Source organism: Myotis yumanensis, unplaced genomic scaffold (genome assembly GCF_028538775.1).
Source record: "Myotis yumanensis isolate MYYU_CA2020_CCGP unplaced genomic scaffold, mMyoYum1.0.hap1 SCAF_1, whole genome shotgun sequence".
NCBI classification, from domain to species: Eukaryota; Metazoa; Chordata; class Mammalia; order Chiroptera; family Vespertilionidae; genus Myotis; species Myotis yumanensis.
Window position 1 is genome coordinate 209,620,150 of NW_027223752.1, and position 69,455 is coordinate 209,689,604.

Below are 69,455 nucleotides of genomic sequence, written 5' to 3' on the forward strand. Positions count from 1 at the left end.
TTCAACATTTTGCTGACTAGCTAGATATTTTAAGGAGGAAAGAAATCAAAGTGGAAAACTGCCAGAAATGTTAGAAAAATTGTACAAAGTTATTGCTGGAAAGTTGCTTTATGGCAAAAAGCAAAAAACAGAGAAATGTTTATAGTGTTTTACTCTCCCAGGAAGCAGCACAAACATAGGAATCTGTACAGTCCTTCTCTGCAGTATAAGCTGGAACTGAAGGGGATTGAGGCCCCCAGAATTTCCAGTTATCCTGGATGGAATTATGGCATATACACTCTGGTGTTATCGTCATTAACAAGAACCTCACATTCCCACAGAATTGATTTAATTTCTAATCTATAGATTTCCCCCAAAAAGCTTAAAAATAAGGCAAGCTAAGAGTATATTGTATTTTTCTGGGTTGACATAATATACCAGTTTACTAATCATTTCAAGGTCAGCTACATTGTCAAAGTCTCCCGCGCGGTGCCCTGTTCCCAGAATGGTAATCTACCCTTCCCAACAATTTACCACAGACTTTAGCCTCCTCCTCCAAGGCAGTCCAATGAGTCTGCTCTGAAGGGCCCAGCAATCAGCAACACTATGATCAGCCACACCCTCACCCCACCCAAAACATCATGGCTTTTATTTTACCTCAGGAGTCGGAACAGCCAGGGTGTGCTAGGCTGGGAAGGCTGGAGGAGCTATGAATTACTAGGCTTGCACCGGAAGAATAGTCACCAGGTTAAAGGGTTTACATAATACCAGGGCTCCAGGTGCTTTCTGTTAAAACTAGTAAAAGCTGTATACCTTGACTGTCACAAAGCACACTACTGTATGAAGGCATAACGAGATTGTTAAATGTGTTTATATCTCTGCTACAAGGATAGTGTCTTTGCAAATACAGTGGGGCCTTGACTTATGAGTGTCCCAACTAACGAGTTTTTTTAGATACCAGCTGTCTCTCGGCCGATTTTTTGCATTGAGTTGATAGAGTAATTTGAGTTAACGAGCTCCTTAACGAACTCCTTAATGAGCTCGGTCTCAGAACGAATTAATCTCATAAGTCAAGGCCCCACTGTATTTAAAAGATGCATTTGAATTTTCCCCTTATTCCTATTTCCCGGAAGCCTTCCATCTCTACAACTGAGTTTCTCCTGACCTATCTTCCCGTTCTTCTGCTATTTGTCTAACCTGATGCTAAATGCTTTTATTGAATTCTTACTTTGTTACAAAATTTTTGAGAATTCTAGAGTTTTTCTTTTTTTCAAATCTGCTGTCATTTTTTTTATATAGTTTTACTTTCCTGACAGAATGTTCATGCTTGACTTTTACATCCTTGAACAAAAGAAGCTTTTTTAAAAAGTCTATATCTAATGAATCTCACACCTGAAGCCTGTTTTCCTTGTCTGTTGTTTTTGCTGATCATGGCTTATGGTGTCTTATTACTTGTGTGCTCAGTAATTTTTGATTGTGTACTGGACATTGTATATAAAAAAATTATTTGTAGAAATAATTTGAGATCTATTATCTTCCTCCAAGAAGGAATGTCAATTGTATTATTTTATTTTATTTACTTACTAGAGGCCTGATGGACGAAATTCGTGCAAGAGTAGGCCTTCCTTCCCCCAGCTGCCAGGACCGGCTTCCCTCTGGCACCCAGGACCCGGGCTTCCCTTTGGCCGCCAGCAGGCATCTGGGACCCAGGCTTCCCTAGCAGCTCCGGCTTTGTCCAGAAGGATGTCCAGTCTAATTAGCATATTACTCTTTTATTATTATAGACTAGAGGCCTGGTGCACAAAATTCATGCGAGGGGGTGGTCCCCCCTCAGCCCAGCCTGCACCCTCTCACAGTCCTGGACTGCTGGCTCCTAATCGCTCACCTGCCTGCCTGCCTGGTCACCCCTAATTTCCCCCCCGCCAGCCAGGTCGCCCCCAACTGCCCCCTCCCTGCTGGCCTGGTCACCCCTAACTGCCCCTTGCTGCTGGCCAGGTCGCCCCTCACGGCCCCCCCCACTAGCCGGGTTGCCCCACGCAGCCTGCTTGTTCAGTCATTTGGTCGTCCCTCACTAACCCCCCTGGCAGCCTGGTCACCCCACGCAGCCTGCTTGTTCAGTCGTTTGGTCATCCCTCACTAACCCCCCTGCCGGCCTGGTCATAGGCCGCCATCTTGTGAGGGCATGAGGGTTAATTTGCATATTGCCTCTTTATTATATAGAATTTTTCCAGGTATCTAGTGACAGCCAGAATCACCTTAATCTCACAGTTCAGGACTAGAGACTTTTTATCCACCAAGATCAGGGCCTCTCAAACTGACATCACTTGTGTGTGGATCTAATGTAGTAGAACTGAGGCAAGACTTGAGACGCCACAGTTTTAACGAGTCCCCAGGTGATTTCAGTGTTTGTGATGGTACATTGTATGTCTCAACCTGACTGGCCACAGGTTGCACAAATTAAACATTATTTCTGGGTGTATCTATTAGGGTGTGTCCGGATGAAAGTAGTGTTTGAGTCCATAGACACAGTAAGTAGATTGCCCTCCTTAATATAGATGGGCATTATATGGTCCATTGAGGTCCACAGAGCTCGATGAATAAGAAAGAGGCTGAGAAGAAAAAAAAAGATAGTTAATCTAATTTACTTGTGGACATTCTCAGAATAGCACACTAGTAAGGGAGGAGTTGCACTAGTGTCCTCTAGTGGACATTCTGAGAACAGCACCCTACTAATGAATTGTAACCGTCTGCACTAGAAATTAACAGAAATTTGGGGAGATGCAGAAAGCCAGAGGGGATAAGAAGGAAATCCCTAAAGCACATGATCTGGAGGAGACAAAAGATTTTTAAAAACAATAGAATATATAATTATTCTACTTGAAGATGTTTGAGTTTCTATAATGTAAACTCCCTCTCTCTCTAGATGTTCAGTAAAGTATGCTATCCACTGAAACACATGGTGTGAGTGCTTTATTTTACTTTGGAGGAAGTCAAGTAAAGAACCCAGTTCTATGTTTGCTTGGCACAGCACAGAGATAGTGCTTGCTGTGTGCGTGTAGACCTGCTTCCCCAGAACTTTGGGAAATATTGAGCACCTGCTGAGTGCCAGGCATTTCTAGGTGCATTAAATGCATCCTCTCCTTGCATTAACCTTGCATTGTAGCATAATCCTATTTAGAAATTCAAGACTGGGACCATCTGTGAACTGAAATATGACAGTGGGAAGAGGACAATGAGAGGTAACCATAGACATGTGAACCTTGCCCCGTAACCTACCGCAATTCACAGAAATCTTGGGGAGGACACTGTGAATTTAGGAGGGAGCAGAATGGGGTTCTGGCTCTCTTATCCGGGGCCCAAAAGCCAGGAGACCCCAGCTGGCATCTGGGTTACATAACCTTGCAATATTGTCAGGGGATAATGTTGGTAAAGCACTTGGCTCAATAGAGGGTCAATAGTCAGTAGTTACTACTCAAGCTGTCTTTTGTATTCTGACTGGCACACTTGGCAATCAGGATCCAGAGATAAGGGATTTTTCAGTTAAGCTACACTTCCTACCACCCCCACCTGCCTAGCACAGTACTATGGATATGATAGACACTAAGTAAGTGTTTGTTGTTGTCAGCTTCTCCACGTTCCCCAAGCATGAATAGGCTCAAGGACTGTCTCATTACTAAGCACTGATGCATAGTAAATTACCCCAATACATAGTTATTAAGACAATAGTTATTATCTGACTAGATGGTTGGGCTTAGGTCTCTCATGAGTTGCAATCAAGATGGGGAAAAAAGCAAGCAAGCAAAGGAAACACAAAAAGATGGCAAGTGGGGCTGAAAAACAACTTGAAGCTTGACTTGGGCCAGAAGTTCCTCATCTCAGGTGGGTCACTCCCATGGCTGTTGGCAAGTTCCTTACCCCTTCCCACCGGGCTGCTCATGACACGGCGGCTGGCTTCTCTCAGACCCAAGAGAGCGAGACTAAGGCAGGACCACAGTATCTTTTATCACCTAAGCTTGGACGACACATGCCATCTCTTTCACTTTATTCTTCTCATCAGAAGTGAGTTAGTAAGTCTAGCCCACACTCAAAGAGAGGCAAATTAGGTTCCACCTGGGGAAGGCAGTACCAAATCATTTGTGGACATATTTTCAAAACCACCATGGGGCATAATGTCTTGCATATGGCTGTGTGCTCAATATGACACGTTTACTAAATAGATCCAAGGAACACCCTTAGATTGTGACGTAAACCCTTTGGAAATTCTCTCTCTTGTCATTTTTATCTCTGCCCCCAAAGATAAAACAACATTCAGAGCCCATTCCAGGTCTATGATGTTATGTGCCTCCCTGAAGAGCATTCAAATCACTATTTCTATGGAGACCATGCTCTTGGGCTGAATTCTCCCACCATCTATCTGCTTAATTCTAGGGAAGAAATTTCACTCCATGGGGCACCTCTGTGTGCTGAGGTGTGCTCCCTGAGCTGGTGACCTGACTGATTGGAGACATCACAGCCATAGAGTGAGATAAGCACGGGAGAAAAGACAGGTGATCCTACCACAGGTCAGAGGAGGATGATGATGATGATAGGCATGCTGCTACTGCTGAGTCAGCAATAGGTTTTTGTCCCTACTATTCTTCTAACAATTAGACTTACTATTGAAACATTTCCCCCTGCTTTGTCCCAAGAGGGATTTAAGACTGCTTGGTTTTTGTAAATAGTTCTTCCAGCTCATCAATAAATCAATTTCTTATTTTAAAACATTACAAAGGTAAGACATTATAATGATTTTATCTCTAGTAGTAAAACTTTCTTACATTACCCTACATTGTTATTTTTATCAAAAATAACAAAAACAATTTGGAGAAATATTTATTAAACAATATATTTTATAGATTGATAGAATTTCCCACTGAATAGATACCATACATTTTCAAAATTGAGGGTTTTTGTGTATCTCGTTTCCCACTTTCATCCATCTTTTCTTTTTATTTACTTTTTGTTTTCCTTAGACTTGCTCAGTCAGTGAATTCTTGTTTTAAATAGTTCATAAAAAGTATTTCGGTGTACTCATATGAAAATGATGGTTGTTCTCATAATTGTGTCCTTCTTTGTAGGATCCAAATCTAAAAAAAAGTAATTGACATGTAAAAACCATTCAGAAAGGTATGCTCTTATGTAAAATTTCAACCATAATCCATTGTGCTTTTACTTATCTATCATACAACCCGGAGAGATGTGATCAATTTATAAGACAGCAAATGAAGAAATAAAAAAGGATTCGTGCATCTGGGAATAGCAGACAAACATTTTAACCATCAATGTTCTCTTTCCATGGTTATGGATCACTCCAAAATCACAGCTGTTTAAGAATTATTGGCTGATAACCTTATTGAAAAATAAATCTAGATTTTTCTCTCTAGTCCTCAGCTCTAATAATATCCATTTTATAGATGAAGGTGATGCCGTTGTAAATAACCTGGTTATTTAAATACTAGTAGGCACATGCCCAGTAAGGTCTGGGTGGCGTGGGAGGGTGCTTGCCCATCAATCACACCTGAAAACGAGTCAAGCAGAATAGGCATGGCTACTGCAAGTGTGCAAAACCGGAATATATAAACTTCTACCAAAGAAACTCGCTCTCCAGTTGCAAGGGCTGCGTCCACACAGCTCAAGGCCATGTGGGGCACCCACAATGGACTGGTAGACTTTAATCTGGCCTGAGTGCTGAACTACACCCAGCTGCACCATGGAACAGAAGCGCTGGACACTGGCCTTGCTTTTGACTCTACTAGGACCACAGCTGCACCTTTTCCAGGACTGGCTTAAGGGGCAGGGACTTTGGAACCTGAGCAACGTAACTTCACACAAATAAAGCCTTCTTCCACATCTCATTCACCTGTGCAAATCTTAGAAAATTCATTTTCTAAAGATATTGCAAGAGCCTCGCTCCCACGAGTGACAGGGAAGTTTAATTCTCTGGTAACATAGGGATCATGAAATCTGAAATGTTGTTCATGTTACAATTACACATGTATAAAATCTGTTCTGGTACAATTGCAACCTCTAGGTCTTCCTCTAATGCTCACGTGCTGCAGCTGTTTACTTTGCTGATGAAAAACTAATGAATGATATGACTCTAGCTCAGTGGTTCTCAACCTTGGCTGCACATTAGAATCACCTGGGAATCTTTTTAAAATCCTGATTTCTGGGCCTCATTCTCCGGAAATTCTGTTTCTTTGTTATGGGGTGGGGCCACAACATTAGTAACAAAGAAACAGAATTCCGGAGGATGAGGCCCAGAAATCAGGATTTTAAAAAGATTCCCAGGTGATTCTAATGCGCAGCCAAGGTTGAGAACCACTGCTCTAGCTGGTATGATGAAATACAAAGGAAGCTAAGACCTGAGAAAATGAAGCCCTTGACTTCCTTTTCTTCATCAGCAAATAACCTCCCCAATGTAGGAGATGGGAGATCTGTGTACGTTGTCATCTCAAAACAATAATGATAAAAAATATCAAAATTTTGTCCAACCTTTGACCCTGCTGTTCCACATCTAGAACTGAGTCCTAAGTAAGTAACCAAGGCTATGCCCAAAGATATAAGAAGTCCCTTGGAGACTTTTTATATTCATGAAAAAATAAAATGTGCAAAAACAACTATATGGGTTAGCTAACGTCTGATCCATCTATGCACTGGAATATTATGCAATAATTAAAAATATTTTCAGAGGAATACTTTATTATGGAAGGAAGTTCATAATATATTGTTTAGATGGAAAAGTCAGGTTAATAGAATGAATACACATATACACACATATACATATGTTTCATACATTTGCCAAGTTGGGGTAATTGTGTAATATATAGATACATATGCATTATAAGTAGCAAAAATGTATCCAAAAACTTTACCAGGGATAACCCTTGAATTGTCTCTCTCCCCAAGAGAACATAAGCTTTATAGGACAAAGACTTGGTCTTACTCCTCACTCTGCTCTCTGCATCTAGCACAGGGCCTCACAGGTGCTGGCATCATGGGACTCTATGAATATTTTGTTGAATTAAAGAATGGGACTTTTGGTGAACTTAGTATTCTTTTACTATTTCTATTTTATAAGTCTTCATAGGTATGTACATTTGATAATAAATTTTTAAATTAAGGCAGGCCTTTTACTTATGCTTCTGTTATTTTCATAATTAAACTGAGTGGGATCTAGCTCATTTGGGATTAGCCAAAAATGTGGTTTTTAAAAAATATATACATTTTTATTTTTAGAGAGAGAGGAAGGCAGCGGGAGACAGAAACATCGATGTGAGAGCCGAACATTGGTTTAGCCAAAAATATTTTATTTGAATTTCTCTACACTCCTGGTGTGAAGAATAAGGAAATGGGAATATCCTTAACTTCAACTTCCCAGATCTTCTAACTTCCATTTTAGAAGTCATCTCAATCAGCAAAAGGAAACTGTCTATGCCTTTTGCTTTTACTGTTAATACAACAAATACTGCTGTTGCTACTGCAGCTGCTGGCTATTGAGCACTGACCATGAACTGACCATTCTGAAAAGGTTATGTCTCATTCAAACTTCAAATAACCTTGGAGGGAGGCACTGCTATCCCTCCCATTTTGCAGATGAGAGAGGTGAGGCTTGGAGAGGCCAGGCGGCTTGCCCAGTTACGCACCTGTTCACCGGCAAGATGAGGAACTGAGCTGGGCAGCTTGACCCCAGCCCATGCTCCTCACAACCACATTGCACTTACAAAGGGAAATGCCAAGTACAGCAATGGAAGCAAATCAAGACTTGGTTATAGCTTTCCTTACATGCATTGCCTACACTCTGGTCCAGTTTTTTCTCGTCGTGTGGAGAGACAAGGAAGAAAAAAAAATGAATAAGTATCCTCTTTCTTCCCCCAAAGAAAATGAGGTCTGAGAAGTTTCTATAGATATTCGTTGGTAAAACTAGCAGAAATGTTAAGTACTAAAATGTACATGACGTGTTCTGGGTTTGGTTTTATGCAGATGTTTCTTCTCATTGTCCAGTCGTGGGAGGAGGAAAGAACACATACTCCAAATCACATCTTTTGCTGCAAATAGATTTGTCAGATAACTTCAGGTAATATATTTAAAACTCAATATAATTCACATGGCAGAATATCTGCGATGGAAATGAATGATACACTCTCTATATAGTCTCCATCCTATCGGCACATTAGAATAACCTGGAAAGATATTTTAAAATGCAAAGCCCAGACCACCAGGAAGTCCTGATGAGAGCCACAGCAACTCAACGGCACTAAGGGGCTTCCTCCGCACTTCACGGCCCGGTCGCCGACTAGCCCTGCAGTGACATTACTTCCTGTTCCTCAGTCTGAGCTCCTTACCTGTAAAGTGGGGATAACAAAAGTACCAGCCCAATGGGGATGAACCAAGATAATGTGCAAAGCACTTAGGTCAGGGTCTGAGACACCGAACACTCCAGTGTCAGCTATTGCTGTGGTGTTAATGACGGCCATAGTGATGATGATGCCTATGTGAGCTTTTCACCTGAAGAAGGACTAACAACACATTTCTCCATCTCAAAAGGCAAGGACCCCAAACAAGATCTTATCATCTTTACCTTGAGCTCCCCTCCCTGAATGAACCTCTAGACCCAAACATAATGTGTAGCTCGTTGTGGGGTAATGGGTCCCTAGCGGGGGTGCTGTGTCTCATATCTGTAGTCTACAACATGAAGGAGCTCACTCACCTGGGATTGAAATGAATTTTCTTGGGAACTTCCCTGTGGTCTGTGACCACTTTGTGGTTGTCTCTATAATTAATGGGGTCCTCAGGGATCCTAAACTTGGCCATCTGAATTTCAGAGTCACTCAGTTCAGCATGAGAAATTCTTGCATAACCCAATCTGTGGCAGGAATAGAAATGGTTTGCAAAGATTTTATTGTCATTCCGAAATCTGATGAGATCTAGTAGGTAACACCTTCATTATTAAGCCAATTTCCCATTTCTAGCGCTACCCTGTGTTTCACTAGAATTATCTTGACTTGTTACTCTAAATATTTATCAACATATTACTTTTACAACATAAGTGAATAAAGAACATGCATATTGTTTAATTAACTAAACATAGTTGGCAACCTTACTCTACTTGTTTACACTAATGAATATTCTGTCTATACAAATTGCCTCTCACACAATATATTTTGGAATATACATAAAATATTCACTTTTTGACAGGAGATGATATGTATACATATTTTTTAACTATGTTTTATTGATTTTAGAGAGAAAGGAAGGGAGAGGGATAGAGAGATAGAAACATCAATCAGCTGCCTCCTGCACACCCCCTACTGGGGATCAAGCCTGCAGCCTGGGCATGTGACCTGACCAGGAATCAAACTGGTGACTTCTTGGTTCATGGGTTGATGTTCAACCATTAAGCCACAGCAGCTGGGCTGGGATGATATATTTTTAAAGATATAATTTTTAAAGATATAAAATTTACAGAAAAATTTTAGAGACCTCACCACAATATCATAGTGGCTCTAACAAGTTAGCTGACTTACCCAAGATTACATAATTAGAAGTTGGCAAAGCTGGAATTCAAGCCCAAGGCTTTCTTATTCCATGGTCCACGCTGTTTCCACCATGCCATACAGTAAAACATGGTGCCAATCCTAACACGGGTTGACAGATACATACTTATGCTAAATAGCTTACATCATATCCTCTTTGTATAATTAAATTTAATTTGCTTAGCCATTTATTCCTTCGTAAATCATTAGGCTGTGACTTGAAAAAGATGTTAAACTGCATAACTAACTGAATCAATGTTTATAAAAAGTAACAAAATTAATTAACTGCTTCCATAAAGCTTTTCTCTCCAGGATAAACTCAAAAGATCACAGTACAGTAATAATAGATTTTAAAAAAAAATCAAACACCTATGCTCACCTGATCAGCCCTCGATACATAATGTATTCACACCATCTGTCTTGATCCGTGCTGTCAATATCCTAATAAACAGAGAAGAGAACGTTAAAGCAGTAAAACAGTGCTCTGCTCTGAACTGCCAAGGAAATGTGTGAGCTGCAGTAATAAGCATGCCTTTGTGCATGCTGTTTTCTCTGCCTGGCTCCTGCTGGTCCTTTAAGGTCCACGTTATTTATTCATTCTACAGATATTTCTGGAGCACCTACTATATGCCCATCTAGCTCCTGTACTAGATGCTGGGAGTACACAGATGAACATGGTCTAGAGAGGGAGTTAGGCAGGGAAAGCAACGATTATAACACGTTCCTGGCTCCCTGCAGCTTTCCAGGTCTCTCAGCCCAAGGAGGAGTTATAGAACCTTCCTGGGTCATCCTACCCATGCACACCAGCTCTGCTGTTCTATACGGGTATTTGTTTCTATGTCTCCTCCCTCCCTGTCCTGAGCAGGGGAACTCTAATCACTTCTGCTCTCTGGTCCTCTCTGGCATTTGGCAGGCACTCAATCTATGTTTGTTAAATTGAATCACTGGAGATAAACACATTTTGGGAGTAATCATGAGTCTTTTAGATGTTGAAAGCTTGAGACCAGGGTTATTTTTTGTGAGAGAAGCAGAACATACACATATATTTTTTTCTAGTGTTACAAAAACTCTAGATATGGAGCTTTTATACTAAAGAAATTTTCATTTCCTTCTTTTTAAAAATCCTATAAATAAAAAATATACCTGACTTTTGATCATTTCTCAATTTTACTTTTTTAAAAATATATTTTATTGATTTTTTACAGAGAGGAAGGGAGAGGGATAGAGAGTTAGAAACATCGATGAGAGAGAAACATCCATCAGCTGCCTACTGCACACCCTCTACTGGGTATGTGCCCGCAACCAAGGTACATGCCCTTGACCAGAATCGAACCTGGGACCCTTGAGTCCGCAGGCTGACGCTCTATCCACTGAGCCAAACCGGTTAGGGCTCAATTTTACTCTTAACATTTAATTAAAAACATGTTTTTAAATCACTAAAAGAATCACTAAAACACCTATGCTCACCTGATCAGCCCCTGATGCATAATGTATTCACACCATCCGTGAATTTGCAAAACAACACACAATTTATTACCTATTTCTCAATTTTTTCCATAGGCTTGGTGGTAGACATATGGATGTTTGTTAATCTTTACTATTTTATATCACACTCTCATACACATATATGTCTTTAGTATACACAAAAATTGTAATAAATTTAAAATTTAAAGAAAAATGTTAGTGATTAAAAAACCAAATAAGAAAAGGACTGTTCTGGTTTGCCTTGGGAAGTGATGAAAATTTAGCCATTCAGCTGTGAATACTGGGAATAATAAACTGCGACTGTGCTTAGCTATCATTTTATTTTATTAGGTTTTTAAAAGATGCTATCAAATTTTAAGACTACAGAATTTAAATACTCATTTCTTAAAGAGAAAAATCTGTTCATCCAAGCATTTATGACCCAAACTCTCTGCATTAATAAACTTCCTGATACAAAAAGCTATATAAGAACCCACTGCCAATCTTGACACAGCTTTTGACCATTAACAGTGGAAACCAAGAGAGAATTAAAAACAACAACAGCAAATAAAATTCCTCTTCTCTAACACTACCCATATGCCTCACACACACACACACTCACACACATACACAGAATTCCTTCTCTTATTAGGATACAATTTTTCTTAGACTTGCCAAATATCACATTTTCTAACATTCTTTTGTGCTTCCCAGGCCCTGCACTTGTACATTTACTTTATTTGATTTTCTATGTACAGCCAGACACACAATACATATGTGTGGCCACCACTTGTCCAGTGCCTCCTACATACAAGGCTGACGGCTGTGCAGACATTTGCTTATACTTCATCATTACAACCCTATGGTACAATAGAAACTGCTACCCCCACTGTATAGGTACAAACACTGAGGCCCAGAAAGGTCAAGTAACTTGCCCCAAGGTCACACAACAGCACCAGCGAGGCTAGTCAATAATGAGACCAACTGTACGTAGAGACAGGCCCAGCCAGCAGTCAGCAGCAAGGCCCCAGAGTGGGACTATCTTAGGATCCCCAGCCACAGCCGAGCCACCTGACAACACGAGTGAATCCAGAATAAAACAACCACCACCAAGTCAACCCACAAAATTGTAAGAATATTGAACCAGGGCTACTTTAAGCCACTAGGTCTGAGGGGGTTTGTTGCATGGTGGTGAATAATTGGTGCAGCCTCTGTGACTCCACACTCCCCAAGTTTACCTTTTACCCTCTGGCCTCTCCTTAATCTCTTTCCTGAGATAATTTCCCTTCTCTTCCCTCATCCTTAACCCCCTGACAGCCACATACATCAGGGGTTTTCTTTGTTCTTCCTTTTGCACTTCTCTAATTCCATAAGCAATGTCATCCACTTCCATGGCTTCAGTGATCACCAAGACAGTGGCCAGGCTGACGTAGCTCAGTGGTTGAGCATCGACCTATGAACCAGGAGGTCATGGTTCAATTCCTGGTCAGAGGCACATGCCTGGGTTGCGGGCTCGATCCCAACATGGGGCATGCAGGAGGCAGCCGATCAATGATTCTGTCTCATCATTGATGTTTCGATCTCTCCCTCTCCCTTCCTCTCTGAAATCAATAAAAATATATTTAAAAATAAAAACAAGACCGTGGTGGTGACTCTTAATCTTTACCTCTAATCCTGATTGCCCTTCTCAATTCCTGATCCAGCTACCTATTGAGTGGCTCCATTAATATCCCACAGATGCTTCAGCTCGGCCTAACTCTGACTTCTCATCTTCTTTACAAAGTTCTTCTTTCTTACAGATTCTCTATAATAATAAGTGTCAGCATCCTGAAGCCACAATAAGGAGTCCATTGGGACTCCGCTTTCTGCCATATCCACTATGCCAGAGATGAACTCATGTTCTTAAACATAATGTTACTTAATACATCATATCCTATTACGATTGTGTTACCTTCACATTGCCATGTTCAATGAGCTGTCGATAATCTCTGGAACCAGGTGCCGAGGTGATATAACCCAGAAATACCACCTGATTAGAGCTACTTTTCAGGAGTTTTGAAACAGCAATAGCCTGAAGTTTCCTGTCGAGGTCATCTCTAAAAAAAAAAAACAGCAAAAAATGTAATTTTGTTTTGTATTTGCAAAACAACTTTTAAAAAGTCTTAAGTACTTAAGTTCCCCCGTCCCCCCGACCCCCCAAAAAATATCTTCAAGTAGAGCACAAACCCAGAGTAATTCCTACCTAGGCAAATGTCTTAATGTTCTAGAGATGAATGAGATGGAGGGACAGTGGTGAATAACTGACTAGGCTGACACTTTTGACTAAGAACAACAAGGTCTTTCCCCACAAATCATTTGGAGTCAACTTGATTTAAATATCTACTCCAAAAACAGCATTTGTTAACTCTTCATCAGGAGAAATTATGTCAATAACCATCTGAGACTTGGTCGTCAGTATCACAGCTAGAAACTAGTAGTAAAAAATATATATATATTTTTTAAAGAAGCAGCAGCAGCATAAGCAGCCGTGGTCAGAGGGAGAAAGAATCCTAACATTCACAGAGCACGCAGGACTCATGGAACCTACTCAGCTCTCTCAAGCAAACACCTTCTAAAAGTGGCTAAGCATGATACAGTATTTTCATGATGCAAAGCGCTGTTAGTTATAACTGGGATAATTAGGCAAGGACAGCAAGCTTTGGGGTGCTTTACATTCTATTTGGGGAAAAATAGGGACATCATAGTTGAAATGATGCAGCCAGGAAAACTGAGAGCACTCTAGGTTTTTCAAATAAAGGGAATTTAACATAGGGACACATTCTAGGTGATAGGAAGCCAAACAGTAGCCAGTGAGAGAACTGGAGTTTTGCAACAAGGAGAAACCCGTACCACCTCTACAGCTAGAGGGACAGAGGAGGCCCAGAGGCCAGAAGCCAGCCCTGCCCGGTGGGAGATGGTGCTACAAAGGAGGCTGTCCCCAAGGAGCTGGGGTCATCTAAGGAGGAGCTGGAGCCACACCAGACACTCATTTGCTGCCAGAAAACCAGAGAAAACTGAGAGGAAGGATGGGAAACACCCTGTCCTCTCCCCTCCTCCTGCCCCCCAGCCTTGTGAGTGCCTCCCATTGGCTACACCTCCCCAGAAGCCAGAAGATTAAGAAAAACAAAAAACTATGATGAAGGAAGATAGAGGGAGATCACGAGGACCTAGAAGATTGGAGACACCTCATTAAGGTAGGATCTGAAGACAGCATGAAGCTTAGATGAGCAAGAGTGGACAGCTGAGTACTATTAAAAGATGTCTCAAGGTATGAAAGAGTGAAAAGAATGATCGCTTACCATCTTTGATATTGGATTCTCCTAATCATTGAGAGGCAGGCATTAGCTCTATTGTTAAATGATGCCAAGTAACATGTCGGTGTTATTTTCCATCTCCCCTGCCCAGACCCATTCTCAGCCCGTTTCTATGCCCTGGGAGGCTGACCCCTGCAGATTTCATCTCCTGGGCTCCCTTGTCGGCTGATTTCCAGTTATGTTTCACCAACTGGAGGCTCTGGCCGGAGATAACAGGTTGAGAGGAGAGAGAAGTCAGGGTGTTTCTTCCCCAGTCCCTGAGGGGAAGTAGCTGCATTCCTCATGCCTGTGGCCGCTCTTCCTGGTTCCAGCTCTGACTCTGGGAACACGATTTCCTCTGCCCACCCCTAAGGACGGAATTCCATGCGCTTGACCATGAAACTACACTGACTCCCTTCCTCCCTCGAGGTACATCTCCTCAGTAAGGGTTAGCTCTTAATGTTGCTGATGTTGTCATTATTATTAGATCAAGTGAGTAAGATTGCAAGCCAAGGATTTGGTGTTATTCAGAGAGCTTTAAAGATGTGGTTAATAGAAAGTTAGACAAAGCTATCCTTCCAAACACAACCTGAGCGCCATCTCTCAGTCTTGTCTCCTCCCTTCCTTTTCAAGTCTCTTCCTTACATTGCAGAGGAGCTGGGAGGGAGTTGAAGGGGAAAAGCAAAGAAAAAGGGGAGGGGTAGAAACCTAACTGTTTCTTAGGTTAAAAACCTGGCAACCTTTAGACACAAAAGTGTCTAAAGCCTATTTTTTAAAAGACAAACCCAACTCAAGTGCTCTTTTAAGGCCAGTGGAATGATTTCTTAATGTCTACACTTGCTACATGAAAATTACTGGGAGAAAAAGAAGGTGTTTCTCCAAACAGCTTTTTAAAGAGACCTGGACCATCTATATCATCCATCTTCCAAACACCCTTTTTATATCTAGGAGGCAACCATATCTTACTTATGCTCTGACTTATTTCAGAAAGTATGCAAGCAGGCTTTCACAGATCCCCATAATTCTGTGAGAAAATGTGAGGCAACAGGAAATTAAGGGTAGCAGACACATTTGTTTGGTTCAGGTAAACGTACAGTGCGACAGTGATGGTTCCTAGTGTTCTCTGTGTCACTTGAAAGCTCTGTGGCGTCGTGTGATCAATGTGAACAGAACCTGTTTGCCCTGTTTTATAGCACTCAGCCCTTTACATCAGTGTTTTCTGTTATCATTACAGAACGTTCACTGTGGTAGAGTATCAATTATATACCTTTATCTTTGCTTTTACAATCTATTTGGGGCATTATTCATGATTTAGTCAGTACTCAGTCACCGGTTATGAATATTATTTTGGGGGGATAAAACTCATTGCCCAGCCCGACTGGCATGGCTCAGTGTTGAGCATTGACCTATAAAGTAGGAGGTCACAGTTCAATTCCCGGTCAGGCCACATGCCCAGGTGGTGGGCTCAATCCCCAGTGGGAGGGTGTGCAGGAGGCAGCCAGTCAATGATTCTCTCTCATCATTGGTGTTCCTATTTCTCTCTCTTTCTTCCTCTCTGAAATCAATAAAAAAACATTTTTAAAAAACCTCATTCCTCATGTCTCCTTGTAGAGGGACTTTCTTAGAAAATCATCTCTGGCCTCTCTCTTCTTTTGGGGAAGACTTCTATAATTAACTAGAGGCCTGATGCACGAAATTCGTGCACGAGTAGGCCTTCCTTCCCCCTGCTGCCGGCACCGGCTTCCCTCTGGCCGCAGGCAGGCACCCAGAAGGACCTCCAGTCTAATAGCATATTACGCTTTTATTATTATAGATTAAGTTGAGAAGAATGAACTGGGCAGGCTTGTCTCAAGTCCTTCCTCTCCTTGAAAACTGCTAGTTTACAAACAGGGTGTTTTCTGGTTTATTCTCTCCACTTAGGTGAGAGCTGTCAGACTCCGCCCCTGCTGTTTGGGGAGTCAGTTTCACATATCATTGGGAGATGCATTAGCAGTTCCATGTGGACATACTCAATCATGTTGTCCAATAGGCTTATCAGAATTACAAGTGATCTTTTGGTAGCCCTGCCAGATTCCTCTCCTGACCTATCAGTCGATTGGGAAAACATGAGGGACAAAGCAATGCCATTTAGTACTCTCAGATCCCAACAGTCCTTCCAACTGTGGTAACCCTGCAGGAACAGGGAATGTCCTATTCCGACAGTGGCCCCAAGTCCCTGCAGGCTCTCAATTGGGTCTACCTAACTCCTAGCTGTGTGGCCCTGGTTGGACAAGTCATGTAACCTCTCTCAGCCTCGTTTCTTTATCTGTAAAATGGGGTTATATCAGTACTTCATACGGGTTGGAGTAAATGCAATACTGAGCACAGCACCTGCTCAGTAACTGCTGGCTAACACAACCATCGTCACTGCCTGGTGCCATCGATAAGGACTGCCCGCATCTCAAACGTGTCTACGCCCAATTTTTAAAAGCAATCACAAAGGGAAAAGTACTTTGGGAGAAAAAAAATAACCAGGAGAAAGATAGGTCATTTGCATAGAAATCTAAGTCATGTGTTAACAATGTTTCTTGGCAGTTGTGCCCCATTATTAGACCAAAGAAACCCACTCGTGATTCCCAAAGTGCGTCACAACGAAGTCCACCAGTTTGTCCGAGACGTTCACGGTCAGAGCTATGGCTGGTGCAATCTCGCCCTCTGGCGACGGGAGAAGGTGATGCTCCGATTTCACAATGGGATATCTTGACAAAACCATAATCCTGTGTGGGAATGAAAAGACACATCATTGTTGGTCTGACCATATCATGCAGACAGGACTAAGCAAACGATGTTAATAAGGGACATTTCACACTTCGAGGTCCCACCGAGGGGCACTCAGAGCATGCGGTGGGGACGTATGCGGCAGTCTGTCCATCTACTGTATCTCTGTTTCTTAGCATTTCTCGCTGTGTCACTAATAAACTCTGATGTCAGAATTTTATCAACTCTGTTTTAGCAAGTGCTATGGAGACACGAAAAGGGGAGAATTGGTAACACACAAAATCCATTTTACTTGCATTGTTTCTTTGGCAACATATTTGCATAAACAATTCTAGTAGTAATCAACACATTTGGAAATGTACAATCTTGCCCGCAAGGGCACAAAGTCACAATTTACAAGATTAGAAATTAAAACCTGTTCAATAAAGATGTGAAAGCATGTTCTACCTCAGTCTAAGTCAGAGAGCTACAAACTGAGCACAATGCTGCTACTTCCTGGTCATGCCCATGCCATTCAATGGCACCATCTCCTATCAGGTGTTCCGGTCAAAAACCTACATGCTGCCCCTGACACCTAACCCATTACCAAGTCCTGTCGGCTCTGTTCCCCCCTCCTCTCCATCTCTGCAGCTCTCACTGTCCTCTCTCACCTGCGCTATTGCATCTGCCTCATCACCTGTCTCCCTGCTCCCACTCTTGCCCCTGACATTCTGTTCTTCCAAGAACAGGTGGAATGATCTATTAAAAATGAAAAGCAGATCATATTACTCTCATGTTTTAAATCCCCCAATGGCTTCCCATCACAACTGAATTAAATCAAGTCCTAGGCCTGGATACGGGGGCTCCCTCAGGTCAGGTGCCCGCTCTTGACCTCATTCTTCATCAGTTCTCCATTAATCCCTATGCTCCAGGCACACCAAGCTTGGTCCTGTCTCACATCTTCACTCTGGCGGTTCCGGCAGCGCTTCCCATGGCTAGGTCCTAGGTTCTTCTCATCATGAGCTTTTCAAGTAGCTTCCTGACCATTCTACCTACATTAGCGTCTCCCTTGCCCCTGCCTACCCAGCCTCTTTCTCCATAGCATGTTTCCTTTTCTACATGGCACATTATCACTATCTCAAATGATATTATTCACTTCTTTTTTTGTAAAAATCCTTATTGTTGAGAGTATACAGATGTCCCTCTTCTTCACTCCCATTGCCCCCTCCACCCAGTTTCCACCCTACCCCAGGCCTTCACCACCCTACTGTCTGTGTCCTTAGGTAAGGTCTTTAGTTAATCTCTTCCCGCCCCCACCCCCTTCCCTCTGAGATTTGTCAGTGTATTCCATGTTTCCATGCCCCTGATTCTATTTTATTCACCAGTTTATTTTGTTCATCAGATTTCTTATTCATTTATTTTGATTTTTAGATTCAATTGTTGATAGATATGTATTTATTGCCATTTTATTGTTCACATTTTTAATCTTTTTCTTGTTCTTCTTCTTCCTCTTCCTCTTAAAGAATACCCTTCAACACTTCACGTGATACTGGTCTGGTGGTAATGAACTCCCTTAGCCTTTTCTTGTCTGTGAAGCTCTTTATCTGACCCTCAATTCCAAATGAGAGCTTTGCTGAATAGAGTAATCTTAGTTGTAGGACCTTGCTATTTATCACTTTGAATATTTCTTGCCAATCCCTTCTGGCCTGCAAAGTTCCTGTTGAGAAATCGGCATTCCCTTGTGGGTGCCTAACTGCTTTTCTCTTGCTGCTTTTAAGATTCTCTTTGTCTTTAGCCCTTGGCAATTTAATTATGATGTGTCTTGGTATGGGCCTCTTTGGGCTCTTCTTCTTTGGGACCCCCTGTGCTTTCTGGACTTATAAGTCTTTTTCTTTCACCAGGTAGGGGAAGTTTTCTGTCATTATTTCTTCAAATAGGTTTTCAATATCTTGCTCTCTCTCTTCATCTTCTGGTACACCCATCATACTAATGTTGGTACGCTTGAAGTACCAGAGGCTCCTTACACTATCTTCATATTTTTTTATTTGTTTTTCTTTTTGCTCTTCTGATTGGGTTTTTGCTTCCTCATATTACAAATTGTTTATTTGATTCTTGGAATCCTCTACTCTACTGTTGAATCCCTATAAATTATTCTTTATTTCAGTTAGTGTGTGCTTAATTTCTGACTGGTCCTTTTTCATGTCTTTGACATTCTCACTGAGGTCCTTGAAAGTCTAAGTCCATTGAAACTCTCATGATGATCCTTGAGTAACCTTATAACCATGGTTTTGAACTCTGTATCTAGTAGTTTGCTTGCTTCCATTTCTTTCATTTGTGATATGTTTCTTTGTCTCCATATTTTGAATGCTTCCCTGGATTTGTTTCTACATATTAAGTAGAGCGGCTATGTCTCTTGGAATTGGTGGAGTGGCCTTGTGTAGTAGGTATCCTGTAGGGCTCAGTGGCTCAGCCTCCCCAGTCACTTGAGCTGGGCACTCTAAGTGCACCCCTGTATGGGCTGTGTGCACAGTCTTGTAGTTGAGCCTTGATTGCTGTTGGCATCTTTAGGAAGAATTGGCCTCCAAGCTAATTTCCTGTGAGGAGCCACTGTGAGTACTAGTACAGTGAGAGAGCTGCTGTGCAGAAAACACCCCTATGGAGCAGGACTTGCTTCAGTGGGGCTTTAGTGCTCACTGAGTCTGCCTCTTGAGTGTGTCATTTGTGGGTGTATAAAGTTGTAATCTACTATGGTCTGAAGCTGTTCTAATCTACTATGGTCTGGGTACACTGGCACGAGGGCCTCCAGGGAGGTGGAGTCAGTCACTGCCTGGGGCCACTTGGAAGTGCCCAGGAAAGTCCCAGCTGTGAGTCAAGGCAGGCTGGTGCTAGTGCCAGGTCTTGGGCCTTTTATTGATCAATTTGGGGCATGCTGATGCCAGCTGCAGCTTGTTTAAGAGATTTTAGTAAAGTCTGAAGCCTTAGCCAGTACAGGTCATTCATATGGAAAGGCCGGCAAACAGGTTGAGTGGTGTTGCAAACTGGATGGGGTGGGGTCTCGGGGAATCCCCAGGGCAGAGCAAACAGTGGGTTCCAGGCTAATGGAGAGTCAGATATGGCTTCCAGTCAACCCTGTGACAGGGGAGGTCCCAGCACAGGAACAATGACCCCTGCAAACACCACTGTCAGGGAGAAAGCCTCCCCCAAGTTCCTTCCCCAATGCCAGACAATCCAGTTCCTCTCCATATGTGTTTGAGTCCCCCAAAGCTGCCACCTGGCGCTGGAGCTCAGAGGAAGCAGGACCTTATAAATTTGTGTTCAGACCCTTTAAAAGGAATACCTGAGTCCCCAGCAGCCCCCTTGTCACTCAGACCCAATCCCCTCTGGTTTTTACAGCCCATAGTTACAGGGACTTCTCTTTCCAGCTCTGGAACCCTGGGCTGGTGGGGGGTGGTGCAGAGGGGTTGGGGGGGGGAGTGGGACCTCTTGTTCCTTACAGGATGATCTCCCTCCTGATTAAATAAATGGCACACGTGGGTGTTGGACCAACCCGTTCCACACCTCCATCTTTCCTATCAGTCTCAAAGTGCTTTCTTCTTTACTTCTCTAGTTGTAGGATTTCCATTCAGCCAGTTTTCAGGTGGTTCTGAATGATGGTTGTTCTGTATTTTAGTTGTAATTCTGATGTGGTTGTGGAAGGTGGCAAGTGAGTCTGGCATTTACCTATGCTGCCATCTGGTTCTCTCCAACATTATTTACATTTTTGTGTCCTTGTTTATTTTCTGTATCTTTACATCTACACTAATAAAAGAGAAACATGGTAATTAGCGTACGACCACTACCCTTCCCATTGGCTAATCAGCATATCCTTATGCAAATTAACTGTCAGCCAAGATGGCGGCCGGCAGCCAGGCAGCTGGAAGCGAGCATGAGGCTTGCTTGCTCCAGGGACTGCAGACTCCAACGTTCCCCGCCTGACTTGCCGGCCTCTGAGCTGGCAGTTTGAAACATTCTAACAAATATAGCCAGCCGGGATCTCAGAGCTGAAGTTATACATTGTTTCGATTACAGAACGGCAAACAAACCAGCAGCGGAAGCCTCAGAGCTAGAGCCAGAGCTAAAGCTGGCCCAGAAGAAAAAAGAAAAAAGAAAAAAAGGAGTGGTTGGGAGCTTCAGTCAAAACCGCCAGCCTGAAAGCAGCCCTCAGCCCCTCACCCAGACTGGCCAGGCACCCCAGTGGGGACCCCCACCCTGAAGGGTGTGTGACCAGCTGCAAACAGCCATCATCCCCTCATCCAGGCTGGCCAGGCACCCCAGTGGGGACCCCCACCCTGATCCAGGACACCCTTCAGGGCAAACCAGCTGGCCCCCAGGCCTCTATCCTATATAGTAAAAGGGTAATATGCCTCCCAGCACCGGGATCAGCGGAGCCGAGAGGTCTCCTGGCACCAGATCAGCATGACAGGGTGCAGCGCCCAAACCCCCTGATCGCACTGTGGCTCTGTGTGTGACAGGGTGTGGCATCCCAACCCCCTGATCGGCCCTGCTCTGTGTGTGACAGGGGGTGGCGCCCCAACCCCTCCCCCCCTCCACGGGCCCTGCTCTGTCTGTGACGGGGTAGAGCCATAACCTCCCCATTGGCCCTGCCCTGAGTGTGACAGTGGTGGCGCCCCAACCCCCTGATCCGCCCTGCTCTGTGTGTGACAGGGGGCGGTGCCCTAACTCCCCTATCAGCCCTACTCTGTGCGTGACGGGGAGCTCCCCAACCCCCTGATGGGCCCTGCTCTGTGAGTGACAGGGGGCAGCGCCCCAACCCCCTGATTGGCCCTGCTCTGTGCATCACAGGGGGTGGTGCCGCAACCTCCCCATTGACCCTGCCTTGAGTGTGATAGGGGGCGGTGCCCCAACCCCCCAATCAGCCCCACCCTGAGTATGACTGAGGGTGGCATCACAACCTCCCAATCCGCCCTGCTCTGTGCATGACAGGGGGTGGCGCCCCAACTCACCAATCAGCTCTGCTCTGAGCCCGACCAGGGGCTGCACCTAGGGATTGGGCCTGCCCTCTGCAACCCGGGAGCAGGCCTAAGCCAGCAGGTCGTTATCTCCCGAGGGGTCCCAGACTGCGAGAGGGCACAGGCCGGGCTGAGGGACCCCCCCTTCCCCCCCGAGTGCACAAATTTTTGTGCACCAGGCCTCTAGTGAGAATATAAACTCCATGAAGACAATGTCCAGGTCAGATATGCCTACTGTTATAATCTCAGCTCCTAAACTGTATGGTTTCTAATAGTAAATTGAAAATATCCAGTAATAGGAAAACCATTCAAACAATTATGGAATATGCATATCTTCGGCACTTCCTCATCCCCCAGGAAGCATCAGCAGGGCATAGTCATGGGACTAAGGTCCGACAATCTCACCTTTCTACTCTAAGCCTATGGTGCCTGGTCTTTCAGAGTTATGTTCAGGATTAGTACCCAAGGAACACTCACCCCCAAGTGTGATCCCTTGTGCTTGGACCAAAGTCAGTATAGAAACCCAACTTCTCCCCTAACCACATGGTTAAGTCATTGTTCCCAATGAAGGGCTTAGAAGCATCACTCTCCAAAATTGTTATGAAATCTGCACCTGTTCAGAAAAAGAAAGGCACACAGTGATTAACCACAACAATGCAAAAGCAATGAGCAAAACGTTGTTCTTGAACCCTTTGCCTTCACCCAGAATTCAAAAACAAGTTCTTAATGAGTCATGAAAATGAAGTGAACCAAATCTGAGCTATCAGGGAGTTTTCCCATATTTAGAATGTAATTAATACATGGGGCACCTTAAGAAAATGCAAAAAAGGATAAAAGCATAACTTTTCTAAATTTTCAAATAATATTAACATCACTCCCAAAATCTCAAATACCCAATTTATGTTCAGAAATAGAGAGTGGTGCACAATAGCATTTTACTTTTGGGCAAACACCTCCACAGTATTGGCACAGAAGTAAGTGTATTGGTTTTGCCAGACCTGACCAGATGTGCCTTGGAGGCCTGTAATCAGGACTGAAGGACTAGAGGCCAAGGAGATTTCTTAGCCGGATTAAACTCGTATAGACCCTCCGAAATTTCCTAGGAGACAGGCTTATCATTAGCAATAACCAGAACAGTTCAGCCTTTTACATGTCTTGCTCCACGTTCCATGCAATTGATCTAGGAACCAAATGCCCACATATTTTCAAGGATGTTTCATACAAAGATGAGCTCCCCCAGGCATGGAAACTTAAAAATTGTCCCTTAGGCTATTTTAAAAATTTAATTGGAGAGCATTATGCTAAGTGAAATAAGCCAGTCGGAGAAAGATAAATATCACATGATCTCACTCATTAGTGAAATATAATGAACAACATAAACTGATGAACAAAAATAAATCCAGAGACAGAGAAGCATCAAACAGACCGTCAAACTTCAGAGGGAAGGCAGGGGAGGAAGTGGGGTGGTAAGAGATCAACCAAAGGACTTGTATGTATGCATATAAGCACAATAGACACAGACACTAGGGTGGGGGTGAGGGCATGTGTGTGTGTGGGGGGAGGGGGGCGCGAAGGGTGGCCAGGGAGGAACAATGGGGGGAAAAGGAGACATATAATACTATATGGATATGCAATACTTTAAACAATAAAGAATTTTTTAAAAAAAATAATAAAAAACAAAGAATTAAAAAATAAATAAAATTTAATTAATTTATTTATTTTTAAATCATTAGTGTTGAAAGTATTACATATGCCACCCTCCCCTCCCCGCCCTTTTTCCCCATTGCCCCCTACTAGCCTGCCCCTGCCCTGTGCCCCAGTCCCTTAGGCTCTTAAAGGCAATTTGCATCACAAATGAGCATCACTGTGACCCTAACAGTTTTAACCTGACAGTTTATTAGTCTCCAAAGTGAGTCCCCAAGTGACAGGAGCCACCAGCAGGGGCATCTCTAAGAGCAAAAGCATGACAAGAATCCCCTGTAGATACCCAGTGTGAGGCTTTGTTCAGAATCAACAGAATTAATTGCTCTCAAACAAAGACAAATGTGGTTACAGATGCTAAATCCTCCTGCAGCTGCCCACCAAAGTAAAGCCTTTTTAAGAAATTAGTTTATGACCCAGCAAACCCTACTCCTGGTACTTAGGATCTTGCTCCAAGAAAAAGTAACAATAGTAGTTTCTCAAAACCTAAAACTAATTCCAGTAAGACCCACCTGTTTCATTAAGCAGCTGAGCTGATCTTTCTAGACTAGACCACCCTTCATTGTCGTAGCCAAACCTGAAAGGCCAGATGGCGGCAGAGACTTCTGTGGTTGGTGCCTGAGGAAGTTTCAATGTGAATTAGGATAACTATAAACAACGGCAGGTTCAATGACCCCATTTTTTCCACCTCCTTCTGCCAAAATTCATATTTCAGCAAAGCATTTTCGTAAGTATCTGCCCACATTTAATTCATAAAAATAAGGAGATATGTGCTAAACGGTATTCTCATAATCCTCCATGAACTTCTAGCTTAAGCTTAGAAGTTTGAGAAGTGAGCATTTGTAATAAAGATTGTTTATAATAGCAAACATTTAAAAATAATCTGGCTGTTGTTGCAATAGGCAAAATAGGAAAATGAATAAATTGTATCACTTACAAATAATGGAATACTGCACAGAGCTAATAAATGAGTTGAGGATATGTATTTCCACATGGATGAATCTCACAAAGATGATTTTAAGAAAAAAGTAAGTTGTAAGATATATATGTCAGATGTCATTTAGATAAAGTTAAAAAGATGAAAAAAAACAATACTGTCTTGAGATAGAGCATCTATGGTAACAATAGAAAGAAAAGCATGGAAATGATAAACACCACGTTCAGGACAGGGGTTTCCCTTGCCCCGGAGAAGAAGGAGCTCACAGAGGGGCAGAGAGAGTCCTTTAACATGTTTGTAAAGTGGCGTGCCCCTTCTAACTGAGGTATGGTGGTGCTGCTCCCCTACTGTCCCCACAAGGCCAGGTTCAGGAGCACAGCCCCTCTCAGGGTTCCTCTTTTGGGTCAGTGGGCTCAGTCAGAGAATGCACTGCTCAACCCTAATCATCATCTCAAACTAATACCTTCTGGCCCGCAACTGGGATCCTGTGAAAGAGGATGGATTAAAACAAATCCATTGCCACAACTGAAAAATACCTCAAAGTGGACCATGGAGCTCAGACTGGGAGAAGAATGAGCAGCAACTTCTAGGTGTCAGAGGGCCATTACTCCACACAAAAAGCTCAATGTGCCACCAGCAGTGAGCTGGGCATTTCATCTTTCCACAAGAAAAATTACCCTGTTTAGTGAGTGTCACATAAAGAGAATGGAACCATCAACAGAGAGTTCAAGAAGCATGGTTATATTCATCAAGCTATCCCTTTTCATGCAACTAATTAACTCTGGATTTTATCACCCCAAAACCTGGTATTCCCTCATTCCTCCAATCCTCAGTAAGTGCTACTTCCCTCCATCCAATTGCTCAAACCAAAAAAACAGAAGCCATCCTGACACCTTCCTTGTTCCTCTGAATACTGTCTCTCTCCCCTACTAGAATGTAAACTCCATGAGAGCAGGCATCTTGTCTAACTCGTTTACCTTCTAATCTCTGTCACCAGGCACAAATGAGACATTCAAAGATTTATCAAACGAATGAATGAATGACCAAAAGAACAGGCACAAAATCCAACTGAAATGACTCCTTTTGAAAAGAATCCCTGACATTTCATATCCTCTTCTGGCTGACATTATTTGCAGTCATAAATAACAAATAAGTAATAAATAATAAATAAAGGGAAAAATAAAGAAATTATGTAATGACCTCAATTAAGAAATAGTTACTGAGTTCTGAGGATGTGCCAAGCACTCCATGAGGTGCTAGGAGCACCGAGGTCAACAAGAGAAGCAGGCCCTGCATCTTCAGTATAGCTTTTTATTTAATATGAAACATCTGCCTGGTAATACAGATTGCTAAAAAAATCCAAAGTTAACCCATGAATTCTATTTTACCCAAAACTGTGATTCTCATTGCATTATGATATGCATCAAGTTTTTTATCAGAGTGGAGGATAGCATAACATTGCAAAGACTTACTCTTACCCACCTCTCTAACAGAGAAAGAGAAAAAACATACAAAACTGTAGATAGCAAGAGAGAAAAGAGGCAAGAAAACTTCTACACCTCATCAATACACAAGTTACCCCAAATCTGCAAAATCTAGGATTGTCTGTAAGATTTTTATTCAATCAAAGAATCTCACATTATTGCCTTCAGCAATATCTATCAGACAGTACAAAGAAGCCATTGTAAAATAGTTCTTTATTTCATGGTTTAGATATATTAAACCATCGGATGAGAAAGATAACTTCTATGTATAACAAATTCACAAGCAGTTTGCTTCTAAGATGTGTGTCTATCCTGTCCCAAGAATCCAGCCCAACCTCATAAAATAATTCTGTTATTAGCCTCTGACCTAAGGGTTAAGGAGATGAAATACAGGGCCCTAACATCATTAGATCCAGGTCTAGAGCTCAGTCATAATGGAGAAGTGTACAAATGTATGTATATACATATACATATATCCTACAAAATCCTATATTAAGATTGGTATTTACTTACCCTTTTGCCCAACTTCCTTTCATAGCTTTTATGCCGTAGTCCTAATCCTAATAACCCCACACCAACGAGCAGCCACAAAACTAAACAGAAAGTAAAGATACTTGTTTAAAAGAAGTTAAGTTTGCTTAAAGAATAATTTTCATAAAATTATTAAACCTATTAATCAAGGATTTTGTGCAAAGGGGAAATGTCTAATTTATGAGTTAATTTTCATGTGTGACATGCATACATGACCCATACTTTAAAACCAGGTTTCAAAGAATCTGCCCTAAAAATATTCCAATAGCCATGAGATTAAAGTAAATGTAAATCATAAATAGATACAAGATAATATACGTGAAAACAACGTTCCATGAGCAGGAACCAGCAGGAAAAATCACTCTAAAGAATCAAGCCCACAGCCCTAGCTGGTTTGGCTCAGCGGATAGAACTTTGGCCTGTGGACTAAAGGGTCCCAGGTTCAATTCTAGTCAAGGGCACATGCCCAGGTTGTGGGCTCAATCCCCAGTAGGGGGCATGCAGGAAGCAGCCAATCAATGATTCTCTCTCATCATTGATGTTTCTATATCTCTTTCTCCCTCTCCCTTCCTCTCTGAAATTAATAAAATATATATTTTTAAAAAAATAATCAAGCCCACAAATACTTCAGATATTAAACTTTAAGAATCAAAACATAGCCCTGGCCAGTGTTATTGAGTGGTTAGAGCATTGGCCCACCACCAAAGGGTCACAGGTTAGATTCCTGATCAAAGGCCTATACCTCGGTTGCAATTTCAATCCCCAGTCCTGGTTGGGGTGTGTGAAGGAGGCAACCAATGGATGTGTCTCTTAATCGATGTCTCTCTCTCTCCCCCGCACTCTTCCACACTCCCTTTAAAAAAAAAAACACAAGCCCTGACCGGTTTTGCTCAGTGGATAGAGCATCGGCCTACGGACTGAAGGGTCCTAGGTTCGATTCCAGTCAAGGGCATGTACCTTGGTTTCGGGCACATCCCCAGTAGGGGGTGTGCAGGAGGCAGCTGATTGATGTTTCTCTCTCATCGATGTTTCTAATTCTCTATCCCTCTCCCTTCCTCTCTGTAAAAATCAATAAAATATATTAAAAAAACAACAACAAAAACCCCCACAAAATCAGTGTCAAAAGTAGCCTGGGGTACGGATTAACAAAACAAACAACAACAACAAAAGAATCAGAATATAAAATAAGGCACTTAACATGTTTAGAAAAATAAAAGAGGACATTAATAGTATGACTGAAGAACATGAGACTAACTCAATGATCAGAAAAATTTGTAAAGAAATTAATAGACTTGTGGAAATAAAATTATATAGTAACTATAATAACTGAAATTAGAAACTCAATGGACAAAATGAACAGCAGATTAGACAAAGCTGAATAGAGAATTAGTGCAAGGGGCAGTTTAAAAACAAAGGTAGCGAGCCCAGTTGTTGTGGTTCAATTGATTGAGCATGGTCCCATGCACCAAGAGGCCACCAGTTCGATTCCTGGTTAGAGCACATGCCCAGGTTGAGGGCTTGATCCCCAATAGAAGGTGTGCAAGAGGTAGCTGATTGATGTTTCCCTCTCATTGATGTTTCTATCTCTCTCTCCCTCTCCCTCTCTGTCTAAAGTCAATAAAAAACATTTTTAAAAAAAGGAAAGCAAGAAGATAAACAAGAAAAAAATATACCTAGAGAAAGTGGAAAAATAAAAGATGATGGAAATAAATCATAATACATGAGAAATTGCAAAAATAGTAGATTAAACTTTGAAGTTGAAAGACAAAGACTGACATTCTAGAAAAGGCAAAACAATGGAGACAGTGGTTGCAAGGAGTTTGGAGGAGGGAGAGGAGGATGAATAGGTGAAGCACAGGGATTGTCTAGGTAGCAAAACTGCTCTGCATAATACTATAATGGTAGAGACATGTGATCATACATTTTTCAAAACCCATAGAACATACCACAAAAAGAATGAACTCTAATGTAAACTATGAACTTTAGTTCATAATAATTTACCAATATTGGCTCATCAATTATAACAAACCCTGGTGCCCTGCGCTGGGTAGAAGGGGGCCTTTCCATGTTTTTAAATCCTACATAACACTATGTAGTTGTGAAATTTATTGTATCTAAAACACTATTTGCAAATTTTATACATTCAATAAATATTGTTAATCCAGTTCATTTGAAATGAGTCCTATTAAATAGTAAACTTATTTCATGTTTGACTTTATAGCTCATCAATATTCCAAAAGTTAACATATTTAATCTCCCAAAAAAGAAGAAAAAGAAATGGAAAAATTGTCTCAACTATTAAAAAAAAGCATTTTGGAAATTTTACCTGTTAAATCAACTTATCTATGTTAGAAGTGAAACAAAACTAACACACAGTACTTAAGGTTAAAATGACATAATATCAGAGATTCTCTTTAAAGTATTTCACCAAAAAACATAGGGAAGATAGCTGTTAATAACAATTGTTGGAACTGGGCGAAGGGTACATGAGGAATCATTATACTCTTTAATTTCATATATGTTCGAAGCTTTATATTTTTAACAAATGCTTTTTAAAAAGAAAGCAAAACTATACTTACAAAGTTTCATATATTTTTCACTCTTTCTGAAAAGCACATTTGGGTTATTTTTTGTTTGAAGAAGAAAGTCAAGACTTTTCTTAGGACCAAATAGCATATTCAGCCCAATAATTAGCATCAATGTCCCTACCAAAAGAGAAAGAACATATTAGACGATATTACATCTTAATCCAAGAATGCTTCCTATGATAAATACCAGAGGCCAAGATTTCGGTGACATGGGCACACCCTAAGAATTCAGTTATTAAGTTAATTTATCTCAGTCCCTAAGCAGTTGCTCCAGCAGTACTTTTGATCATGGGGATGATCGTAAGCAATCAGCTCAGTAGAACCCTGATGGATCTCTTTTAATTTCCCGAATGTTTCCTTAGTTGTTAGGTTGCTGAGCGTGTGCATCACTATTGACCGGGCAGAGGAGGGTGGAGCTCAGAGAGAGGAGCCTTCTGAACAGCCTTAAGGACTCAGTCTTCTCCACACGTCACACAGGAGGCCAGGTAGGTTCTCAACATGGCAGTGTTCCTGGCAACAATTCTGGCCTGGGATGTGAGCACTAGCTCCTCACAGAGTGTGCATGCTGGAACACACGGTGCCAAAGAGGTGGGCCAATAAAGCTGAGTTCCATTGGATGCACTACAATGTAGCTTGCATGGAAAGTTTATGTACTGCTAAGGTGGTACCGAATAGAGTGGAAACGGAGGTATGACTGAACACTATATCAATTAGGAACTGTCAAGTAAGAGTTAGGTTTAGGCTAGCAAAACACAACAAAACAAAAATTATGTGCCATTTCCAGGAAATAGCAGGAGAAACCCAGACAATACATGTATAACTATTTTCTGATTGAATGCACATTCTTTTCAATTGTATTAAAAGCTACTCTGAAAATTACCAAGATTTCTTAATTTTGTGGCCTTATCAATATAGTGTCATGCTTACTAAAACAAAAAAATAATAATTCTTACTTGAGAAGGCACTCAAAAAGCACATCACGCATAATACTCTGAAGAAGTAAACTTAAGCTCACAACAGCTCTTACTTTCATTTGGGCTCTCCACATGGCAGACCCCTAAGCAAGCTGGAGGAAGGAAAGAGCAGGGCATTGCACAGGAGGACAGAGCAGGACAGAGCACACACACCTGAAAGAAATCAGAAGAAATACCAAGTTTGCAAAGCCAAGGTTATCTATTGCGGAGGAAATGCGGCAATGGGTTTCTCTAACCAGATGAGAGCTTGGGAATTCACCAGAAATATCAAATTCTTAACAATCATTTTAAATATTTCATGTCATTTTAATATATATATATTAGAGGCCTGGTGCATGAATTCGTGCACCAGTGGGGTCCCTCAGCCTGGCCTGCAGGATCAGGCCGAAACTGGCTCTCCGACATCCCCTGAGGGGTCCCAGGTTGCAAGAGGGTGAAGGCCAGGCTGAGGGACCCCACCAGTGCACGATTGGAGCCGGGAAGGAACGTGGGAGGTTGGCCAGCTGGGAAGGGACTGTAGGAGTGCTCCAGGGCATGTCCCGCCCATCTCACTCAGTCCCGATCAGCCAGACCCCAGCAGCATGCTCACCTACCAGTTGGAGTGTCTGCCCCCTGGTGGTTAGTGCACGTCATAGCAAGCAGTTGAGTGGCCTTGTCACATCATTAGCATATTACACTTTGATTGGTTAAATGACCAACCGGACAACTGGGCATTTAGCGTATTAGGCTTTTATTACATAGGATTCCAAATCAGCCTCTCCTGACAGATTTCTAGCTCATGGAATAGAAAAACTTATGTGAAACTGTCCGAAGTAGTTGGATTTTTACCAAGGACTCAGGGGAGATGGCAAAGGAACTCAGGTAGAAGCCTAGATATGCAGCACTCACCCCAACTGCACTTCCACAGGTATTTGTTTAATTTTATCTATGATGTTTCCCCCACTACATTGAGGCTTCAGGTGGGCAAGGGCACTATATCTTTTAAGTCTTCAGCACCTGGCACTGTGCCTGGAACACAGGAGGTGTGCAATCATTTTTTTCATGAGTAAATGAACAAATGAAAAAATGAATGAATGCACAAACAGGAACTGAATCCCCTATTAACATGTTTCAGCTCTTCACTTTTTCAAAGGTTTTATCCTTGAAGCATCTGACATGTTTTACTGAAACTAAAATGATAAGCAACACTTGATTTATAGATTATACATCAGTAATTTCATCATTGCCAGCAAACAATTTTTAAAGTACTAAACTGGGATGGGTTTATGAAATTTTAATTATGGCATGTAAGTTCATAACCACTGAAATGAAAAATGTATTTATTCTATGATTTGGGAATTTTCATCATTTACACTAAGATTCACATAAGCAAAATATAGTTTATGGGTAAAAATATCTATATAATAAAAGCCTAAGTGACCGTTATGGCAGAACGACCAGAACAACCAGTCGCTATGATGCACACTGACCACCAGGGGGCGGACACTCAACACAGGAGCAGCCTCCTGGTGGTCAGTGCATTCCCACAGGGGGAGCACTGCTCAGCCATAAGCAGGGCTCACAGCTGGCGAGTGCAGCAGTGGTGGCAGGAGCCTCTCCCACCTCCACAGCAGTGCTAAGGAGCAGCAAGCAGACAGGTGGTAAGGAGCAAGGAGTCCCCTACTGTGAGAGGGCACAGGCTGGGCTGAGGGACCTCCCGCCTCCAGTGCACAAATTTTGTGCACCAGGCCTCTAGGATAGTAAATAAAAATCATAGATAAAATTCAGAAAAACCAAAAAAAAAAATCACAATTCCAAAAAAATGTATACACACTTTAACAGATAATAGCTCAATTGATGTTTCTTTTGTTTCAGGTTTAACCCATTGGAATTAAAAATTATTCGAAGTGTGTATACATCTTTTTGGGACACCCCCTTTCCCAGTATATCATAAATACAAGTGTTACCTACTACCTCTTTTATACTTTATTATGAACTAAACTTGTTTTTCACAACCAATTCATTTAAAAGGGCTTTGTAGTAATAAATATTACTGAAACTCAAACGAATGAAGAAATTTGTTTTAAGTAGTAATTTAGACATTCCTCCAGTGTTGTTGTTTTTTTAAATCAAGAGACTCTTTTAATGAGAAGGCCAAATCATCCTATTTATTTCCACTTGTCGTGTAAAGTGCTAACTCCCAGTCTTGAAGGGTTTTTGCCAGTAGTTATTAGTTTAATCCAGACCCTTATAATGTACTCACCCAAAAGCACATCTGATCTTTCTCTAGCGTAGACACCTCCTGGGACAAATTTAAAAGCTGTGCACCATGCACAGAAAAATGTATCTAGAAGATAAACTATCATGGCAATGGTCATGGTTTTCCCAGGGTTTGACCCTGAGCTGATAAGGTGTCCAAGCACTTGAGGCCACATGGACGCTGTGAAGAGGGCGAGTACGCAGCCAGAAACAGCGGCTGCCCACGTGGGCAAGTACAGGAGACCAGCTGCCGAAGCCGCTCCTGTTTTTGAGAGAGAAAAAGAAAAAGAATCAGACAGGAAAGCAGTAATAGTCTCTTCCATTTTCTCAAAAATAAATACATAAATAATAAATAAATAAATAAATGGGAGGGAGGATTATGGGATGACCAATGTATAGCCATTTAGAGCCAGAAGGGACCTCAGGGGCAGACTGGTCCAACCTTCACGCTAATGAGAAAATGAGGTCTGGAAAGGTTAACGTGTCTTGCTGGAGGTCACACAGTGAGTTACTTGTACAACCCGAGATAGAATGTGGGTCCGGTGAACCTCCGTCCTGTGATACTTCTTCAGGAATGGTAGGGAGAAGGAAAAAGGTGTTTTTAGATTATTTGTGTTATGATCCTAAGATCAATAAAAACTGAACTTACCTGCAATACCAAAAACATGTTCATTTAATTGAACTAGCGAGGTCCAGGACTTAGACATCATGTTAGAGTCAGGTGGTTTCTAGAATGTTTTTGTTAAGGAACTTTCTAAAGGCATTTCCTCCCATTTGAATACTGCCCCTAGTTCTATATTAAGTATGCTGGCTTCCCCAACCACACTGGCCCAAAAGAAGATGGGGCCGAGATAGTGCTGTAGACACGCTGCTTTAGCAAGTCCGCGGTCCACTCATCCCTTATCCAACAGCCCGGGAGGTTTGGGGGCTGTGCAATCGGCCTGGTCCACAGCACACCCTTAGCAAATGCTGGCTCATTTGTTGAGCCAATCCCAAGGAAACAGAACAATCTCCCACTTCCTGTGAAATCTTTGAGAAAGCATATCAGGGTCTTACAGCACCTCATTTTTAAAGCTGTCAGTATATATATATATATATATATATATATATATATATATATATATATTTATATATTGATTTATATATTATATATTAAAAATATATATTGATTTAAGAGAGGAAGGGAGAGAGAGAAAAGAAAGATCAATGATGAGAGAGAATCATTAATCGGCTGCCTCCTGCACGCTCCCCACTGGGGATTGAGCCTGCAATCCGGGCATGTGCCCTTGACCGGAATCGAGCCCAGGACCCTTTAGTCTGTAGGCCATCGCTCCAAACTGGCCAGGGCACTATAACACTTTTCCGCAGAATATGACATTTTCTAGACATTTCAATCAATGTATCGTTGTGATCCACCCTTCAAGGTGTCTGCAGCAAACTCCTCAATGCTTGGGGCAAGAACTCCAGAAAAGCCAGCAGGCTGAGCATGAGGTGGCCCCAGCCAGTGCCCCGGTTCACACCCATCAGTAAGTTCCACCTGCACCATCACAGGACAAAGCCATGTGACTATTTCCCCGGCTTCAAAAGACCACAACTCCTACAAACAGGAGAAACAGATTCCAGGGCCCTCTACAACTCACAGACTTTAACTCCACATGAGACCTCCCACACATAGATCTGATGGTTATTTTAATAACAGAAAAAAATTTTTTCATCTTGAAATTTAAAAATACAGAACTGTAAGGAAGCAATTAAGAATTGTCAAAACTCCGAAGTATTTCTCCTAATCTTTTTCCATGTCTATATGGTAGCATTTTTACATAAATTGAACCATACCCTACATTGAGGATTATATTCTGCTTCTTATGTGACATTATATCCAGAATGTTTTCTCATGTTATTAATTTTTTGCCTAAAACATTTTGTGTATATATATTACTGTGAGATCACACACCGCAATATAAGCAGCCATGTTCCTATGGTTGGCCACATAGGAAGCTTCTGACACTGTGAGGAACATCTTTCTTTCTTTGTCAATTAATCTCTGACTACAGCTCTGATTATTTCCTTAAAACAGGTTCTTAGAAATACAATTACTGTGTCAAGAGGTAAAGGCATTTTAAAGAGTCATTACCTGTGGTCACTGATTTCCTGAAAGGTGACATGTGTCCTTTTCCCTCAGAAACCTTGCCAAACATATCCCCTTTTGAGCCCTGACAAAGTTACCTTTTCTAAAAATCTTTGCCAAAATAATGATGAAAACAGTATCACATTCTAAATCAGCGGTCGCTAACCAGTGGTCCGCAGACCACTGGTGGTCCGTGAGGTCCGAAAGGTTGGCGACTGCCATTCTAAATTACATGTATTTATTAGTGAGATTAATTTTTTTGTTTACAAGCTTTCAATGACTAATTTTTAAAAGAATGATTTGATATTCTAAGGACATCAGAATGACTGTTTCTTCTGTCATAGCACAGAGAATTATCTGGAGGGAAAGAAAACACCTCTTCAAATTTCCCTTGGCTGTTACTGTCTTTTTAAAATTTACTTTCTATGTTTACATAGGCTATATATTTTTAAATCCACAAAAACTGTGTTTTTTAAAAGGCTACCAATTCAAAACTTGAAAGGTACAAGAGAGTCCTTCTGACCATCGTCACCCACTAGCTCCCTATAGTGAAAGCAACCGATGTTGGCATTTCCTGCATCCTTCCAGAGACACCTATGCATAGGAAGAAAACATATGTGTGCACACGTCTCTTCGTGCACACCAGTGGCGGCACGTGGCACGCACTCTGAGTCACTGTGCCTTTTTCACTTAATTGTATGCCTTAACTGTTTTTTTGTTTGAGATGAGTCTCCTGGGTCATTACAACATCAGGAGTCTTCCAAGTCTTTACAACATCTAAGACACCAAACGGAATGAATGGTACTAGAACATTCCAATAATATTTATAATGTCTACCATGTTCATTTTCAAAAGATCAACTTTTTCATACAATAAAATCATAGGTGCCCTATCTAGTACACTGGGGTCCTCTGAATGTGTTTAGTACATTTATCTCTTTTTTAAATAGAACTTTGATTTTACTAATTCAATTTCCATCAAGATTTCAAGCTCTTTGCATTTACAACTGGTCATTGCCATAATTAATTTCATGCCGAGACCCAGCTGGGACTTCCAACGTCAACTGCACAATAAAAAATATGATTTCTTTTTCTACACTCTGCTTTAGGATGTGATTTCCAGAGATGAATCAGTGAAAAGTGGGCACCATCTCTAGATAATTGAGAACCCAACGTATTTCAGGTGAGCAGATCAGAGAGGGAAAGGAAGCGTGTGAACGATGGCCCTGCTTTCCTCTCTGTTGCAAAGAGCCTATTAGAGGCCTCCAATCTGTTTGCCCCTAGAGCAGCAGTTCTCAACCTGTGGGTCGCGATGACCCCTTTTGGGGTCGAACGACCCTTTCACAGGGGTCGCCTAAATACATCCTGCAAATCAGATATTTACATTATGATTCATAACAGTAGAAAAATTACAGTTATGAAGTAGCAACAAAAATAATTTTATGGTTGGGGGTCACCACAACATGAGGAACTGTATTAAAGGGTCGTGGCATTAGGAAGGTTGAGAACCACTGCCCTAGAGTCTTTTAAACTACCATGAAATACTCCAGGGAGACCGCAACACTAGATTAGATTTGACTCTCAAGGGTTTGACCTTACTTACTTATCTGCGGAGGTAAATCTAAGCATAACACTGAGTTCACAGCCTTTCTGTTCTGTAACTAAACGTTGATATATCTGTTTAAAATGAAGCTGCTACCTACCTGCCCCATAAGCATGTTGCTTCTATTCCAGGAGAAAAAGCATGATAGAAATGTTTAACAAACTCTCACTGTGCTCCATGTTCCTTTTCCCAGTTGCACACAGATGAAGAAGCTATGGGTGCTCATTGCACACTCGGCATTAGCAAAATGATCTGATCCTTGTCTTGAGGACTCTCATGAGGCATCTCTCTGATGAGAAGAAAGGTTACTCCAATATTCACACAAACTTCCTCCCACCCCACAGGGAACGCCTACCAGAAAACACACAAGTGAGTAAAGCAGCTCAAGGCGACTGCAACATTGCGCTCACACAGCCCTTGGGGAGGAGGGCCTGGCCATCCTCATTAATTGAGCAGCCTATTGGGTTTCACATCCATCTCCATGCAAGGTGATGGCACTTGGGGATACAGAAATTTACTTATTATGTTATTCAATCCACATCTATTACCAATACACATATTCTCACATATCCACACATCATCTCTCCTGCTTAATTAGTTTATAAAAAGACATCTCTCCTGACAGAAGCCAAATATACTATGCACACAGGAAATGCAGGCCTCATTATGGAGTCCCAAAGGAGGGCATTCCTGAAAACCAGAGAAGCAAGGAATATTGGAGAGGGAGGAGGTCTGGCAACAAGGCAATGTTCAACCCTCCATCTCCTCAGATCTTCGGTAAACCGGAAGGCACCTGACACATGTGTCTTAGATAAGTCGTTTGGGAGATGGGGGAGATCATGTAAGTAGAGTCAGGACAGAATTAGACCGCTACAGGAGGAGAGGCGAAATGAAATAGGAGGAAGTGTAATCTGGAGACACTGTCATTGGCAACCACAGTGACAGATGGGCCATAGGGCCTGCAGCTGGTTATAACAGCACACGGCTGCCTTGGTCATCTCCATCCAGTCTAGATGCACATGCTTGCAACCAAGCTGAACAACTGGCATACCTGCAGCTAAACTCCACATACCTGTAACCCACCAGAGTAAACTGGTACCCGGGAACCATGAACAAGTCGGAAGCATCAACCCGCTCACCAAAGCCAGGAGAATTGCACCTCTGTGGGAAGAAGAAAAAAAAAGACATGCCATAAGACTTCTGACATTATTAATATTTCATTGCCCCATCTGTGAAAAAGAAAAATATCTCCTACTTCTGGGTACAGCCAAGAGATAATATGAGATATTGAGAGCCCATGGGAACCCATGTTATATACAGTCAGAACTCTGACTTTAAGTAAATCATATGTGCAGTCTCATGCTCAGTGAAGGACCTAAGTTTCCTCAGACTATTAAATTATAGTCCAAACAGGCCATGTGACTCATTTTAAATGACCCTGACAAAGACAAAAATAGAAAGTCATTGGGAATAGTTTTTATTTAGTTTGCCTCTTCTCTCCTCTGCCTCAATAATGCCTTTGTCTGCGGTTTCTGCCTTCCTGAGACCTCTGTCAGTTGGATAAGTAATTGATAGTTGTGTGTTTTTAAAACAATCACACACTTTCATTCATTTGCTGATTTGGAAGAAAAAATAATTTAACTAAACTTTTGTGGGGAAATCCAGCAGCAATAGCAGCAAAGACAGGGCACTCAACCAAGTAGCTATAATATAAATTAGCACTTACTACCTTGTAGGCACTGTTTTCAGATGTTTATGTTTACTTACATTAGCTCATTTAATCCTCCTGAGTTTGTAGGCAAATGCTATTATTGTTTGCAGAGGAGGACACTGGGGGAAAGAGCACTTAAGTAAGTGGCTACGGTCCTACATAGCAGCACACGCAGGACAGAGAATCCCAAAGAGGCGCTCGGGCTCTGGGGTGAGGCTCCCAGCTGCTAGCCTGCCCGTCCCTGCATCCTAAGGTTAAAGACCGTCCTGGGTCCACAGAAGACCAGATGTGACAAAAGGCCATGGAGGACACTGTTGGTCTTTTTCTATCCCCAAGTCAACAAAAATGTTTCTGAGGACCTACTATGTGCCAGGCTGTCTTCTAGGGACTAGAGACACATCCATGAACAAAGATCCCTTTCCTCCATAGGAGTCACGTTCAGTGGGGGAAAGGGGACAGAATAAATACAATTAATCAGTAGTGCAGACTATCAGAAGCTGGAAAGTGCTATGGAAGAGTAAGAGTAACCGAGTCGGGAGGCCTGGGGTGGGCTGATGGGAAACCGGAACACAAGACTAAGACAGTGCCCTGCTCCCTCACCCTCCCAGAGCCTGTAGTCTGAACATCTGGATGATCCTTCAGTTTCCCAGGGTCCCTTCAGCATCCTCTGAGCCTCTCTCTCACCTTTCTCTCGTCTCTCGTATCTCTAACCCATCAAAACTTATCCATGACCCGTCCCGTAAGTCAAATCTAGTGAATTTTCTAAAGCAATTCCTACTATGATGGTGCAACATTTCTCCAACAGGGGTTCTGAAAAACACCAGTTTTTTGAGATGTGAATAGGGGTGCTAAAGAAGGAATTCCTTGTCTCAATAAGTTTAAGAAACTTTCAGGAGTCTCTAATATAATCATTTGCCTTGTGAAGCACAAAGAAAGAATGTGAGATGCAGTATTTGATCTGGAAGACTTTTTTTCCCTCTCAGAGTGCCTACTAACATCTCAAGAAATCCGCGTTCCACAGAACATAGTTTGGGAATGCTGGTCTCGTGAGTTACATCTCCATCTGCAATGTCTTGCCCCGACATATAGAATCACAAAACATCTGAAAAGAAAGCTGTCACTGTACAGTGAGAAAACGGCCAGGGATGTCACGTGACTGGTCCAAAGTTGAATAGTAGTTCCTTTCTCAGTCCCTGCCTTCAAGAGCATGATGTCTAGAAAGGAAGACATAACTGTCATGTTTTTTTAAAATTGTAATACAGAATAATAAGAAAAGATATGTGGGGGTGGAGATCCAAGCGAGTATGTGGCATAAAGGAATCCTTGGGAGAGTCAGAGAAGATTTCACAAAGGAGATGCCTGAGCTGGGTTTTGAAGGGTGAGTAAGAGCTTGCCAGGATATCAAGACAGAGAAGGTAGCCCAGACAGGGACGATCACATAAACTGAGATGGAGGACTGGAACAGTCTGGCACTTCTGAGGAACTGAAAGTGATGTCAGCCCAGGTGAAGCACAGGGATAAGATAGAGAGCAGAGAGCGTTTGTAAAAGTGAGGGGTGTGTGTGTGTGTGTGTGTGTGTGTGTGTGTGTGTGTGAGCACGCTCGCAGATCCTGTCTCTGTGACCTGGTATGGGGAGTTGGCGGGGGTGGGGGGAGACCTGAAAGGTTTCAAGCAAGTGAGGGATGGAGTCAGATTTGCATTTTAGAGAGCTCACTCTGGGGCAGTGTGGAGAAGGCCACACCAGAGAGAGACCATTAGAAGACAATAGCATGGCCTGGGTGAAAGATGGTGAGGACTCCACTGAGGCAGATGTGGTTGCAGACAGGGAAGAAGTTACAGATTCTTTCAGAGAAGCAGTAGAACTGACCGAACATAATGCCCAATTAGATTCAGAAAATGAAGAAGACTCAGAATCGCAGGATGACTTGGCAGAGTGAACCAAGGCATGGAGGAGGAAGAGCATGTTTGGGGACTGGGAGCTGCTGAGTCCAGATGTGGACATGCTGAGCTTGAGACATCTGTGGGATGTGCCCAAAGGTTTGCCGGGGGCAGTTTTTGTACATGTATCCAAATATGGGAATTTCAGCACTTTAAGAGAAAACATATCTAAGGCAGATGTTTTAAAGGTCCCTCCAATCTTTTAACACGAATGGCTGGACTTTGCTGCAGGAGGTAGGAGGTTCCAGGAAGAGTAGAGAGAAAATAATGAGGACCGAGCACATGGACCAACACTTAAACTCAGGACTGCTGACTCCTGGGTGCCCCAGGGTTGCAGCAGGTTCCAAAGTAGAGGATGCAGAGATCTCCCAGGGCTTTCGTCCTTTGCAGAGAATCAAGACCTACGCCCAGGCTGCCAACCCAGTCCCTCATCAGGGCACTCTGGTCTCATCCTACCAAATGCCCAACTGTAATGGGGAAAGTGGGGGAGGTTTCTGGTGAAAATGGCCAGGGAGTGCCATGCCTTCCCTGCCACTGAGCCTGGTCTTCTGTGCGGGGATTCCTCAGAGTTTCAGGATGCCCGTGCAGGAGCTCCCAGAACCTCTTGCTTAGCTGTGCACAGTCCTCAACCCCCTCATTCACCTCGCAGCAATCCTTCAGTATTGGCCCATACTCTTCTGTCTCCTCCGTCCCCAGAGAGCACAGTAATGTCATGCACCATTTCTAATGTCCAAGGGAAATAGAGTAGGAAATATCTGGCCATCACAGATCTAGCTGCTCAACAAAGAAGGCACTTCTTCCTTCAACCACAACAAACCCAAACTCACCCAAATGGGTTAGGATCTGGGCCTCGATGGGGATGCCCACTCACTGCCCATCTGGAAACAAGAGAGACTTCTCCAAAAATCCAGTGGGTGAGGAACACAAGACTGCCAAAGGCAGCCCCTGCCAGCAACCAGGGAGGCCTAGAGGCCATCCCTTTGGCTGCCTCGCTGGTCTTTTTCCCCTCAGGTTTACTGCAGTCGCCATCTAGAATAAAAAAATAATGGAAAAGGATTGATTACATGGAAATGTGCCCTCTACCTTTTTTTTAAAAAATATATTTTATTTATTTTATTACAGAGAGGAAGGGAGAGAGATAGAGAGTTAGAAACATCGATGAAAGAGAAACATCGATCAGCTCCCTCCTGCACATCTCCTACTGAGGATGTGTCCACAACCCAGGTACATGCCCTTGACCGGAATCGAACCTGGGACCCTTCAGTCCGCAGGCCGACGCTCTATCCACTGAGCCAAACCGGTTTTGGCAGCTAGATACTTGTTGATTACTATTGATTGCTCCTATTTGTTAGCATACAGACAGTTTTATTCCAGGAAATTTCTTTGTAGGAAAGGAGAGCCTGTTGGGCAGAAGCTCTCTGCAGGACAGAAGGCCTCCTTTGGGGCTGCCCTAGGGTCCAGCAGCCCGATTTCACAAGAAGAAAGCCATTCTGCCAGCAAAGGAGTCCGAGAAAGGAGAAGCAGAGCTGAAAGCTCTGGGGATGGGAGAGGTGGTGAAGGCAGAGGGGAGGTCAAGGCCTGAGGCTAAACAGTCTTTGGAGAAGAGAGATCCCGAAGCTAAATTTGCTGAGCAATTGCTATATGTGGTGGGTGACCTTGCCTCCGGACCCAGCAGATATGTAATAAAACCACAAAAAAAAAAAATGCTTGGTATGATCAGATATCCTGGGGAAGCTGGTGAGGAGTCTGGAGTTTTGTAAATGTGACCACAGGGGGGAAAGCAGGAAGGGACCAACAACTGGGTCACACAAATTAAAAACAGTAGCAAGAAGAAAACACAAGTCAGGAAAGGTAAAGGATCCCCTAACGTTCAGATCCTTATCACGCTGTACCTGTAAAATTTGCTGCCTGAGTTTCCACCTTTAGATGTTAGTGTTTTATAAGATACTAGAGGCCCGGTGCACAATATTCGTGCACTGGGCTGGGGGGTCCCTCAGCCCAACCTGTGCCCTCTTGCAGTCGGACATTCCCCGAGGGGCCTTTATCGCTGCCACAGAGGCAAGAGAGGCTCCCGCCACTGCCGCTGGGCTTGCCAGCCATGAGCCCGGCTTCTGGCTGAGCAGCGCTCCCCCTGTGGGAGTGCACTGACCACCAGTGGGCAACTCCTGCATTGAGCATCTGCCCCCTGTTGGTCAGTGCACATCACAGCGACCAGTCGTTCAGTCAATTTGCATATTAGCCTTTTATTATATAGGATAAAACACATATTAGGACACTAAACCAAGTTCTAAATGTTCTAACTAATATTACTGTCACTTGACCAATTTACTTGCATGATGTTCCTCTAGTCTCACTACCCCCAGCCCATGCTAGAATCAGGGCCAAAGGGGAATTACACAAGCACTTTGTTCATGGTGAGCCAAAATCCTCTAAACTTCCATGAATCTGTGAGATCTGTCCTTGTATTTACAAAAGAACAGTGAGTCATTGAGAGTCACACAAAGAGCCAGGGGCAAATTAATTAGAACCTGGTAACACTTCTCCCTTCTTTTCAGAAGGGTGTTGAGCTAGCCTATGAAGCAAGCATCCAAGTTTGGTATGTGTCTATCACCAGAGACAGGCAATTTGAACGGTGGTGTGAATATGCAAGATTTCCTTTCTTTTCAAGTTTCAGATTTAGAGTTTAATTATCTTAGACAGACACCTAGAAATAAAAGCCCAGGTAGTTCCCACAGCCCTAGCTCACAAATAACTTTCCACTGTGAAGGAGATACCCTGGGGTCACAGAGAGAGGGGGATGAAGGACGCCACCCTGGAGAGCCCTGTCCAGAGGGGAAGAGGAGGGAGATGGGCTGGAAGCCAGCCGGGAGCACAGGGCCTGGTCTACTCTCCCTCTCCCCAGTGACACAAGCCAGAGACAGCGTTTTATTGTCACCCGCTGTACTAGCAAGGAAAAGGCTCTTTCTGCTTGGATAACAGTCCACTGCCTGGGCCTGTTACTGTCTCAGAGGGAGAAAAAGTTGAAAAAGAGAAATAGTTCAGAAGGACTATTTTAATCTTTCCAAGATAGGTTACATTTAGATCAGAAATATAAACTAGGCAAGAGAGAATATCCCTGAATAAATCCAGCATACACTTACCTGTGGAAATGCGATCAAGTGTGGCTATGGTACTTAACGTTAGTATCACCCTGTTAGACATCTGATAACTCCAGATTGGGTTTAGTGAAGTGTACCATATGCGGAGAACAACAAGAAGAATCTGTCCCAACACGAATCCCCAGATTCTGAGGTACCTGGAAGTGCAAAAGTATTTTCTTGTTTGTTTGTTTTCTGCCTCTGGTTGTTTCTTTCTTTCTTTTTTTAGTTTATCTTTATTGTAGAACGTGTTTTTAATGACTTTTTGTGTGCTTTCAATGCACTGCATCCATCATGAATTTCATACATTCATAAAATGAATACATGAAATAGTCTGATTGGTAATTTGTAGTAATATACATGATTTAGCCTTTATCTAGCCCAGTGATGGCGAACCTATGACATGCGTGTCAGAGGTGACACACGAACTCATTTTTTTGGTTAATTTTTCTTTGTTAAATGGCATTTAAATATATAAAATAAATATCAAAAATATAAGTCTTTGTTTTACTATGGTTGCAAATATCAAAAAATTTCTATATGTGACACGGCACCAGAGTTAAGTTAGGGTTTTTCAAAATGCTGACATGCCGAGCTCAAAAGGTTCGTCATCACTGGTCTAGCCCATTATCTAGGCAACTTGTCAAAATTCCTTCATTCTCAAAACATTATTAAGACTGATGGCAGTATTCACACCTGATCTTATGAAAAGGGGCTGGGGGTGGCAGGGAGAGAGAGACTGTTAGAAGGCAAGATGGAAGGTAAATACAATAACCTAGAACTCTTGGTCCCAACTTTCCCTTTGGTAACTGATCACTACACTCATTTTTTAAAGTTATCTTCATTGTTGAAAGTATTACAGATGTCCCCCACCTTTTTAAAATATGTTTTTATTGATTTCAGAGAGAGGAAGGGAGAGGGAGAGAGAGATAGAAACATCAATGATGAAAGAGAATCATTGATCGACTGCCTCTTGCACGCCCCCTACTGGAGATTGAGCCTGCAACCCAGATATGTACCCTGACCAGGAATCAAACCTTGACCTCCTGGTTCATAGGATGACACTCAACCACTGAGACATAAGATGACATTCAACCACTGAGCCACACCGGCTGGGCTACACTTATTAATCTACTAGAGACCCAGTGTATGAACTCGTGCACAAATTCATGCATGGGTGGGGTCCCTCGGCCTGGCCGGCGACCAAGGCCTATTGGGGGCTGGTTGGCCGGGGGAAGGGACCCCGGGAGGTTGGCTGGCTGGCCCCCCCGTCGGGGCCTATTGGGGGGGGGGCGGCTGGCATGGGGGAGGGGCCGCAGGAGGTTGGCTGTGGGAGCACACTGACCACCAGGGGGCAGCTCCTGCGTTGAGCTGGTGGTCAGTGAGCATCATAGCAACTGGTCGACCGGTGGTTCCGGTCGTTCCAGTGGTTCGGTGGTAACAGTCACTTAGGCTTTTATATATATATAGACTAGAGGCCCGGTGCACAAAAACTTGTGCACTCGGGGGTCCCTCAGCCCAGCCTGTGCCCTCTCACAGTCTGGGACCCCTCGGGGGATGTCCACCTGTTGGCTTAGGCCTGCTCCCCGGGGGATTGTGCCTAAGCTGGCAGTGATACATCCCTTGGGGGATGTCCACTTGCCAGCAGGCTGAAGCTGCAGTTGAACATCCACAGAGCTGCTGAGGAGGCAGGAGAGGCTCCCACCATCGCCGCTGTGATGCCGTCAGCCTGGCTTGTGGCTGAGCAGAGCTCCCCCTGTGGGAGTGCACTGACTACCAGGGGGAAGCTCCTGCATTGAGCATCTGCCCCCTGGTGGTCAGTGTGTGTCATAGTGACCAGTCATTCCCAGTCATTCTGCTGTTAGGGTCAATTTGCACATTACCGCCCTAACGGGTTTGGCTCAGTGGATAGAGCGTCGGCCTGCCGACTGAAGGGTTCCAGGTTCGATTCTCGTCAAGGGCATGTACTCTGGTTGCATACACATCCCCAGTAGGGGGTGTGCAGGAGGCAGCTGATCGAAGTTTCGCTCTCATCAATGTTTCTAACTCTCTATCCCTCTCCCTTCCTCTCTGTAAAAAATCAATAAAATATATTTGGAAAAAAAAATTGCATGTGCACATTACCCTTTTATTATATAGGATGGAAGCCTGGTGCACGGGTGGGAGCCAGCTGGTTTGCCCTGAAGGGTGTCCTGGATCAGGGTGGGCAGGGGACCCCCAGCTCCCTATGATCGTCCATGCCGCCCCTGCTCACGATCGCTGGCTCTGCCCATGCTCAGGCCTAACACCTCTGGCCAAGGCATTAGGCCTGGGCAAGGGACCCCCAGGACCCCACCATCGCCAACTCGGCCCCTGCTCCCTGTGATTGACGGCTCCGCCCTAATGCCTCTCACCCAGGCATTAGGCCTGGGCAGGGGACCCACAGCTCTCCAAGGGACCTCCTGCTCCACCCCTTCCCAGGCCTAACGCCTGTGGCCAAGGCATTAGGCCTGGGCAGGGGACCCCAAGCTCCCACCATCAGCGACTCTGCCCCTGCTCCCCATGATCGCTGGCTCCGCCCCTGCCCGGGCCTTATGCCTCTGGCCGAGGCATTAGGCCCGGGCAGGGGACCCCCCCAGCTGCAGCCACCTCCCAGATCGTGGGCTCCGCCTCTGCCCGGGCCTAAGGTCCCGGGCAGCGGGGACTCCCAGCTGCAGCCGCCCCCCAATCGTGGGCTCCGCCCCTGCCCGGCTCCCATCGCTGGCTCCACCCCTACTTCCCGCTATCACTGGCCAGTGGGGGAAAGGCACAGGATTCTCCAATCATGGCTGGGGGGCAGGGCAAAGGCGGACCTGGGGGCCGCCTTTGCCCTGCCCCCTGGCTCTTAGCTCCCCCCTGGGTTTCCGATCACTGTCAGTGCCAGGGGGCTTCTTCCATGCTTTCCCTTTTGCCTCCCTGCATTGTGCCTACATATGCAAATTAACCGCCATCTTTGTTGGCAGTTAACCGCCATCTTGGCTGGTGATTAATTTGCATATCTCGCTAATTAGCCAATGGGAAGGGTAGCGGTCGTATGCTAATTACCATGTTTCTCTTTTATTAGAAGATAGGTGAATAGGATTCAAACCATACCTTTGCAAACCACTTCCTGTCCACCATGTCACGGCTTGCACTATCAGTGAGGAAGACACACCAAGCGCAAGGATCACCAGCCGAAGTTCGGCATTTGGAGCCTGGAAGGAGGCTATGCTGCCTAGAAACAAATTACAGAGAGTTAAATATTTCTGGCAGCCACACCTTGGTACTCAGTTCCCTGCATTTTATAACTGTTGTGTCTGATACCATTTTTATACTCAGGAAGAGAGAGTTAATGGAAAATTGTGTGTGTGCATAAATCTTTTTAAAATTTTATTGAGATATAATTCATACCGTAAAATTTACCCTGTTAAAGTGTATAATTTCATGGTTTTTTATATATTCACAAAGTTGTGTTATAATAATAGTGCATTTTGTTTATCCACTATCTAATTCCGGAATATTTTCATCACCCCGAGAAGAAATCCATACCTGTTAGCCATCACTCCCTTTTCTTCTTCCCCACCCCCACCCCCTAGCAATCATCATCTACTTCCTGCTCATATAAATTTTCCTATTTTGGAAATTTCATATAAGGGAATCATAAAATATGTAGCCTTCTGTGACTGGCTTCTTTCACTTAGCATAATGTTTTCGAGATTCATCCATGTTGTAGAATGTTATCAGTACATCATTCCTTTTCATGGCTGAATAATATTTCATTGCATGGATGTCCTGCATTTTGTTTATCCATTCATCAGTTGATGAGCACTTGGGTTGTTTCCACTTTGGGGCTATTATAAATAACTAGAGGCCCAGTGCACAAAATTAGTGCATGAGTAGGGTCTCTAGGTCTGGCCAGCGATTAGGGCTGGCTGGGGCCTTCCTTCATTCCACGCCACCCCCTGGTGGTCAGCGCACGTCATAGTGAGCGATCGAACTTCTGGTCTCCCAGCCGAACTCCTGAGGGGACACTTTGCATATTAGCCTTTTATATATATAGATGCTGCTATGAACATTTGTGTACAAGGTCTTGTGTGAACATATGTTTTCATTTTTTTAGGTAAATACCAGGAGTGGAGGTGATGAGTCATAGGATAACATTTTTATGAACTGACAAACTGCTTTCCAAAGCTGCAGCACCATTTTACATTCACCAGCAACGTGTGACTGTTCCAGTTTCTCCACATCCTTGCCAACACTTGTTATTGTCTATCTTTTTATAGCCATTCTAATGGGTCAAAATCTTTAAGGTAAAAAATAACCCAAATTGCCCAAGGTGTTTTGGCTCAGCAGATAGAGCATCAGCTTGTGGACTGAAGGGTCCCAGGTTCAATTCCAGTCAAGGGCACATGCCCAGGTTACAGGCTCAATCCGGGGGGGGGGGGGGGGGGGGGGGGATGAGTGTGCAGGAGACAGCCTGATCAATGATTCTCACTCATCATTGATGTTTTTATTTCTCTCTCCCTCTCCGTTCCTCTCTGAAATCAATAAAAATATATTTTAAAAAATAACCCAAATTAATAGCAGAATGAACTAGATATATTCCTGGAAGTGGAATTTCTTGGTGAAAGAGTATGTACACATTTGCAATTTTGACCAAAACTGTTAAATTAGCCTTCATAGAGAGGTTTGCCAAATTAGATTCCCACTGGTAGTGAATGAGTGTCTGCTTCCCATCCTTACAATACAGTGTTATCAGACTTTATTTTTTTGCCAACCCAATAGGTAAAACTATACATAAGTATATTGTGAATACAATTTGTATCCTACACATCTTAGTACATTTTTAAATAAACAATTACATTTCATTTCCAGTAAACTGATGGTAGCCTTTGCCCACTTTCCTATTGAGTTGTTGGTCCTTTATTTATTACTAATTTGTGAAAAAACCATATATTAGGGAAATTAGCCCTTTGACTAAAAGAACTGCAAATATTTTTCCTACGTTGTTGTTTGACTTTGCTTACTATAGTTTTGGTCACACATAATTTTCATATTTTTATGCAGTGTCCTTTAACAATTTTAATGGTTTCTGAGTTTTGTGTCATATTTGGGGGGAACGAATACAATATATTCAAGCGTTGAACTGTTGACCAAGGTTTCTTTCCCCTTGTCATTTCATGATACTTAAGCTTTTCCAATCTGATAGGAAAATTAGAAATGTAAAATACATGGGCTTTTTGTCTACTCCTCCAATTTTACTAAAACTCTTGAGGTAGTAGTAAGAGAAAGAGAATCTTTTTTCTAATTCAAACATTTAGCATTCAGAGAACAGTCTACATATTTTCATTTGATTTTTAACTAAAAATAAAACGTAAAGAAATACTTTCAAATAATTACCAACAGCAAGGATCCGCAGCAGGGCTAGCGTCCACTTCTTGTGCACCAGCTTCCAGACAGGAGTAGTTATGAGGAATAGCGGAGAGAGAAAAGCTACGCCAAAAACTTCCAGCCCGGTGAGCTCCAGGGTTTGCAGGGGAAAGTAATAAATCATCGGAGGCAGGTCATGCCAGAGAGACCAAGTAACGTATCCTAGAAGAAAAAGGTTTTTCAGAGAAAGACCAAGGGTAACTTTGTCATCTTTTCAAACAGTAACCCCGCCCCTCCACTAGGTCCTCCCGGTATTAAAGTCTCTTCATTTGGAACATCCGGGTTGAAGTGGGTTTCCTATCAGGACCTTGATTGACATTTCCTTACCTAAGTTGCCTTTCAGAATGAGAAATATGAAAACCGACAAGAGAAACGAGCACTACACGGATAGGCAGGTCGGTTAGTCAACATGTTCTTGCGCGTAGACTGTTTTAAACCCAACCCTCAGGAAACAGCAAGCGGCAGTGGAATACCCAGCTCTGAAGTCAGTTTCATTTCTGCCAATGACTGTGAATCTACAATAATGATGCTTACCTTCTGCTAGGCTCTGTGCTAAGGATTTACACACATCATCTCTCTTATTCCTCACACAACCCATGTCCTCTGAGGTTGACATTATTTCTACTCCTCTCTTACAAATGCAAAACAAGTCTCCTGAGACTCGGAAAGTGAAGTAATTGTCTCAAGTCACAAAAGCAGCAAAGGCGGAATAAACTTAAATCCACACAGTCTAGCTCCAAACATAGCTTTCTAATGACCAAGTGTACTAACTTTCTTCCAAGTTACTTCTCAGCGTCCTTTTCTTTTCTTTTTAAATTTTTTTTAAAATATGATTTTAATGATTTTTAGAGAGAGAGGAAGGGAGAGGGATAGATAGAAACATGGATGAGACAGAAACATCATCGATGGCCGGCCTCCTGCACTCCCCTACAGGGGATGGAGCCCCCCAGCCCGGGCCCTGACAGTGACCTCTTGGTTCATGGGTTGACGCTAACCACTTAGCACACCGGCCTGGCTCTGCCTCCTTTTCTTAATCAGCAAAATAGCACTTTTAACCACCTTAGAGTTCAGCTTAAATGAGATCAAGTACAAAGAGTACCTAGCACCTAGGTACTTACTGCCAGTCGCTTTACATGGCCTGACTCATGAGATACCGACTGAGGCAGAAACATGGGCCCTCTGAACACTACCGGCTCCCAGAAAACCAAGTTCTCAGCCAGGCGCCCCTCCCGGGCCAGAGGAAAGCCTGTTTCATGTCGAACTGCGAGATCCCAGCCGTCTCCCAACGTTTGTCTAGGAACTCTGATTCATTCCACGCCAACAGAGTTACACCGGTAATTGTTCGTGGGATTTTTCTGTAAAGCTACTAAGCGAGCCCATGGGACCCGAGTCCTATGCTTTTCGCCAAATGCCCAAACGTGCAGCCTCCGCCCCCGAGGCCACCCGTGCGCGCCCACACCAGCAGCAGCAGCTCCTGCCTGTGCGCTCGCCCACGGCCGCCGGAGGACACGGTGCCCCTTTTCTTCTGGCTTTTTCTAAGTTAAACCTAAAGGTCTCGGGTGGGGAGGAGGGCAGCTCCGTGGAGCGGCCGGTACCGGCCGCGCGAGTCCAAGGCCGACACGCGGAGAATGCGCGCGTCCTCGGGGGGCGACCCCACGCTGGCTTGGGAACCCGGAGGCACGGGTCCCGCAGGCGCCTCGCCGAATCCTCGGCCTCGGAGCCTCGATCGGGGTCTTTTCTATTCCCCCTGCGCTAGCAGACGTTCCCAGGGGGCGATAAGCATCTCTCCTCTGGGCACTGAGAGCGCTTTTCTTCCTCGCGGGGCTCAGCCAGCCCTCCGAGCGCGGGGGCTCCGGGCCAGGCAGGGGGGCGGGGGGGGGGGGGGGACCGGGGGAGGGAGCCGGCCCCCGCGAGCCCGCGGCCAGAGCGGCCTCGGCTTACCCAGCCAGGTCTCCAGCAGGACTTCTCTCCACAGGGAGCGCATGGCCGCGGCGCGGGGCGGCGCTTTCTAGGAAAGCAGGAGGGGGCCCGCCTGCCGTGCGCACCCTGCGACCCCGCCTGTCGCCGCGTCCTCCTGGGCCCTGCGTTCGCGCCCCGCGTCCTCTCGCCAAGTCTGCAGCCGCCCTCGGGCCCCTGTGCCCAGCTCAGGCTTGGGTGGGGCGGCAGCCTCCGCCCGGCCACACCTAGACCAGCCCGCCTGGCCTGGCGCCGCCAGTGCCCGCTCCGCTGCCACCGCCGCGGGCGCCTCGCGTCCCCAGGTCCTCGTGCCGCCTGCGCTGCGCCGCTTCAGCCAAAGGGACAGCACTCTGCAGGGGACATGCGCGCGAGCATGGCGACCTGGGGGACCCCGCCGTCGGGCAAATCCCGGAGCCGCCCCCGGATGGAGCGCAGCCAGCGCACAGGAGGGCAGGAACGAGTGCGCCTGGGACCAGCGGTGCCCTGGTTTAAACAAGAAGGCAAAGGGAAGGGCAGCCGGTAAGACGGGCTCTGGAGCTTTGGGCCGACAAGTGTGAACAGGACTCTCTCGTCCTTAAGGCTTGGGCGACGCTCCGGAGGCGAGCGGGCTTTTGGCGAGAGGCACTGCCTCTTCGCAGCTTGGGTTGTGAGCATATTGCATCCTGGAAAGGTGATCAAAAAATTCTAGAGGGCCCCGCCCACGTGGCTCAGTGGTTGAGCACTGACCTGGGAACCAAGAGGTTGCGTTAGATTCCGGGTCAGGGCACATGCCCAGGTTGCAGGCTCGATCTGCAATGTGGGGCGTTCAAGAGGCAGCTGATCAATGATTCTCCCTCATCATTGATGTTTCAATCTCTCTCTCTCCCTTCCTCTCTGAAATCAATAAAAATATTTTTTAAAAAAATTCTAGATGTCACAGGATTTTTGGTGGCTTTCAGAGATGTAGCAATGAAAGGGGGGCCCAGCATTAGAATTTGGGAACCGGCTAATATTGTAAGAAATATTAATCATGCTCTGTTAACCATTATTGTTTTATTCTGATTAAAGAAGGCACATTCTACCCTGGCTGGAGCCACCTGGAGATGCAGCCCTTTCTCCCCATTTGGAGCTGCCTATTATCCTGGAAAGATTCACAAAGATTTGTTACAGAAACCAGAATCGCCAGCCCTTTGAAGATCCCCAGCCCTTTTGCACACCTGCAGGCTTTGCAGACCTCCAGCCTGCTAACCTGTTAACTGCCCATCTGGCACTCTCTTTGACTATTTCCCCATGTAACCCCAACCCTTGCATATGGCTAAGCCCTTTGAAGACCCCTAGTCCTTTTGCATATCTGTAAACTGCCCTTTTGCCCTTGTGCTTTTGCTATGTAAGCAACTGGCTTATGGTGAGGTGCAGAGCAGATTTCTGTGGCTGACCTGCTGTTCTCTCATACTGCGGGCAGTACTGGAATAAATGCTCATCTATGATTCAGTCCTGTCTCTGCTTCATTGGCTCGAGTAGTGACAGGCAGCACGGACCCATTGTTTGTCCAGTTACAGCAACACTTGCTCTGGGGAGAGAAAACAGGGGGGAGTGGAAACTGCCCTCCTTAATGAAACAGGAATCTTAGGGGAATATAGGCAGGCTTAGGGAATATTTAGAATTGGGGTCCATGGAAAAACACAGGGCTATAGATTGGGAGAAGGTACATCTCCATAACACACCTGGTAGCCAGGTGCAGTTCCATAACACAAGGTAGCCAGGTGCAGTTCCATAACACAAGGTAGCCAGGTGCAGTTCCATAGCACAAGGAAGCCAGGTGCAGGAGCAGCAACAGTTGCATTTACATAAGACAAGGGAGCTGGAAGTAGCTAAAAATGTCTATATCTATATATATAAAAGGCTAATATGCAAATAGACTGGAACAACCGGTTGCTATGATGTGCACTGACCACAAAGGAGCACACGCAGAACATGGTGGGCATCAGGTGTGGTGGGATGGTGGAGCAGGTGAGCAGGGGCGCCAGTCCAAAGTGGGGCACTGGCCGCTGTCATTGGGGCGAGCCTCTGGTGGTTACTAAAAATTCTTTGCTCCTGTGTGCTGCAGTCCTGCCCGGTGCTCGCACCTGTTGCCGGTGCCAGCCTCGCTCGCACCCGCTGCCAGTGCCAGAGCCATTGCTCACACCCGTTGCCGGTGCCCAGCGCCAGCTCTGATTTCTCAGTGCCATCAGCTGATGTGAGCAGTGGCTGCTGGCCTCAATCGCCCCTCAGGGTTTCTCCACCTCCCCCTACTCCTGAGGGGCAATCGGGGCCAGCAGCTGCCTCTTGCACCCACTACCAGCGACAACCCTGCTCACACTCACAGCTGGTGCTGGAGCAACCGTTCACCCCCGCTGCTGGTGCCTGGCGCCAGTCCCGATCACTCGGTGCCATCAGCAGGTGCAAGCAGCCGCTGCTGGGCCCTGATCGCACCTGAGGGGCAATTGAGGCCGTCATTGGGTGTGAGCGGGGCCAGCGCTGTCAGCACATGAGAGTGACGGCAGTGGGAGCAGGGCTGCCGGCAAACAGGGGACCAGGGTCCGTGGCAGGAGGGGCTGTGTGCACGTACAGAGGGTAGACTAAAACCTGCCCCTGTGCCCACTGCAGCCTCTCGGCCCACAGTTCCTTTCGAGGTGCACGAATTCGTGCATTGGGCTCCTAGTTTACAAAATAAAGGAGAAGGAAGAAAGCCAGAAAGAAAAGAACAATGAGGAAGGAGGGCATCCCACATCCCATGTGGTGTTTGACTTTTGAGTTCAGGAGTTACTATAGTAACCAGTCTAAGGGAATAGTGACCAATCAGAGGGGATATCAAAGCACCAAGATCTGCAGCCTTGTAAGGAGTAGGGAAAAAGAACACAGTGGGATCCTTTTCCCCCTCCCCATGTGGGAGTCTGAACTTGTTCTTCAATAAATCTCCACCTTTGCTATACCACTCTCTGTCCGTGGATTCATTCTTCGACTCTGGCGGACAAAGAATCTGGGTTCCAGTCCAAAAATTCCGTTTCATCAACGTGATGAATAACAGTCTTTGAGAGTGCCCAGCCCTGAGGAGACAGCGAGAGCTGGTTCTAAGGAACAATGGGGCGCTGGAATCCCAAGTTATTTCTTTTTTTTTAATTAAATTTTTATTGTTCAGATTATTACATTGGTTCCTCTTTTTTCCCACCATAACTCCCCTCCACCCAGTTCCCACCCACCCTCCGCCCTCACTCCCCACCCACTGTCCTCATCCATAGGTGCACAATTATTGTCCAATCTCTTCCCGCATCCCCCACACCCTTTCCCCCCCCAAGAATAGTCAGTCCATTCCCTTTCTATGTCCCTGATTCTATCATAATCACCAGTTCATACTGTTCATCAGATTATTTATTCACTTGATTTTTAGATTCACTTGTTGATAGATGTGTATTTGTTGTTCATAATTTGTATCTTTACCTTTTTCTTCTTCCTCTTCTTAAAGGATGCCTTTCAGCATTTCATATAATACTGGTCTGGTGGTGATGAATTCCTTTAGCTTTTTCTTATCTGTGAAGCTCTTTATCTGACCTTCAATTCTGAATGATAGCTTTGCTGGATAAAGTAATCTTGGTTGTAGGTTCTTGGCATTCATCACTTTGAATATTTCTTGCCACTCATTTCTGGCCTGCAAAGTTTCTGTTGAGAAATCAGCTGACAGTCATATGGGTACTCCTTGTAGGTAACTGACTTTCTTTCTCTTGCTGCTTTTAGGATACTCTCTTTGTCTTTTGCTCTTGGCATTTTAATTATGATGTGTCTTGGTTGGTCCTCTTTGGATTCCTTTTGTTTGGGGTTCTCTGCGCTTCCTGGACTTGGAAGTCTATTTCTTTCACCAGGTAGGGGAAGTTTTCTGTCATTATTTCTTCAAATAGGTTTTCAATATCTTGCTCTCTCTCTTCTTCTGGCACCCCTATAATTTGGATGTTGGTATGCTTGAAGCTGTCCCAGAGGCTCCTTACACTATCTTTGTATTTTTGGATTCTTTTTTCATTTTGCTTTTCCGGTTGGGTGTTTTTTGCTTCTTCGTATTTCAAATCTTTGACTTGATTCTTGCGATCCTAGTCTGCTGTTGGGAGTCTGTAAAATATTCTTTATTTTAGTCAGTGTCTGCTTAATTTCTAGTTGGTCCTTTATCACAACATCGAGGGTCTCACTAGATTTCTTAAGGATCTCACTACATTTGTCGGTGGTTTCTAGAAAATTCTTGAAAAACCTAAAAAGTGTGGTTTTGAACTGTATATCCAATAGTTTGCTTTCCTCCATTTCTGTCATTTGTGTCCTGTTTCTTTGTCTCGGCATTTTTTTATGCTTCACTGTGTCGATAGAGTGGCTTTCTGTGCTAAGTGTCCCAATTACCTGAGGTAGACACTCTTGGTGCAACCCCTTGTGGTCTTTGTGCACAGTCTTGTTGTAGTTAAGCCTTGATTGTTGTAGGTAAAACTGGGAGGATTTGACCTCCAGGCCAATTGGCTGTGAGAATCTGCTGTATCTATGGTGGGAGAACTTCTGTGCTGAAGACACCCTTATGGGGCAAGACATGCTTCAGTGGGGCTTTGGTGCTCACTGAGTCTGCCCCCTGAGTGTGTCCCTTATATATCTGAGTAGTTGTAATTGGATGGTCCCACTCTGATCACTGGGTACACTGGCTCTTGGATCTAAGGAGGTGCTAATCTAGCCTTTGCCTGAGGCTACCCAGCAGAAGCCAGCTGTAAAGCAATGCAAGTTGCCCTGGGGCCTTGGGGCAGCTGCAATTTGTTAAGTTATTTTCAGATTACAAAGGGCGGGGCCTTTCATATGCAAAAGCCTCCTTGCCGGCTTGGGCGGGCTGGGGTCCCAGGGGATCAACAGGGCAGGCAGAGTGAGCCAGCAGTATGGCTGCTCTCAGTCCTGCCTTCAGAGGTCCTGGCAATCGCTGTGTGTGCCTCTGAGAGAAAGCTGCCCTCGAGTTCCGACCGATGCCAGACAGTCCCATTTCTCCCGTATGAGTCTGGGTCCCCAGAGACTCGCCTGGAACTGGAGCTCAGAGCCTGAGACTCCCTCCCGATTGAAAAAGACAATCGTGTCCTCAGCTGCCAGCCCTCTCCGCATGCACCTCCGCACCTTTGTATTTACTTCAGCACCACACCTCCTCTGAGTCTCGGTATGCTTTTCTCTTTTCTTCCTGTTGTAGAAATTCCACTCAGCCAGCCTTCCTGTGGTTCTGGATGATGTCTGTTATGTCTTTTAGTTGTATTTTTGAAGTGGTTGTGCGAGGCAGCAATCTCCGGTGTTTACCTATGCCACCATCTTGGTTTATCTTCGCAAGTTATTTCTTGTTTGAGTATTACCACACCGCAGAATGTCTTCAATTTTTAAAAAAAATGTTCTCAAAGCTTTTTATTTTTAGTCACTTGTAATTTGGAGGGGAGAGGGGAGTTTATCACTTACCACTTCTGAAAAGTTTGCTCTGAAATTAAACAATGACGGGTTGCCTAAAAGTGTAAGAAACACGTAGGAGTAAGTTCATAGCAGCTTTGAGCAAAGAGTTCCCAAAAAGTTAATTACTGACTAGTACTTTGTCACAGGATAAAGTTATGGATCAATGGAATAGAATTGAGAGCCGAAGAATAAACCCTCTCATTTAGGGCAAATGATTTTCAAGGAGCTTCCTAAGACAATGGCATGGGGGAAATGCCAGAGGCTAATTCCAGCAGGTCATAAATGCAAGAAGTTTCATCAAAAGGTTGATGGAACCTTGAGGCTTCAGCAGGCTGAATATGTTATTACCTACTGGAATGGCTGGAGGCATTTCCCCAAACCTGAAAAGGATACATAAATGATTACCTGCTACCAGACTGCTGAGGACATTTTACTCTACATGTTATTGCCTCCTGCTGGCCAAACACCTGAACAGCCAAAGGCAGTTCCCCCAAACTCTGACAATGACCTTTGATATGTATATCTACTTTGCTTTAGGACAATTTGTGTTAATAAAGAGTGAGGGGTCTGGAGACTCAAGAGAACTTGGTTCCTACAGCTAACTCTGGCTCCCCCATGGATTACACATTTATATTATATTTCTAGTCTCTTTATTAGTTTATGCTGCAGCGCCTTCTCCAGATTCCTGAACCCTTCTAGATGCTGGGAAAGACCCCCAGCATTAGGGAAAGGGTAAACTTTTCAACATTTGGTTCTAGGATAACTGAATAGCCACATGAAAGGAATAAAATAGGACCCCTATCTACATCATATGTAAAAATGAACTCAAAATGGATCAAAGACCAAAATATGAGTGATCTATCTATATAAAACCCTAATATGCAAATCGATGGAATGACCCATCGCTATGATGTGCACTGACCACCAGGGGGCAGACGCTCAACGCAGGAGCTGCCCCTAGCCCACAGGCCCCGACCAGCGGCAGCAGCTGAGGATGGGGCTGGTGAGCGGTCAGTGCCAGACCAGTCAAGGTGGGTGCGAGCAAGGGTCCCTCCCCCCGCCCCCACCCTGATCTCCCCGCCGGTTGTCCTGCAGGCAACCGGCGGTGGAGGGTGGGGCCGGCAAGCAGGCAGCACCAGGCCAGCCAAAAAGGGTGCAACCAGGGGGGGGGACATCACTCTGCCAGTCACCCCACAGATCGGCCCTAATCGCCAGCCAGGCCTAGGGACCCTACCCATGCACGAATTTTATGGATCGGGCCTCTAATAAATCTATAAAACCCTTAGAAGAAAACAGGAGTAAATTATCATGATCTTCAGTTAGGCAATGGATTCTTAGATATGACACTAAAAGCACAGATAACAAAATAAAAAACTGAATTTCACCAAATTAAAAACTTTTGTACTTCAAAAGACACTATCAAGAAAGTGAAAAGACAATATACAGAATGGGAGAAAATATTTTTAAATCATACATCTGGTAAGGAACAGGTATTCAGAACATGCAAACACACACAATTACAACTCATTTCTGGCAGCTCCCTCGTCCCTATAGACCAGCATCCCACAAACACTCACTCCCAGTGAATCGGACTCATTAGCAGGGCATGGACACCTTCCACAGCTGAGCGCCGCCTGCTCCAGCCTTCCCTCCTGCCACCACCTGCACCTTCCCTGCACCCAGACCACCCATGCTCCACCTTCATGTCCCTCCACCTCCCGCCCCACTGGCTAGCCCTGTCCAGTGGTGGTGGTCAGAACCCCAACTCCCACCACCACGCTCTCTTCTACGCCTCCATGGAGCTCCTCAACATCTGTCTGGTGTGCACAGCTCTGCTCACATCCCATCACCCCTATGAGTTCCTGGCCACCAGGTAGCTGGTTTTGTGCACCTCGCAGGGCCTACGCCAAAGCCAAGGTTGTGCCATGTTGGCAGAGGGAGGACAGTCATGTCGCACCAACAACCCTCTCCCCAGCCCATTAAGGAGAAAACAGACACAAAAAGGGCCCATCCTACGATCTAAGTTCCTTCCCTAGTTACCTCTCTTTACCTCTGTCATATTTTTTAAACTAAACTGAATTCCAAGAGCAGATTAAGAAGCATCTGGCAGTGGGCAGTGTCTTTGAAAAGCCAACAAAAGCCAACAACCCCTACTTGCAGAAATCTAGAACCATTCCAGGGAAATGAGAGAAGGATGCCCTGGAAAGATTGTCTGTCCCCTTGCCCTTGGGACACCAGTGCACCAGGGGGCTCTCTGCCTAGAATGTCGAGGCCTAGGTGTGGAGCTGGAAGCCCAGAGTCCTTTGCGGGCAGGTGTCAGTCAGCCCACACCCCTTACAAGCGCTGAGTCCTGTTCTCCACACTCTTTTCTAGAAGCCTCCCGTTCTGCTTGGCCAACATCTTGATCTGGCTCCTGCGGTGATGCTTCTCATCTTCCAGGTCCCTCCTCACACGGGAGAGCATCTAAAACACAGATCAACAATGTCTCAAACACTACACACCCCTGTGATTCCACTGCTGGGAATCTGCTCCCCAAAGAAGAAAAAGGCCACGTGCACAAAGATGGCCATTTTGGTATAATCTCCACAGTCGGGATGACCAACACAGCCAATGACATGGGATGGCCAAGTGCACGGCCAAGTGCACCATCCAATCAGACTGCCCACGTGTGACCACTGAGCACTGAGCACTGAACACGCGGCACAGCCAGCCTGAGCTGAGACGTGCCATACGTGCAAAATATACAACAGATTCTGAGGACTTAGTAACAATGTAAAAAAACAATGTAAAATATATCATTAATAAGTTGCCTGGCGGGTGTGGCTCAGTTGGTTGAGCGTCCTCTACTGCACCAAGAGGTTGCTGATGAGATTCCCAGTCAAGGAGCATGCCCAGGGTATGGGGGTCCATCCCCAGTAGGGGGCGTGCAGGAGGCAGCCCATCAGTGATTCTCTCTCGTCATTGATGTTTCCATCCCTCTCTCACTCTCCCTTCCTCTCTCTGATATCAATAAAATTAAATATATAGATATTTTTTAAAGTTTCTTGTTTCACAGACGTATAAAAACACACGGAGGGAAGGGCTGGATATGAATTTCGGGCTGAGCTTGGTCAACTCCTGCTCTAGAATATCATCTGGTTGGTGCAGGTAAACCCCAGGCTTTGGTTTCAAACAAACTGGGTTCCAACCCACTACTTAAGAGGGATGAGGATGGGTACCCCAGCTCACAAAACCATTGTCAGAATTAGGTGAGATGACATGGGGGGGCACAGAGCAAAGTGCTCAGCTGAGAAGACGGAAATAAAACAGAACTTGGCTGTTTCCATGCACCGCCCTGACCGTGCAAAAAGCAAAGGTCAGGTGAAAGGTCTTTTCTAACACATCCCCACCAGTCATGGTGCTTGTCCCCGTCAAATGCCGCTGGCTTCCTCTAGGCCTCTGTGTGACATTCACACACAGTCTTTGAGCACAGATGCCAATGAGGACCCATTCCGACCTGGCTGAGCCCAAGACTGTCAGCCCAGGGAGCTCACCAGGTGTCCAGAGGCCCACCAGCCCCAGGCCTCACCTCGCACTGGATGCCCAGCCTGGTCAGCGAGATTTCCTTGGGCAGGTGCTATGCCTTCAGCCAGGTACCGGGCCTGCCAGAGCTCCACCTCCTCCTGCAGGTTCTCTGGGGAGGTCTGCAGCTCCTGGCTCTGGGTGTGCAGCTCCTCCTGCTCCCCCTTCAGCAGCTGGTTCGAGAAATTGAGCCTGGGGGTGGAGAGCCACACGGCCAAGGCTGAGGAGCACTCCCAGCCTCTGTCCCAGGTGTGCACCATAATCAAAACCACAATCTCTCTGGGCCTCCGTTTCTCCCGTGTGTAAATGAGGGTTGAACAAAACCAGCTGTTTTCAAACTGTGTCCGTTGGGGTTCTATGAGGCTACTCCAGGTGCCCCACTGTGGGCTGGGGAGACAGGACAGGCAGGCTCAGACACCACTTCAACAGAGCACCCTGCGAAAATCCTTCCCATGGAAGGCTTTGGCATATCTGCCTACTTGGAAAAAAAGGTTCTTCAACTGAAACACTTTTGAAAATCATGGAATCAGAACATTTTTGATCTAAAACTCTATGTCTATGCCCAGCATTTTTCCCCAATTCCAAGCCCCTTTCTAATTTCAATTTCTGAGACAAATAAAACATGAGATTTGGGAGTATTATGTAAATCCACTGAAATAATCATCATCATCATCATCATCGTCGTCGTCATCATAACTACCCAACTGGGTTTCCTGGGGGAAGATTTATACCAGAAAGCTCAAATGACCAGAGGCTCATGGACTCGATTTGAACACAGATGTGCCCTGTTTGGCCCACACAGTCTTTTTTTTTATTATTTAAATTCATCAATATTTTTAAAATTTTAAGTTTCACATCAACATCCAACTATTTAGCTTCTCAGAGGGCAGGGAGAAAGCATAAACAAAAGGCCCTGGCAGGTGTGGCTCAGCAGTTACAGCATCAGCTGTGATCGGAAGGGTTGCAGGATTGATTCCTGGTCAAGGACATGCACCTGGGTTGCGGATTTGCTTCCCGGTGTAGTTGGGGTGTGTGCTGTAGGCATCCAATAGATGTGTCTCTCTTGCATCAATGTTTCTCTCTCTCTCTCTCCCTCCCTTCTCTCTTTCACTCTCTCTAAAGGTCAATGTTAAAATTATCCTGGGGTGAGGATTAAAAGAAAAGAAAAGCATAAACAAAAGGATGATCTGGCAGCCCGGGCCTGCCTCCAGCTGACAGCTTTCAGAGGGTGTGTATTCTCCACAAGGGTCTGCTCTATCGCTGAGACTCCTTCCCTTACCTGCTGGACCTGCCTGGCCACCACAGGCACCTGAGTTTGTAGCCCCCCAATACATATTAAAACAAGGCTGTGGGAAGGAAGGCTTCATGTGGTCATGCCTCTGGGTTGAGACAAGACCTAGATTTGGATCCTGACTGTGCCACTACAGTCACGATTGACCTCAAACAAGTTATTTAATCTCTCTGAGCCTCTTTCCTCATCTGTTTGGAAAAAACAACAATAGTGCAGTCAATTCTCATGATTCGAAGTACAATGTTCTATCAAGCCCCCACGAACACTGAATTAGTGTCTATTGAAACTGTTTCCAACAGTTCCTCCAAGTCTCTGGCCACACTTTTGTTAACTGACCAAAACATAAAGACGCTCTATGTACTACACTCACAGCCAACAGCACCATACCTCGGGCCTGAATGAACCTCATGGACCACTCGAATATTTCCCATGAGGCCCTGCGCAGCCTTGCACTTGGGGACACTAGACAGCACTTCAGCACTCCATTTGGGGGCCATTTCAAACAGCGAAATCACCATCAAAACGCACGAAAATAGAACTCCATGGTACTCAATGGACCACGAAAGAGATCTCATTTGCAGTGTGAGAGCTGAAACAAGGCAGAAGTCAAAGGCCTTGTTCAACCTCAGCTGCAAATGTGCACATCAGGTGACGTCAGTATCTCATGCTCTGAACAGGCCCGTGAAAGGGCACGGGTCCCGATTTGGGGGTTACAAGTGCGTCTCAGCGAGGGGGGAATTCACAAACAGGGAATGCGTGAATGGCGTGGAGCGAGCATATCTCCTTCCCGGGATCACGGGTGTTAGAGGATGAAGGTGCCTGCGCCCAACACAGTCATCACCATCATCAGTGTGGGCGGCGCGGTCATCCAAACCTGGACAATGCGCCATCCCAGCCGTCACTAGCCCTTCCATCCCAGCCACCAGCTGGAGTCCCTTTACCTTGTGACCATCCAGCTGTGCCCATGTCAGGGATGGTAAAACACACCATTACCAGGGGACTCACTTGAGCTGAGCTCAGCGGGTGCTGAGTGAGTTGGTCTGAATGGAACCCAGCAGATGCCGCTGCAGGGGGTGGAGGTGGTTACTTGTCTATCTCCTGCCGCAGCCTCTCCTTCTCCTGGGCGGCCATGGCCCTGGCCTCCTGCTCCTGCTGCAGGACCTCCCACTCAGTGGTCAAGAGCTTCCTCAGCTCCTGCAGCGCTGCCTCATGCTGGAGCTGGTCCTGCTGCCTAAGGAGGGAAGTCCACCCACTAGGCACGGACACGCAGGAGACTGCACAGCCTCGGGGAGCGGCTTCTCTCTGCAGAGCTGAGGGAGGCGGGGATGGGCAGGGGTCTCCTCCAGCCCCGGAGCCGAGTACCCCTCCTCCCACCTGACACGTCCTAGGGTCCCTTCCAGTCCCTGTGAAACAGCAGGTTCAGGGGAAACACGAGGGGCCAGAGTGAAGCGGGGACAGGAGCCCTGGGGAGCCCGCCAATCACCCTGCCAGATGCCGGCAGGCACCTAAGCCTGACCGTCTTGCTCTCCATCACCAGGGACCCACACAGCAGCATCTTATGGCTGCTGTGCTCCTCCACGAGGGCCTCATCCTGCCCAGACAGCTGGTCATGGGGCGCCCCCGGGCACGCGTGGTCCTGCAGCAGGGCCTCCTGGACTTCAGTCAGCTGCTCCTGCTGCTCCTCCAGCTCCTCAAGCTCCCTCTCCTCGGCCCCCCGCTGGTTCTCGGAGCCCAGAATGGGAGGTCCCACCTCCTGGGAGGGAAAAGTTGATGATGCCTCACCAGGTGCAGGCCCCAGGGAGCCACAGACTCTGCATCCCCGCACACCCACACGCAGCGAGGGGCCAAGGGCAGGGCAAGTGCAGACACCAAAATAGCAAACTTCTGAGATGTGTCCAGGGTCAGGGCAGGCAAAACCCAAACGCGCTGAGGACAGTTCTACCAGCACTTAAGGAACTGTGCTGGGAAGAGCCCATGGCATAAATGGTGCTAAACTGAGTCCTGCACCCTCTCCACACACGTGACCTTTTTTGGGCAAGTGATGCCTATTTTCTGCATAAGCTCCTTGGGTACCCTCTCTGACTACTTTTTTAAAAAGCCTATTAAAAAAGAAAGTACATAGACAGTCAGTAAGGATATAGAACATCTGGACAACACTACCAACCACTTTACCCTGATATTTACGGAACAATCATCCACCCAACACAGCCAGTAGCACCTCCCTTCTCCTCCCCCAAGTCTTGTCAATCAAAAACAAGATTGCCAGTGTCCCTGGGAGGCAATACCGGGCCCCACCCCCCTGCCACCGCTGAGAATTGCTGGTCTGAGCTGCAGCTGAGCGAGGAAACTGATCACCCAGGAATCACTGATCAATGACCAGGACACGGCTGTGATCCTGGATGCTCCCTCTTGGAGGCAGGGGCGCCAGGGGGGCATGCGCTCTGGAGGGCCTACCTGCGGCGGGGCTCTGTGCGCCTTCATGGCATCGACAACATTGAGCGGCTGTTCTAGGTCTTTCTCTAGCTCTTCATTGAGGGTCTCAAGTTCTGGCTGTTGGCCTTCACCTGCTGCAGTTGGACCCCCAACTCTTCCACCTGCAGAGCCAAAGACCCAGCCCGTGCCACAGTCAGTTCACAAAGTGAACTTTGCTTTCAAGCAAACCCCAAACCTGTCATCCTAGTGTAATACCTGGCTACCAGCTTGCCTGTATGTTCCGGACACCACCCACCGTTACTTGCTTCTGAAGGTGCTGGTTCTCCTTCTCCAGCTCCGGGCACTTGATGCTGCTCTCCGGCAGGGCCAGAGAGGCGCCCCGCAGCTGCTGGACAGTGCCCCGCAGGGTGTGGTTCTCTTCCTCCAACTCCAGGATCCGGCTGGAGGCTGAAGAGCAAAATTGAGTCAGAGCCCAGATTCCAGGGCCTCCACTTCCACTCTCTGCCCCTGGCCCCAGACGGCCATCACCCTGAGCCCTAGGTCTGAGGGCCTGGGGATGTCAGCTGGTGCCCTTTGTTGTTCACAGGGTGCTGTTGCTGTCAGTTATGGTTCCTCTGCTGGCTCAGCTGGGGTCTGTTAGGGGAGCAACCCAGAGCTTAAGAAGAAAGCAGGTGACCATGGAGAAGCCAATGCAAAAGTTCAAGACGGTGGAACGGCTGGAACCATTTTTTTGCCAAGTTCTAACCTGACTGTCAAGTCAGAGACTCAGAGAGATGGCAAAGAGATGGCGTTCTCTGTGCCAGCCCTCAGAGCGGTGGTGGTCTGGGTGGCTCAGCTGGGGTGTGGTGGGCACGATAATTGACCAGTACGTCTGTGGGTGGTAGAGGCTCTGGGGTGCGTGTGCCCAGTGCATGCCATCCCTGGGGAAGGTCCTTCGGAAGGAGATGTCACTAGCACCCATCTGCCCGATTATGAAATGGACGAAGGAAATCATGCCCAGGGAACTGTTATAAATCATGCCCAAGGAGGTTAGTGACCACTGGGGAAGTCTCCTGCCATCCAGAGCTTTCAATCATCCATGGACAGATCTAAGACACCCTCTGGCATCAGCGTGCTGTCGTCTGGAAGCTCCTGGGACCGTCCACATGGGAGCTGAGAAATCTGGCAACACTTACTTGTAGTTCATGTCCTGACTTCAAGGCTGCCAGACCCTTCATGTTCTCCTTGAGGAGAATTGCAATGAAGCAGTTCCCAATGGCCCTTGAATAAAACCCTATTTACTTGGTGTGAGGATGGCCTGACACAGGAGATTTAGAGCCAAGTGCTCAGCTCCCTGGGTGAGGGAGAAGCTCCAGTCAGGCTGGCTCGCAGGCACCAGGGGCTGCTGCCTACCGTCTGACAGCTGCTCCAGCTCCCAGCTCAGGTGGTCGGGCTGGTTCATCCTCTGGACCTGTGCAGCCTCGAGGGCCATGATCTCCCCCAGCAGCTCCTCAAGGTACTTCTGGGATGTGTCCAGGGTCCTAGTGCAGGAAGAGGGGTGGGGTGAGGATGTGCCCCAGGGCACCCTCTGGGTAGGCCCTGCCCCGTGCATCCACCCTCATTCCCCCTGGATGAAGGGTCTCCATGCACCTGCTCACTTCCAAAAACACAGCTGCACAGAAGTGACTCCAACACAGGGCCCAGCTGGGAGACCTACAGCCACAAAGATACGCTGACCCAGTAACATAGGTGATGAAGACACCCGAGGTCTCTGAACAAAGTGACATACAACACGGGGCTTTAAAGCCAGTAATATGATGACAGGCAGCTCTGTGGCCCCTTAGCAGGTTTAACATGTCTTGGAAAGGCTGTAGGGACTCCCAAATCACAACTCAACCCACATCCTAAACACTAGCAGAGACACTTTTTGCAACAGACACCCACCTACACCCTTCCTTGGAGAAAAGCAACACAGAAGTCAGGCCCTATCTGTTGTTGTTTTGAGATATATATATATATATATATATATATATATATATATATATATATAAATAAATTTTTTAAAAAATATACTTTATCTCAGAGACGAAGGGAGAGGGAGAGATAGAAACATCAATGATGAGAGAGAATCATTGATCGGCTGCCTCCCACAGGCCATCCCTGGGGATGAAGCCCACAACCTGGTCATCGGCCCGGCTGGGCAGGCCCTGTCTGTTTTGAGGGCCTTAAGTGGTGCCCATTCAAGCCACTGAGCTTAGCAAGCAACTCTTTGCCATCAGCTGTCACTGTGTGGGCAGCAGCACCAGCCCAGTAGAGGAAAATCCGAGAAGGGTACAACATAAACCTGAAACTGCCCCGATCTGTAGTACAGGTGGTGTGAGAGTGTCTGACAGGTACAGCCTCATCTGGTTGGACGAGTGCACCTGCTGACAGGTATGCGACTTTGCTGAGCCCGTTTCCTTAATAAGGAAGGGGTGAGGCTAAGAGTCTGTCCCGGGTTGGAGGGCTGAGTCTAGGCCTCTCAATTCCACTGATCTGGGTCCTGGAAATAAATGGCTATTCAGGTGAGCTTTTGTTCAACACACAGTTCCTATCTGAACATTTTACACATGTCTTCTTGGAAAACCAGCAGCTCTCAGCAGTTTTCTGGAAATGAGGGCTAAGACACAAAAAACAATCCTATGAGCCTCTGTGTGTCAGGCACATGCTGGGTGTGGGACGCAATGGCTGGTCCCTCGCAGGCCCCCTCACGGGAGGAGTCTGCTGGACTTACTTCTGACCCAGTGCCCAGCACACACGTTCAGCCCATTCCCCTCATCTCTGCTCCCGCCCCAGGAGCCCGCCCAGAACCACTCGGTGTCTTAGGGGGCTGAGTCTCCCCTCAATGCCTTCACAGTTTGGGAACACATATTGAACCCTGGCCTCCTGGTTTATAGGTCATGCTCAACCACTGAGTCACCCACTGGACTTCAGAGTTATTTTTTGCTTCCTTGGTGGTGGAGACCGTGTAATGCAAAGTAGGGAGATGCTATGCATTTCCCACCACGTGGAAGAAAGTGGTTTGCCTTGAAAAGAAAATGAATACTTGTGCCGCGCCAGCACGGCCAAGGGTGAACCTGAGTGGGGGCAGCTGAAAGGCTTAGAAAAGACAGACAAGAGAATGAAAGCTGGGTCTCGGTGGGACGCTGCTTCTCTGAGAGACAGCACCAGCGCCCACAAGCCGTGTCTTTATTTTATAGCAGATGCCATGAGGCCAAGTAGGGGTGTGCTCAAGATGTTTACAACATTCTCGTGGGTTTCAATCCTACTCAACTACATGCACCTGAACTCTATCACGCAGGCACGTGGGGCCACATGTTCAGACCATAGGTTCAAGCTCACAACTACAGCTGTTGGCTATAATTGTGCTGGGAGGGCTCTACCCTCCAAGCTGGGACTTGCACGTGGCCATGAGAGGACTGTGCCCTCTCCATTAGTCTGAGGCTTGAACCTGTCCAAAACACTGTAGCCGCTCCCCACAAATACTACATGGCCCAGCCGGTGTGGCTCATTGGTTGAGCATCAGGAGGTCTCCGATTGGATTCCTGGTCAGGGCACATGCTCAGTTTTGGGGCTTGGTCCCCAGTAGGGGGCGTGCAGGAAGCAGACAATCAATGTTTCTCTCTCATCACTGTTGTTTCCAACTCTCTCTCCCTCTCCCGTCCTCTCTCTGAAATCATTTTTAAAAACCCATATTTTTTAAAAAAATGAATACAACCTGAAGAGAAGGGCAGAGGGGAAAGAAGAGTCTTGGCAGCGTCCCACTCTTTCCTTCTATCTGTTTCTAAGACCCAGCTGCATGCATGCTCTTCCCATGGTTTGTTCGATGCTTCCATGGGTCCTGTTAGTCAATAAATCTTCCCTTTTGTCCAAGCCAGTTTGATTGGGATTTTTATCACTTGAAAACACAATAATCTCCACAACTTCCTATTCAAACCAAGTAGCTGGTTGTAACTGTAACAACTTTCTCATTGTGCACAGGGCTGGTTACCCAGGTTGGGAGTAATGGCTAAAGGGTTCGAGGTTTCTTTTTGGGTGATGAAAACTTTCCAAAACTGAGGGTGGTGATGGTTGCATAACTCTGTGCGTACACCAAAAGTCCTTGAATTGTATACTTTCAGTGTACTGTTTACATTTACATTAATTTACTATTAATTAATTTAATTTAAAATGAAATTTTACATAGGTAAACTATATCTCAATAAAGCTGTTTTTAGAAACTATTATAAGTTATAGAATTGCCATCTGTACCTATGAAATAGTTAGCAGGAGACTCCCATTATATCTACCTGAAGCCAATTTAAACTCGGGGTCCTATGAGAGTTGTGACCAAGACGATTGACATCATCCCCACAGAAGACAAGGCAGGTTGTGTTCCTGCGACAACAGAGCAGCCGTGCTGCCCTGAGAGGTCGCCAGAAACAATCACTGTGGCCGGGCCACCAGGGTTAGCCAGAGAGCTGACAGGGAATCAGTCACATGGTCCCTGTAGAATACAGATCTGCTCCAGGGAACATTTTCAATACAATGAAAATAGGATAACAGAGTCTTGAGAAACATCGAGTTCACATTCTAATAGAAGCATTCGGTTTTCCTTCCTGTACACTTATCATCAAGAGCACCCTGAGCACAGGTTAAAAAACAAAGACTCTCTTAGAAGACAAGCCCAGAAAATCAAGAATCTTGCAGCAGTTAGTTTGATTTCTGCATCTGTACTTATTCATTCTAACATTTCCTGGAAGCCTTCTGTGTGGGAGGGCTGTCATCATCCCTGAGTGTACAGAGAGGATCAAGACAGGCCCATCCTGGCCGGCGTGGCGCAGTGGTGGAGGGTTGGTCTATGAACCAAGAGGCCACGGTTTGATCCCCAGTCAGGGCAATGCCCAGTTTTCAGGCTCAATCTTCAGTGTGGGGCACACAGGAGGCAGCCAATCAATGATTCTCTCTCATTATTGATGTTTCTATCTCTCTCTCTCTCCCTCTCCCTTCCTCTCTGAAATCAATAAAAATATATTTTTTAAAAGAGAGAGAGAGACCAGACAGGAGGAGCTCATGGCCCAGTGGTGGAGTCTGAAGTGCTCAGGTAATGACAACCCAGTGTGAGAAGTGCAGTGGGGCATGGGGTGGAGCAGGGCTCTGCGGGGGTGGGCTTTTGGAGGGAGTCTGCCTGGGGCCCCGGAGGCAAGGCTGTTATGGTCTGGCTACTCATGGCTAATTACCTCAGCCGCCACTTTCCCACCTGTAAAGTGAAGCCCAATTATAAGACATAAGAGATAATTGCACCTGTGCACTAACTGGTCTGACTTGAAAGAGACACAGATCAGACCGATACGTCATGCTGTGTGTTAGCTCCCTTAGAAGACTGAGACCTGATAGATACATTTCTGGAAGCAGTTACGTAAATACAAGAATTCTATTTGTATAATCAGATTTGTCATTCATTTATTCATCCAATAAATATTCATTGAACATCTATTATGTATGCCTCTCAAACTGGAATACACAGCAGGGTGAGCAACAGTGTGTCAGAGGATATATAGACTCGGCCATTCAGTATTGCATATTTTGTCAAAGCATTAAATTTACCCAGTGTAAGCAATTCAAAACATTTTTATGTTAAAACAAATGTGAGTATGCTACGGAGAAAGATGAAAGTGCACATGAAGTTTTAGGATAAAGCCTTAGGGGCTCATAGTGGATTTCTTTAATATGTCTTCTAGAATTCAGGAGGGGAGGTTTGCTCATTCTCACCTGCCATTCGTTTTTTCTTTCTTTTGATTTTTCAATTATAGTTGACATTCAATATTATTTTATAGTAGTTTCAGGTATACAGCATAGTGGTCAGGCAATTATATAATTCATGAAGTGCTCTCCTGATATTTTCAGTACCCACCCAGCACCATACAGAGTTATTACAATAGCATCCACTGTATTCCCTATGCTGTACTTTACATCCTCATGACTATTCTGTAACTACCAATTTTTACTTCTGAATATTTTCACCTTATTCACCCAGCCCTCCAAACCTCCTCCTGTCTGACAATCTTCAGTTTGTTCATTCATTTATTCTTTAGATTCCACATGTAAATGAAATCATGTGGTACTTGTCTTTCTTTGTCTGGCTTATTTCACTTAGCATAATACCCTTTAGGTCCATCCATGTTGTCACTAATGGTAAGATTTCATTCTTTTTTTTTAAATCTCTGCCATTCATTAAACATCAGTTATTAAATTAGTGTCTTAAAAGA

The 69,455-nt window shown here is 45.1% G+C and overlaps 1 protein-coding gene across 2 annotated transcripts; it reads right to left on the bottom strand.

The window, feature by feature from the left end:
• Positions 1 to 4,838: 4,838 nt before the first annotated feature.
• Positions 4,839 to 50,606, bottom strand: CWH43 (cell wall biogenesis 43 C-terminal homolog). Of its 2 annotated transcripts, XM_070410507.1 has the most exons (16): positions 50,433 to 50,605; positions 48,462 to 48,653; positions 46,176 to 46,296; positions 43,068 to 43,222; positions 40,755 to 40,956; positions 37,351 to 37,439; positions 32,553 to 32,810; positions 29,328 to 29,453; positions 26,731 to 26,810; positions 24,309 to 24,414; positions 22,573 to 22,708; positions 16,957 to 17,106; positions 12,970 to 13,114; positions 9,934 to 9,995; positions 8,729 to 8,884; positions 4,839 to 5,105 (listed from the first exon to the last, which is right to left on the bottom strand). In XM_070410507.1, the coding sequence occupies exons 1-16, from the start codon at positions 50,473 to 50,475 to the stop codon at positions 5,027 to 5,029; spliced, it is 2,100 nt and encodes a 699-aa protein (XP_070266608.1). In that variant the 5' UTR covers positions 50,476 to 50,605; the 3' UTR covers positions 4,839 to 5,026. The 2 variants fall into 2 exon arrangements, with proteins under 2 accessions (XP_070266608.1, XP_070266618.1); XM_070410517.1 differs by lacking the exons at positions 24,309 to 24,414; positions 26,731 to 26,810 and having other exon boundaries at positions 50,433 to 50,606.
• Between the last annotated feature and the right edge of the window lie 18,849 nt (positions 50,607 to 69,455).

Coding starts and splice junctions, on each gene's coding strand:
- CWH43 (XM_070410507.1), bottom strand. CDS start 50,475: ATGCGCTCCCTGTGGAGAGAAGTCCTGCTGGAGACCTGGCTGG. Junction 43,223..46,175: donor ACAGGAAGTGGTTTGCAAAG/GTATGGTTTGAA, acceptor TTGCACTTCCAG/GTACCTCAGAATCTGGGGAT. Junction 22,709..24,308: donor TCAGCTGCTTAATGAAACAG/GTGGGTCTTACT, acceptor TTTTCTGAACAG/GTGCAGATTTCATAACAATT.